The sequence below is a fragment of the Schistocerca serialis genome, chromosome 2 (assembly GCF_023864345.2).
Source record: "Schistocerca serialis cubense isolate TAMUIC-IGC-003099 chromosome 2, iqSchSeri2.2, whole genome shotgun sequence".
In the NCBI taxonomy this organism is placed as follows: domain Eukaryota; kingdom Metazoa; phylum Arthropoda; class Insecta; order Orthoptera; family Acrididae; genus Schistocerca; species Schistocerca serialis.
This window is the reverse complement of record NC_064639.1, coordinates 491,551,569-491,623,657: the sequence shown is the minus strand read 5'-3', so window position 1 is coordinate 491,623,657 and position 72,089 is coordinate 491,551,569. Positions and strand designations below refer to the sequence as shown.

The following is a 72,089-nucleotide window of genomic DNA, read 5'->3' as shown; positions in this document are numbered from 1 at the left end:
TTATTTGGACCACTTTTTCCGCTTTGTGATAGATGGCGCTGTAATAGTCACAAACGTATAAGTACGTGGTATCACGTAACATTCCTCCAGTGCGGACGGTATTTGTTTCGTGATACACTACCCGTTTTAAAATGAACCGTTTACCAACTGCGGGAAAGGTCGATATCGTGTTGATGTATGGCTATTGTGATCAAAATTTTCAACGGGCGTATATATATTATTTTATTTGTAGTTTTAACTGAGTGTCATCAGTTTTTCATTCAATTCAAGTGTATCTTGTTGCTTTTTAAGATTTTTTATTTGGAGGCCTTCAACCATGGAAGAATTGGATTTTGGAACTCGTAGTAGTAAAGTTTCAGCCATGTGCCCTTTTGGTTTAAAGGTGTTATTAAATTACAATAAATTACAATTCTGAAATGAATCTGACCGATACCTTATTTGGCCCTTTCCATCGGGTTTAGCGGGCTTCCCATTCGCGTTTAAACTGTTAATAGAATTCTCAGTTTTCAGGTGAGTGAGTACGTGTTACTTATTATCGTCATTATTAAGTGAAGTTATATCCATGTTGATAACCTGTTTCCTCCTACAGAAGCCCAGTTTAACATAACATAGACAAAGAAAATGTCGATGTAATAGCTGTTGTCGTCCTCTTCAGTCTGAATACTGCTTTGATGCTCCTTTCCATTGAGATCTGTCCTCTTCGAGGCCCTTCATCTCCGTATTACTGCTACCTATATCCGTTCTAATCTACCAGTTGTACTCGAGATGTGGTCTACTCTACAACTTTTTCCTCAAATTTGCTTCCATTACCTAATTTACGATTCCTTGATACCTCAGGATGTCTCCTGTCAACCTCTCTCCTCTTCTATTCAAGTTATGAACTAATATATTTCTCCCTAATTTGATTAAGTACTTCCTCCTTAGTTATCGGATCTACACATTTTATCTTCAGCATCGTTCTGTAGACAATTTTAAAATGCATCTTTCTTCTGGTCTGAACTATTTACCATCTTTATTTTGCTCCATATAAGCCTACAATCCACCTAAATACTTTCAGAAGAAACTTCATAGCAGTTAAACGTATGTTAGGTAAACTCGGAAACTCATCTGTGCCCATTGCCACTATTCATTTTATGCCATCTCTTCTACAATCATCGTCAAGTGGTTTTTGCTCAAAACAGCAAAACATAGCAACTTCTGTTAGTGGCTGATTTCGTAATCTGCTTCTATCAGAAGCAGCCGGTTTAATTGGACGTCATTCCATCATGTTGGTTTTTACGTTTGTTAATGTTTAACTTATTAATGCCAACTAATTGATGCCAAGCTGAGAAACATAGAAGTAGGCATCCTCGGAGTAACGAAGCAGCTTAAATCACTTAATAAAGGCAAGGCCTCCGGTCCGGATTGTATACCAGTTAGGTTCCTGTCAGTGTATGCAGATAAAGTCGCTCCATATTTAGCAATTATATACAACCACTCGCTCACAGAAAGATCCGAACCTAAAGACTGGAAAATTGCTCAAGTCACACCAATACCCAAAAAGGGAAGTAGGAGTAATCCGCTGAAATACAGGCCTATATCACTAACGTCGATTTGCAGTAGGGTTTTGGAACATATACTGTATTCGAACATTGTGAAGTACCTCGAAGAAAACGATTTATTGAGACGTAGTCAGCATGGATTCAGAAAATATCGTTCTTGTGAAACACAACTAGCTCTTTATACTCATGAAGCAATAAGTGCTATCGGCAGGGGACTGATTCCATATTTTTAGATTTCCAGAATTCTTTCGACACCGCTCCTCACAAGCGTCTTCTAACCAAACTGCGTGCCTATGGAATATCGCCTCAGTTGTGTGACTGGATTCGTGATTTCCTGTCAGAAAGGTCACAGTTCGTAGACGGAAAGTCATCGAGTAAAACAGAAGCAATATCGGGCGTTCCCCAAGGAAGTGTTATAGGCCCTCTACTCTTCCTGATCTACATTAACGACAAAGGAGACAATCTGAGTAGCCGTCTTAGATTGTTTGCAGATGATGCTGTCATTTACCGTCTTGTAAAGTCATCAGATGATCAAAACGACTTGCAAAATGATTTAGATATCTGTATAGTGCGAAAAGTGGCAATTGACCCTGAATAAGGAAAAGTGTGAAGTAATTCACATGAGTACTAAAAGAAATCAGCTAAATTTAGATTACGCGATAAGTCACACAAATCTGAAGGCTGTAAATTCAACTAAATACTTAGGTATTACAATTACAAATAACTTAAATTGGAACGATCACATAGATAATATTGCGGGTAGAGCAAACCAAAGACTGCGATTCATTGGCATAACACTTAGAAGGTGCAACAGGTCTACTAAAGAGACTGCTTACACTACGCTTGTCCACCCTGTTCGGGAATATTGCTGTGCGTTGTGCGATCCGCATCAGGTGGGACTGACGGATGACTTCGAAAAAGTGCAAAGAAGGGCAGCTCGTTTTCTGTTATCGCGTAATAGGGGAGATAGTGTCACAGACATGATACGTGAATTGGAGTGGCAATCATTAAAACAAAGGCGTGTCTCGTTGCGAGAGGATCTTCTCATGAAATTTCAATCACCAGTTTTCTCTTCCAATTGAGAAAACATTCTGTTGGCACCCACCTACATAGGGAAAAATGATCATCACGAAAAACTAAGAGAAATCAGGCCTCGCACAGAAAAATTTAAGTGCTCGTTTTTTCCCCTGTTCCGTTCGAGAGTGGAACGGTAGAGAGACAGCTTGAAGGTGGTTCATCGAACCCTCTGCCAGGCACTTTATTGTGAATGGCAGAGTAATCATGTAGATGTAGATAATTTCTTTCAAGAATGCATTTCTTTCAATTGTTCCTGCGAGTCCTATCGTCGTCTTTGACAGAAATACGGAGCCTTCAGAAAATTTTCTTTCCAAATTACTAGTTGGTTTCATTTGCGGCTTTCCCAATGTACAGACTGTAACGTTGGGGAATGCCGCAACCCTGACTCACTCCTTTTTCAATTACTGCTTCCCTCACATGTCCTTCGTTTGTTGCTAGTGGAGTCTGGTTTCTGTACAAACTATCGATCCTAGAGAATAAATATATCCTATGTGGCAGAAAGGGATGTGTAACTGTCGACTGGGAACAGCTCTGATGTTAATGTTGTGGCTCCTTGGAAGAAGTGCTGCAGTTTATAGAAGAAATTAAGCCAAGTAACAGATCAATTTCATTATGACAGTAAGTTACATAACGCAAGATAGTTAAAGCAATACTTAATCGATAGCGACGGAACACAAAAACGCAAATGATCGTAGCAAATTAGAAGGAAACTGGCACACCGGTTTCGAGAACTGAAATCCACTGCATGGGATGTTAACATTACCTGCCTGAATGGGAAGAACAAACATAAATGGTATGCAGGGTGTTACAAAAAGATACGGCCAAACATTCAGGAAACATTCCTCACACACAAAGAAAGAAAATATGTTATGTGGACATGTGTCCGGAAACGCTTACTTTCCATGTTAGAGCTCATTTTATTACTTCTCTTCAAATCACATTTAATCATGGAATGGAAACACACAGCAACAGAACGTACCAGCGTGACTTCAAACACATTGTTACAGGAAATTTTTAAAATGCCCTCCGTTAGCGAGGATACATGCATCCACCCTCCGTCGCATGGAATCCCTGATGGGCTGATGCAGCCCTGGAGAATGGCGTATTGTATCACAGCCGTCCACAATACGAGCACCAAGAGTCTCTACATTTGGTACCGGGGTTGCGTAGACAAGAGCTTTCAAATGCCCCCATAAATGAAAGTCAAGAGGGTTGAGTTCAGGAGAGCTTAGAGGCCATGGAATTGGTCCGCCTCTACCAATCCATCGGTGACCGAATCTGTTGCTGAGAAGCGTACGAACACTTCGACTGAAATGTGCAGGAGCTCCATCGCGCATAACCACATGTTGTGTCGTACTTGCAAAGGCACATGTTCTAGCAGCACAGGTAGAGTATCCCGTATGAAATCATGATAACGTGTTCCATTGAGCGTAGGCGGACGAAACTAAAATGAGCTCTAACATGGAAATTAAGCGTTTCCGGACACATGTCCGCATAACATCTTTTCTTTATTTGTGTGTGAGGAATGTTTCCTGAAAGTTTGGCCGTATCTTCTTGTAACACCCTGTATAGTGCGGCAAATGTAAAAAAGAAAGTCTAGAAAACAAAGCGCGAGATGAAATGTCTTACGTTACAACTACGAACAGATTCAAATTTGAAATACAAAGAGGGAACTCTTAGTACGAGAGCAAAGCTCCAGCGCTCCAGAACGATATGCCGAAGCAAGAATTGAGTGCAAAGCTACAAGCAGAGCAGGAGGAGTGTTGACGTTGCTTTCGGCTTCCCCTCCTGGCTCATCCATTTCCCCATCATCATATTATACTGGGACACTGCGGCTTCGTTATCTTATGACGACGTTTACAAGTCATTTGTACCGTTTCTTCTTTTTTTTGTTTTTGTTTTTTTGTTTGGACACTGTATACAGGATTATGATAACAGCGAAATCCTACACTAGTGAAAACCTATGCTACTGTGTAAAGACAAGCCGTATTTTAACGTTGTTATCAAAAATTTCGGAAGGACTTGACCGATTTACTTCTATTTTTACATGATACTCTAATAAATATTAGGTCAGACGCAGGCTGCATATTTTTTAATACGTGTGACGTATCTTTACCATACAAATTGGAAGGGTTGTTGGCAGAAATCTCGAAAAGTTCTTGATTGATTTACTTCAAATTTTTACAAGATATTCTAATTAACGTTTTTTGGCAAACGTAGTCGATAAAAACCTCAAGAAGTTCTTGACCTATTTACTTTACTAATAAACGTTCGCACTTGTTACGGTGCTCGCTTATTTCCAAGTCCGTATCGATCTTAGTGCTGAGTTTTCACTCAGACGGCGCTTCGGCGTTAGGCGGTTGTTTCCGTGTGTGATCGGTAGCCGGAGCTTAGCTGGAGGCTTGTGAGGAGGTGAGAAGTGGGCTGCCTTGGCGTGGAGACAGTTCGGCTCGGCTGGGGTTGTTTGCGTCTGGACGCCGAGTGGGGCCCGGTGGGAAGACCGGACCGTGATTTGACGGTTAATAGTGTGGACAGCGGCGTGGTGTGCCGTTTAACTTGATTCGCAAGGGGAGAAAAATCTCGCCTGTTGTAGTTTGTCGAGTCTGAGTTTGAAATGCCTTCTATGTGCGGCGGGATGTTATTTCGTCCTCCTGTCACTCCGTCGCTGGGATTGTTACCCTCGTTTATCGTCCCATGGATGTATATCGATGGGGTACAATGCTCTCCGTACTCTACTAGACGCTGGTGATGAAAGTGCGTCGTTCAGTGGCACGTTATTCTGGGTGTTTTATGTTTGATCTTCGTGTGGCAGTCCTTAGAGTTCGCCTTGCGCAGTTAGATTGGAGTTTATTTTGTCTTGTTGTGCTTCCGCTTTCCGTTAACGAAGCTTTTGCTAGGTCTCGTTATTTTAAAAGTCGGTCCTTGTTTTGGCTTAGTACGATTTTGGTCTACTGCCTGGTGGTTCTGGTAGTACGCCGGGTCGCTGTGGTTGTGTTGCATTTGGTATGCGGCTGTGTGCTCGGAGCCGTGGAATACCATTTGTGTGAACTGCTTCACTGGGTAGTACTGATCGGGCCATTCTGTATGAAATGATTTTATTATTATTTTAAAGTAACATTATCACTCAAATGATTTAATTCTTGTTGCGTTAATTGCAACTTGTGTACTGAGAAATGTAGTAGTGTAATTACGGAAGATTTAATAGTGGCTCATGCCCATTTACCTGTTTCGTAATCTGTTAATTACCGAAAGACCTTAAGCTCATTGTCATATGATGTGATTTTCTTAAATTGTTGTATTTTTATGTCATATTATTGTGTTTTTTTTAATTTGCTGATCACTGGTGTACTGTTCCAAGTATAAAAATGTTTCAGGTAGCTATTACTTGGGTGGAACGCGCGGAACCGCAACGGAGAGAGTAGTAGCATGCCTTACGTGTCCGTTGTTGGCGCGGCCTGGTGTCCGTTGTTTGTTTTTGTGCACCTGAGTTAAGTAGTGTGTTGCCTCCTCCCTTGCGGCCCCGCCGTGTTCTTCTCATAAACATTTCCTTCAAGGCATTTTAGTTAATTTTATGCTAGTATTATTTTAGTTTCTTACATTGGTGAAATTGTGCGGCCTTCATTATGCACACTGTTTGTCATAGAGGAGTTGATGTGCCATTGTAATTTCTTAAACTCCATTGTGTGTGCCCTTCGTGATTGTTCGTCATAAGAGATTTGAGTATGACAAATATAGTGTCTCATGTATCAAGTTGTGCGTGTGTAATGGTGCAATAAATGGATGATTGTTATTTCTGTTTTCAGTGCCCTTCATGCCTCCTTTCTTGTCCCTATTGGTACGCTGTTCTTGTACTTGTGTTGGTAACCCACATCAATACTGATTTCAGCCAAATATTTTTAATATTTTTGGTGTAATTATATGTACATAATACAGATGAAATAATTTTAACAAACATCTGCAAAAGTTCTTGATTGGTTTATTTCAAATTTTTCCGTGACACTAATAAACATTTGGATGATACATACATATCTTTTATGCTGACACATTTATTTCTGTGGTACACAGGGAGCTTCTCGAAAAGTACGTGACCGGTGCACTTCCCATTTTTATACGATACTTTTTTTGTATCTTTCATTCCACCTTTGAAAGAGACGATGGGCTGGCTGTAGGACAGCATAACACTTTTGAGCCAATAGCTGTAGTTTGTGCTGCTGTGACACCATTCAAAGGACATCTGGCCCCTTACTTAATTTTGTAGAATTTTTAATTGCATATGGGTGGGTAGCTGTGAGGAAGATGTTGTTCATTAAGTTTCCTTCGTTCAAAATCCCGGCATTTGCGTCATGGTTGAGGGAGAAACCTCTCGTTCGAAGAAACCCCAGCTGGGAGTGGTCGTCTGCTGTTCGGTTTACATACTTTGAAATTAACTCAGTGATGTTATATTGTGATCTTGGAGTTTTTTTGGTATAGAAAATTGCCGTCTAAATCTGTGGAAGACAAAGAACTTGAAAACTAGTCGATGTGGAGAATATAGGTGTTGATGAAAGTAATTTTGCTCGGTAAGTTGTCCTTTCCATACCAGGCTGCTACATCATCTCACATCCTTGTAAGTGCTGTTGGTCTGTTGACTATTTCATTGATTTCTTCGTTTCCCAGAGGATTCAGTTGGAGTGAATTCGATATTGCTTCGAGAATAACGTATTGATGAAATGCATATTAGCGTTAATGTTGTAGGATCGTGCCGCAAGAATGCTTTTGTAAGCCCATAGTTACGTAGTCTGTTGAGGCCGAATCTAGTGATACGTTCTTTCATTTTGTCTAGCATAGTCATGGTTTTGTTTCATGAAGGGAGTCTGTTGGGAAATCATAGCCTAGATCTCCAGCTGTTCGAAGCATCCTCCGGTCAGTAGATAGAATTTTTTTAGATATATTCCATGCTTGAGGTCCATATTAGAGAATGGGTCCTACAAATGGTTTTTATGTAAGGTGGGCAACTGGTTGCTCCACCCCACGTGTTCGGTATTTCATGAGACGCACTAAATTACGTCGGCTTTCAGCTTGTTAAATCTTTTCAGTCGTGTTTTTCTACCAATGTAAGGGTTCACCTAGATAGATTTGAAGACATTTAACGTTTGGTTGTGGAGTAATTTCCTGGGCCCAGAGTAGAATGGTGAGCTTTGGGGGTTCCGTTTTTGTTAATTAGTAAGATTTCTGAGTATGAATAGGATAAGTTAGCTTTTGGTTTGATTTGGTCGGATTCTCCATTTACTGAGCCAGATATCAAGTTTACTGCTGTAGCTGGTAGCTTGTTCACTGATTGCACGGCAGGTGGATGGGTGTATGACACCAATAATTGATGTCATCCGTGTACAAAGCTACGTATTCATTCCAACTGCTGGGTCTTGGGATGTCAGCTGTATATATTGTATATAACAATGTCGAGCTGACAGCTTCCTCAGGGAGTGTCGCTTTAGGTGTGAAGTTAGACAATTTTTAATCCCCAACTCGTACTTTTCTAATTCCTATAAGGTTGGCTATAATTGTACTATTTCAGGTGGGAAGCCGTATTTGAGCATTTTGCCGTGAAATTTATGTTCAATTAGAGGGCAACAGTAGCATCTTTTAAGTTTCAGGCTTCTGCTGCCTCGGTAGTTAGTCTTAATAATGCATTAGCGGTACTGTGACTGTTTCTGAAACCAGCTTCTCCATGTTGTATAATGCTGTTGTCGTCTACAAACCATTGTACACTGTTGTTAATTATTGCTTCATTGTTTTTGCCAATTATTGGAAGTAACATGATAAGTTTGTATGAGTCATAGTTGTTTTTGGGTTGCCCAGGTTACGGAATCAGTCTAACATGCGCATGTTTCCATTCTAGTGCTACAGTTTTTTGAATTTAGGCTACATTCAATACAGGTTTTATTGTTTGAGCAAGTCCCTGTGGTAGAAGTAGCGTGGAATGAAATCGTCCGATGCTGCCACTTCCAAGGAGCTGTACTTTTGTCGCTTAGTATGGCAGAAGCTTATCTAACATTCTGGTATTTCTTTCAGTAGTGGATGATAGGTTGGTGTGGTATTTTTGTATAGAAGTGAATGAAGCATCCTGGTAAAAATTTCCTCGCGACTGTCGTCAAATTTAGGCGACGTTTGGATGATCGTGTAATTTTTATTTATTTATTTATATATATATTTTTTTGTTTGAGTTCAAATGGTTCAAATGGCTCTGAGCATTACGCGACTTAACTTCTGAGGTCATCAGTCGCCTAGAACTTAGAACTAATTAAACCTAACTAACCTAAGGACATCACACACATCCATGTCCGAGGCAGGATTCGAACCTGCGACCGTAGCGGTCGCTCGGCTCCAGACTGTAGCGCCTAGAACCGCATGGCCACTCCGGCCGCCTTTTTTTGAGTAAATCGTGGAATATTTCTGCCTTCTCCCTTTCGTCCACCGTGATGCGGTCATCATGTGTAAAGTAGGTTCCTCGGTGACGGTCTGCCCATAATTCTCTAGAATTTTTACCAAAAGAGAGTGGGGCTAGGTTAGTCAAGTCCTGCTACTCACCTTCCCACCTGTTTTCTATGAATTAGCGAATCACTACTCACTGGCTAGAAATTAAAAGTGAAGGACAGGTCATCTGATAAATTGTATAATCGTGAAAGCAACACCAACGGTAGTAGTTCCGTTTAGTAAAAAGCAAAGAAAAATTGGTAATGGATGTCACTGCTACAGAACCATTAGTAACAGCAGCGCAACTAAAACAGAAAACAAATCATATATTTAAAAAAGTCAAAACATCAAAATTTGTATTCTCCACGAAAAATACATAAATATAGGTAGTCAATTCCTGGAAACACTTATTCGCTTTGGTTTATTTCATTATCTTCTGTATCTCATCTTTTGCTTTTTATGAAGTAATGTAAAAGAAACTGCGCTGTTCACATTGCTTGGCGGTGAACTTTCATCAAAAATGCGTCTTCAGGGCTACAAGTTCTCACTTACATGCATTGTACACGTCGTCGTTTTCCACATACTGTATAACGTAAATAACATTTCTACTCCAGATATCACCTGATTTCTTGCAGAACTCTTACGAAAAATGTAAACTTGTCAAGCACCATCGCAATCTGACAAGACAAAAAGCAAACAACGAAATAAAAAAACTGGTCATGAACGAGACGGACACGTGCACTGAGTTTTCACACAAACTCAGTCATGTACATATAGGCAGTTCATCAATCTGGGAATAAAACCTGTAGATTTATCTCACAATTCTTCAATTTCGCCCGTGTTTGCATAGAAACACTACAATATGGGAATTGTGAGACCACTTTGATGCAGACGCTTTGTTGTTTGTTTACTTATTTATTCCCCAAATTAGTTACGGCGACAAATATCGCCATCATCAGTGGATTCTTTAAATCTAGAACCTGTAGAAAATAGCACAGTTACACAATCGCATTACTACATTTTTACTGTCCGTTTTTTGAAATTTAGTTTTCTGTGGATACTTTCATATTACCTTATTTATTGTACGTTATGGCATGGTTTTACGAATTGTAGTCGCTGTTTGTGGCATACTTTCTGTGCTTTTTCTCTTGCCGTTTTTCTCAGCGTACGCCATACTATCTGCAACTGTGTGAGCGGCTGTTAGTAAACAAATACTACAAGATGTACTTATGTACGTCAGCGTTATACACTTGTAGATGAAACACAAAAAAGAATAAAAGAGGTGCATTTTAACATCAACACAGTACACCTACAAATCTACTTCACAATGGAAACAGAAGAAAACAAGAAACTAAATTTCTTGGGTCTTACAATCACAAGAAACAACCAACAACATGAGTTCTCCATCCAGAGGAAGCCCACATCCACAAGCACTGTTATCCATAGCTCATCCAACCACATGGCAGTTCATAAATACGCCAGATCCACACACATGTTCGACAGGATAAACAGAATACCTTTTAAACCAGAAAACTACACACATGAACTAAATATAATCAAAGAAATTGCTGTTAAAAACGACTGCAAAACATACATCATAAACAAACTCAACAACAACGTAAAAATGAAACATAAAAATAGCGGCCACCCACTCAAGAGCACAACCAAAGGATCTGAAAACATAGAGGCGGAACATATCACATCAGGCAAAAGAGACAGATGGTGCACATTAACATACAATAACAAAATATCACATAGAATTGGAAACATCTTGAAAAAGCAAGGGATTCCAATAACATTCAGAACAAACAACACAGTTAAAAAAAGACTAAGACCAGACAAAAAACCTTAGACGAATTCAGCAATGTTGGAACATACCAACTCACATGTAATTCCTGTCAGGCCCAATACATAGGACAAATAAGCAGAGCACATGAGAGCAGCACACATTCAACTTTCGCAGAACAAAAAAATGGTTCAAATGGCTCTGAGCACTATGGGACTTAGCATCTGAGGTCATCAGTCCCCTAGAACTTAGAACTACTTAAACCTAACTAACCTAAGGACATCACACACATCCATGCCCGAGGCAGGATTCGAACCTGAGACCGTAGCGGTCGCACGGTTCCAGACTGAAGTGCCTAGAACCACTCGGCCACCCCGGCCGGCTTTAGCAGAACACCTAATGAACAAAAACCATAACTACACTAATATTGAAAGCGATCTACATATTCTGAAACACAACAACAGACTGTACCGAAAACCAACAATAGAAGAAAACTGCTACATACAAAAGGCTATAGCGGAAGGGAAAAACGTAATAAACGAAAACTGATTTTGGAACCATCTTTACCACTCAGAGAGAACTAACCGAGGACACAGAACAGAAAGCAAAAGAACCACTTCCCCATCAGACACAGAAGTAAGGAACAGAAGTTGTACGCTATAGCATTCACAACCTTCTCGCAACATGCGATACACTTCTCGCGAAACACGTGGACAGCAAGATGGCGTAATGTTTTGGATCATAAACAAAGTGCGAAAATTTTGCTTGTCTTTGTATAGACTTAGCTGCACGCCGTCCAACGAACGTGATTACACGACAAACCAAGTAACAACCCAGTACAAACCAAAACTGTATCCACGACACTTCCGCAACCCAAAGTGTATAACGCTGCATTACGTAAGCTCCCCTTGTAATAATTCGTTCATCGTAAGAATAAACCTGGTGTAAACAAACACAAACGCGATGATTGGTCAGAAGCAATAGCACACGTACACTGAAGTTGTTGCGCTCTTGGAAGTAGGTTCTGCTTATGTATTAGATATCTTATCACTAAGGTAAGTTAATTGAGGCATTAAGATATTCAGATGTATTAACAGCCATCAGCGTTTTTCTTAATTACGTTTTAGCTACTTAGCTTTTATTTCAAAAATCGTTTACAGTCACAGTATCTGCAACCTTGTTCTCTGACTGGCGCGCTGTTAATGCGCAATATGAAAATGGCTGAGGCTGCCTCCTTTTCTGTAGTGAAGCACGCCCGTGGAACCCGGTTAGAAAGTGCCAAGCAATAATTTTCTTAATGTCTTTCATAAATTTACGGAGATAATCGGCTTTGAAATTTTCCCGTGCTTGTATACAACGCAGTCGGTAAACATATGTATAATGAATGCGTAGCATAGTCGTTAGCGTAATAGATTAAGAACCATTTACTAGTATTCGTGGGGTGTTTGAAATCTCCCGGTAACCATTTTTTCCCTTTCAGTTTGAAATACCTACATCTCGTAATTATAAAACTCATCATCGTTTTTCATGAATAATGCACGTCTTCTTGTTTCTAATTACATATTGTACTCAAATTCCTGTTTGCATTTCAAATACAAATTCTTAATTATCGATGTTTTATGAAAACTGTTCATACAAGTTGTTTAAATTAAGAAAACATAACAATTTAATCTTTTAAGGCAAAAATGAAAAACCAAATCCTCTTGACTTGGACGATGTCCATCGTTTTATGTCACAGAGGCAGATAATTATCGTAGAAACATGAAAAACAATCATTTTCACAGCATCGAGCACATCATACAAATGCTGCATTTTTTCATTTGCTACTGTACCATTACAATATGAACCCCACAGAACTGATCTGGAGCCAAGCTGCGGGATTTGGCCCGAGAAGTAACAAGACTGTTAAGCTGAACTAACGCAAGCAGTTTTTTTTTTTTTTTTTTTATCACACTTCACTGACGAACGCTGGCTGGATATAGAACGGCTCGTCGTAAAAGAAGATGGGAAAATGCTGCGCCTGGTTGGCTTAGTTCGTTATCAAAGTAGCAGGTGACACTTCCAGAACTGAAATGTATTTCTCGGATTCGGATAAGGAAGGAACTAAAAGAATACCAGACGACTGACTGTAAGTAATACCATCAGTGGCTTCAATATTTAACTATAGAGTGAAATTGTTCAATACTCTCTTACGTTACACCTTATGCAGAAAAATTACCCTGTGGTTAAGTCAGAAATTTTCATCATTATTGTTTTTAATTACAGTAGTACATTAGCTAAAAACCATAACGTGTTGGGCTTTTCGTCTAGTCGTCTAAGGAGCGTACTGTGGGAGATTTGCGGTATACTATTTCATTCTGCTTAAAAATTAAATGACATTCGAAGCTGTATTGCTCCTCTGCTCATCTCTTTTTACGTGTGAACTGCAGCTGGCCACGTCACTGCAGGCTAGCTGTATCAGCTGACCGGCCAGTGCCGTCCAAGTTAAATGCACCGGTAAAGCTGTTGTCCCGTATTATCGCTAAGTCGATGTGCGCGTAACGCACAGCACAAATTGGTTCAAATGGCTCTGAGCACTATGGGACTTAACATCTGTGGTCATCAGTCCCCTAGAACTTAGAACTACTTAAACCTAACTATCCTAAGGACATCACACACATCCATGCCCGAGGCAGGATTCGAACCTGCGACCGTAGCAGTCGCAGAGCGCCTGAACCGCTAGACCACCGTGGCCGTCGCACAGCACAAAACGTACCTTTATTATCGTACTTGACAGTACTGGAGACAGCTTGGTTGCAGTCGCACGTGAAACGGAAATCCAATGAGGTACCAGCAAACGCGGAAGAATACATAGTGCAAGGCTTACATCAGGTTTATTCTTATGATGAATAGATTATAATATTTGGTTACTAACAGCCGCTCACACAGTTGCAGATGACATGATGCATGCTGAGAAAAACGGAAACAGAAAAAAACAGGAAATATGCCGCAATCAGCAACAACAATTCTTAAAGCCATTCCATAATGTACAGTAAATAAAGTAATACCCAAGTATCCGCCGGCCGTTGTGACCAAACGGTTCACAGTCGGCTTTTGGCGGCCGTAGTGAGCTGACGTCCGGCACGTGCTGTTTTGTGCGCTGCGGTCTGCTGTGCTGCGCTCGGTAAGTCAAGCGCCTGTTGCAGTAGTTAGCTGCGTTATTTGAGACACTTGACGGAGTCATTTTAGATGGAGAGATGAATAAGCCCAACAGAAGAGACGCGTTAAAATTTGTGTCTGATCAGAAGGTTCAGAAACGGAATTCATTTAAAATTGAGACATGGCTAGAGAAAGTTGTGAAAATTTCGTTTGAGGATATCGTAGGTATTCACCTTTCAATTGTGAGCAGCATCGTGTATGTAAAGCTTAAAAACACAGAATTGTGTTAGAAAATTGTAGAATCTAGTGGCGGGACATTTAAGTATAAACATCATGATGGCAATATTAGTGAATTTTATGTTACGCATGCTAGATTTGAATTAAGGACTGTCCGTATCTTTGAACCGCCATTTGAAATCACCGAAGAGCAGGTCAATTCAGTGATAGCTCCTTATGGGAGAATAGTAACATTGCAGAAAATTGGTCTGCTGCTCACAAGTTCCCCGTCTCGAATGGTATTAGTCATCTGCGAGTTGATTTGCACAAGCACTTACCCTCGTATATAAATGTCTGTGGTTATCGTGCTATAGTAAGATATGATGGGCAACCAAGAACCTGTGCGTCATGCGGCGGTACAGGCCATGTCCGCTTGCAGTGTATACAACGCCGAGTGGCCGAGCTACCTGCGGGCGAAGCAGTGAGACCCCCTGCTACGTCTACTTTGCCTCCAACTTATGTAGCGGCAGCCACCGGAGAACTCCATACCCGTCACGCTCCTGACGGCACCCAGGATGACGTTGCTAACGACAATGAATTGATAATGGACGTTAGCGAGGCGACAATGACAGCACAACCCAAGACCCATGGAAAAGAACCTAATACCACTGTTGAAATAAAACAAACCCCGGAACCGACTACAGTCCCTCAGAAGGAGCTGACTCCAGAAAGCCAGCCGAGATGGCCGAGCGGTTCTAGGCGCTACAGTCTGGAACCGCGCGACCGCTACGGCGCAGGTTCGAATCCTGCCTCGGGCATGGATGTGTGTGATGTCCTTAGGTTAGATAGGTTTAAGTAGTTCTGAAGTTCTAGGGGACTGATGACCTCAGAAGTTAAGTCCCATAGTGCTCAGAGCCATTTGACTCCAGAAAACAACAAGGAAATAGAGCTACCACTTGTCAGAGAACAGGACCGAGCGCAAGAAACACACGAGGCTATGGAAGATGCTGAAATTTGCCCAAGAAGCAGTCCTGCAAGGAAGCATAATAAGAGGAGACTGGCTCACAATGGTGCTGAACAACTGGCACCGCCCTTGCGGGAAAAAGCAGACTAGCAACAAACTACATGAAGAACCACATAGTAATCTGGTTATGACTATGCGTGCATCTGACCCATTGCAAGCCAAATCAAGTACACCATGGCCCACGTCACCGGACCATTTGTCCCACGAAAGATTGAAGCTGATAGCAAAATGTGATACAGAGAAGGTTCTCCCTGAGAATAGAAATGCAGAAAAGGACACATCGAGAGATAATGAACACACAAACTGGGCTGATGAATTGGACGAAATGAACCAAGATGAAGAAATGAATGAAACTGGAGGAACGGGACAGATTCCTGCCCAACAATATAAACCGAACACGATGGATACAACATTGCCGGCACATACATGTGAAAAAGGATATACGTCCGACAGCACTTCTTATGAAGAATATTGACTTCGATAGTGAATAAGAAAATATGAATGCAGCACAGACCTATTGATACCTAGAAGATATCGGTTCCAGGGATTTAAAGGTCTTCGAGAATGTTTTAATTTCAATAACATAAACGTGAAGAAGTCATGAAGGAGGCACGTGACCATTATTAGAATAATGACTGGGTCGCAATGGTAAAAGTCAAACATGAGGCACGGAGTGACTTCGTTGCTCATATGATGCATTTAGGAATTTATCCATCATCAGATATTCAGGAGCGATTATTGCAGGTAGATAGGTCGTTTCATGTTGTATGTGCAACAAACAATAACAGATCACGCACATATAGCATTTCAAGTTGTATGTGAAACACTATATCTACGTGCACTAATCGCTTCTGGATATCGGATGACGGATAAATTCTGAAACGCGTCATATTAGGAATAAAGTCATTTCTTGTCTGCTGTTTGTCTTTAACCATTGCGACCCAGTCACCCTGGATGCAGAACTGCTGATTATTTTAATTTGAAGTTGGACGTCCGATAACGAACGACAGAAGAAATACTTTTCTCGCGATACTTCATTACAAATCAACAGTTTTTTGATTTTTCCTTTGGTTGTACTTTGAAACCTTGCGTCGTGACAAATTTCAAGATTATAGGCCAACGAGAAGTAACCCGTAGGTTTTGATGGGTGAGTTTACGAGTATCAAAATATGTGACATATGGACTGCACTGCCTTAGACGCTACAATTTCCTACACCACCAAGGGACATAAGGCCTTAATATGTAACATAAATTTTAACTTAAAACGTCTACTCGTCTCTAAAAACAGGGGTCTTAACATACAAACGAACGAACAGAGAGTCAGATAAAAAAAGACAAATATATATATATATACACTCCTGTGACATAATTACAGACTTACAGCTTTCGAATCTTTTCGTTTGGTTGTACAGTGAACCTTTTTTGTTCGCCAATTATCATGATTTTAAAGCAAAGGGAAGTACCGATGGGCTTTGACGAATGAGTTTGCCGTTTTAAAGTATGTAACATAAATAGCCGTATCTATTGATTTCATTAACTTAGAAGTTCCAGTCTTTTACTTCGCCAATGGAGCATAGACCCCCTGTGTGTGACATGAATTTCAACTTGATAAGTATACACTTTCCTGAGAAGAGTTGTTGTTGTAGTCTTCAGTCCAGAGACAGGTTTGATGTAGCTCTCCATGCTGCTCTACCCTGTGCAAGCTTCTTCATCTCCCAGTACCTACTACAACCTATATCCTTCTGAATCTGCTTAGTGCATTCATCTCTTGGTATGCCTCTACGATTTTTACCCTCCACCTTATCCTCCAATACTAAATTGGTGATCCCTTGATGCCTCAGAACATGTCCTACCAACCTATCCCTTCTTCTAGTCAAAGTCTGCCAAAAATGTCTCTTCTCCCTAATTCTACTCAGTACCTCCTCATTAGTTATGTGATCTACCCATCTAATCTTCAGCATTCTTCTGTAGCACCACATTTAGAAAGCTTTTATTATCTTCTTGTCTAAACTATTTATCGTCCACGTTTCACTTTCACACAAGGCTACACTCCATACAAATACTTTCCGAAACGACTTCCTGGCACTTAAATCTATACTCGATGTTAACAAATTTCTCTTCTTCAAAAACGCTTTCCTTGCCATTGCCAGTCTACATTTTATATCCTCTCTAGTTCGACCATCACCGGTTATTTTGCTCCCCAAATAGCAAAACTCATTTAGTACTTTAAGCGTCTCATTTCCTAATGTAATTTAATTCTACTACATTCCATTAACTTCGTTTTGCTTTTGTTGATGTTCATCTTATATCCTCCTTTCAAGACACTGTCCATTCCGTTCAGCTGCTCTTCCAGGTCCTTTGCTGTCTCTGACAGAATTACAATGTCATTGGCGATCCTCAAAGTTTTTATTTCTTCTCAATGGATTTTAATTCCCACTACGAATTTTTCTTCTGTTTCCTTTACTTCTTGCTCAACATACAGATTGAATAACATCGGGGAGAGGCTACAACTCTGTCTCACTCCCTTCCCAATCACTGCTTCCCTTTCGTGCCCCTCGACTCTTATAACTGCTATCTGGTTCCTGCACAAATTGTAAATACCCTTTCGCTCCCTGTGTTTTACCCCTGCCACCTTCAGAATTTGAAAGAGAGTGTTCCAGTCAATATTTTCAAAAGCTTTCTCTAAGTCTGCAAATGCTAGAAACGTAGGTTTGCCTTTCCTTAATCTATTTTCTAAGATAAGTCGTAGGATCAGTATTGCCTCTCGTGTTCCAACATTTCTACGGAATCCAGACTGATCTTCCCCGAGGTCGGCTTCTACCAGTTTTTTCATTCGTCTGTAAAGAATTCGTGTTAGTATTTTGCAGCCGTGGCTTATTAAACTGATGGTTCGGTAATTTTCACATCTGTCAACACCTGCTTTCTTTGGAATTGGAATTATTACATTCTTCTTGAAGTCTGGGACTATTTCGCCTGTCTCATACACCTGGCTCACCTGATCGTAGAGTTTCGTCAGGACTGGCTCTCCCAAGGCTATCAGTAGTTCTAATGGAATGTTGTCTACTCCGAGGGCCTTGTTTCGGCCTACGTCTTTCAGTGCTCTGTCAAACTCTTCACGCAGTATCGTATCTCGCATTTCATCTTCATCTGCATCCTCTTCCATTTCCATAATATTGTCCTCAAGTACATTACCCTTGTACAGACCCTCTATATACTCCATCCATCTTTCTGCTTTCTCCTCTTTGCTTAGAAGTGGGTTTGCATCTGAGTTCTTGATATTCATACAAGTGGTTCTCTTTTCTCCTGAGGAGAAGGGTTTTTAAATGTCGGACACACAGACAGACAGACAAAGCGATCTTTTCACCGACTGAGCCACGCAACTCTAAAAGTAAGTAACAGAAATGCATGATCTACAAAATAAATATGCCCAGTGAGAGCATGTTAACATCAGATGTTGTCAGGGAAGCGGGCTGCAGTCTCATGATATTACCGCCTCGTCAGTGTAGTAGCGATGCGACATTACGTTGTTCCTCCTGAGCGCTGCCATTATAAATGCAATGGGTGTTGTTTTGACTTCACATTCAGAGTAAGTCGTCCTTCACTAGCCAGGCGGGAGGGGAGTGGTAGGACGTGGCTGTTGGAGGGGGGACGGCGCCGGACACACCTGATAGGGCCTTGGGCCAATCTGAGTCACTGACAGCTGGCGCACTGCCTTCCGCGCGTCGAGAAGGCAGTTGTTTTAACTTGCTTTACTAAGCAGACCGATTTAGTTTAAACTATATACGTTTATGGGCTCTAGGTCGTTTGACAGCAGTGGAATCTCGTTAGTGGTAAGTACCTTTCTTCATCTACAGCATCAGTGGTTCAGCCACCTTTGAGTGTATCACGAAAGAAACTTCTTGTAAGCTCTAAGTTTTTCAAAGATAATTTATTGCCGACCGGAGTGGCCGCGAGGTTTGTGGCGTCACGTCACGGATTGTGCTGCCTCTCCCGCCGGAGGTTGGAGTCCTCTCTCGGGCATGGGTGTGTGTGTGTTGTTCTTAGCATAAGTTAGTTTAAGTAATGTGTAAGTCTAGGGACCGATGACCTCTGCAGTTTGGTCCCTTAGGAATTCGCACACACACATACACACACACACACACACACACACACACACACACACACATGATAAATTCCTGAAATGCGTATGGGAGGAAGTGACGTAGTATTTCTTGTATCGTATATAGGAACGTACGATCTCCGACTTGTAACACTAAAACCCTTTCCACGGGGCAAAGAGTTTTTACTGTAGTCTCTGCACTGGATTTTCCCTAGCACTTCTGCGAAGCTTCAACGCTTAAGAACTTTCCGATTTATTGTCACGAGTAAGCACTGGTAAATTTTTTTCGCTATAGATTATTTCACAGTACAGCAAACAATATTAAAGTATCGGTGTCGGAACTTTCGAATGTCATGGGGAAAATATTAACCTTTATATACAAGTTGGGTAAGATTCAAAATCATTACTATCAATTTGTTGTAAAGGAAACATATCCCGTAGTAAAAAGTATTACAATTCGCAGTCTATAATCAACACATCAGATTTCGTCTGCAGAAAGTGTGTACCCTATACATTGGATAAGCTGTTTGAGTACTGCAGGTATGTGAACGAAATTAAGGGAATTGAATGACATTAAAGACTAAAAAACAGTATTTTTCAAGAACATTTTCCATGTCAGAGGTAGTAAACTTCTGAGCATCTGGAGACTCCCTTCCATAGCGTAGCAATTGTGGGCAAATTCTTCCTTAATTAGTACCCAAGTAGCGACTCAGCTCAAGGGGAGTTACTGTAAGCTGACGAGAAGGGGACAGACTAATCTGAACACAAATATATTACTTCTTGTTCATTGCATCTGATAACTGTTGGTGGAGCATTTGTCCCTTGTACCTCACTTCTGTATTTGAAGTTATACTCAAGTAAGTTGATGCAAACGTAGTATAATGCCAATATTTTTCTTGTATTCACAGTGGGAGGTTTTGTCTCTAAGGAAAAGTTTGGATTAGTGTGTATATAGCGTAAATTTATGTTAAAGATATTTTTATTCTGTTGGAATTTTTATCCATTACTACTTACTGCTCTACCTAATTTTACCGGTAACGTAGCACGTGCAAACATAATACAATTTCCGTATTTCATCGTCTACTCTGAATACTTTCTTTACATTAAAGGAAAACAAAAGCAAGAGCTATTGGAACGTTACAGATCTTTTGGTATAGTTACTTATATTTCGATATTGCGGAGACATCATTACAATTTTAGGTATAGGTACTGCCACCAAATATCGTAACGAATGTGGTCTTGGAATTTCCGAACTAGTGAACAATAAGATAATTGGTCACAAATGGAACAAAATTCGAAAACAAAAGCTGTCCCCCGATCTACAGAGTATTTCGTGTACCAGTACCTCTCATGTTATGTTGGGTCTATGTGTCGAACGATATGACAACCAACATTCACTTACTATTTAGAATGGTGAGATTTGAATAAGGGATAAACGTACTGAATAGTACATGCTAATGTAAATAACAGAGTATGAAGAATGCTTGAAATACAATTACATACAAACATGACATTGACTATAATTTTTAGAAGAAAGTACACTTTGACACCAATTACATCAGAAGGAACAAATGGATAAAGTGTAAGAGTAGGGAACTCAATGAGAATTCCTTTCCTGTTGGGCACAGTTGATAATAGTCATCTGTGGAATGTTTGCTTTCATAATCGCAGTTTCCTTGTTTGATGCAGTTTGGTCTCTCTCCTTGTATGCCGTGAAAACGATTTCTTCTGAAGTACTTTTTCTCATTCTAAGGAACAATAAAGAGTGCCAGGAGCAAGTGTCTGCCAAAATCTACTTGCATTCGTTACTACGCGACCAGGAATATTATCGTGCTGCCAGAACGAAGTTTTCATCGTCATTGTGTAGACCATTTGTAATCGACGACGCAAAGAGGGGGACGTTATAAGTTTAACGTGTGTATCTGTGTATCTGTCTGTGGTATCGATAGGTCCGATTTTAAAACGATTTTAATCGCGATGGTTCTTAGCTACGTTCCATGAAAGTCTGCTCAGCCGTTTAAATTGAGTAAAAATGTTTCCGATAGAGCGCTCTCTTCATATATGCTATGTAATATGTAAGAGTTACATCAAGTTACGTAGTACCAGATAACAGAGCTCAAAAGTACGCGAAAACATATGTTTATTTTTTATGTTTCACCAACAATGATGATTTTTAGACTTTTAGAATCCACTGTCTTAGCACCTACAAAGCAGAAAAAGGAAGATTGTTGACTCAACTGAAAAAGATAAACATCTGCTCTTGCAGACTTTTCTGTAGTTCTTTCTGTGGTCTACAATTCAGTACTAAATCAAATTATTTTGTCCTAATAGTTTAGGCAACCTTTTGCCACAGAGTGCAGTGGCAGCCCACTTTCTTCGGATTTGATTTAGAATTATCGATACGTCTTATTGCTTATGTTACCAAATTTGACTAAATGTGTACTAAAACATAGTCAATGAATGTATGTATGAATTAAAAAGTAAACACCTAAATCGCATAAGTTAAAAAGATCTCGCGTTGAAATTTCTTGTTTCGTTATGGAAAATATTTGTGTGAATGTGGGGATAGAGCGTCGATCATACCGTGTCTACCAGGAAAATATAAAGTTTAAAATGCATGAAACAAAATTTAAATTAAAAAATTAAAAACCTGTAAAAAGTAAAACAAATATGTATTACCCCATTAAATTTAATACAAATTTTTCACAGCGAGTTAGCAGTCGGGTTGAAAGGGTCACATTTCAGAATATTCGAGATGAGAGTTTCAGTTGCAACACTTGCCTGAGAACAAAGGAAAGTCTTACGTAAACCTTGATAGGCAACCGGGGACTGCAGGTATTTGTCATTTGGTCTTTTTCTTTTAATATGTTTCTCTTTGTAGAGTTCAGTTTTATTCAACTAAATACCAGGCGGGCTGGTAGCTGGCATATATAGAATTTCCAGCCTCTAAAAAATATTTCTCGCAACCAGTTGGCAGTAGGTACTTTTAATTTACTTTTAGGCACTATTTCCCAGACATAGATATGAAGAGGCATTGCGTATTTAAGTATTTGTTTAAGTGTGTGAGATAAGAGAAAATCAATGGCTTACTTCATATGTACAGCGCGCCTACACTCCTACGTATAAATTCAGGGCCTGTAAAATACACTTTTTATTTATTTCGTTTCCTAGTTGTAGTGTGCTGTTCGAGTAATAAGCCAAGGTACAGTAAGCGACCGAGCCAAGTACCAGGAGATCTGGTTATGGGGCAGAGTCCCGAATCGGGAATATTTAGGATTTCTAGTTCCGGCATTTGCCTTACTACCTAGACAAATCTTCCGATAAGTTTGGTCAGAATCGAGTAATGGGAACTAGTTTCAACTTTGTTGTTGTTGTTGTGGTCTCTAGTCCGAAGACTTGTTTGCTGCAGCTCTTCATGCTACTGTATCCTACGAAGCCTCTCCATCTCTGAATGACTACCGCAACCTACATCCTGCCTCAGAATGTGTACTATCAACCGATCCCTTCTTTCAGTCAAGTCGTGGTACAAATAAGTTTCCTCCCCAGTTGTCTTCGGTACCTCTTCATTAGTCAATCGATCTAACCCTCAATTCCTCAGCATTCTTCTGTAGCACCACATTTCAAAATCTTGTATTCTCTTCTTCCCCAAACTGTTTATCGTCCAAGTTTCAATTCCAGACTTGGCTACACGCCAGGTAAACGTCTCAACAAAAGCCTTCCTAACACTTGAATCTACTTTGGATTTTACGAATTTGTCTTTTTCGGAAATGCTTTTCTTACCATTTCCAGTCTACATTTTACATCCTCTCTTTTTTGGTCATCATTAGTTATTTTTCTGCCCAACTAAATCCAGTTAAATCCAGGAAAGATATGTCGCAGCAAAAAATATGAAACTTACTGCACATGAAAGTGTATTTGTTTACGTGTTTACGTATACACAGAGTAAACGTGTGGGGCGAACATATGTCCTTGACTACACTGTACGATCCCTTTCCTAAGTGAAATTAAATTGTGATGTAACTACGAGAAACATGTACATTGAATCTATGGAAGTTTGTACCGTCATAAATTCAACAAGAATGAGAAAAGTGAAATAACATCAATTATGAATTTAACAACACTGAAATTAGCTACATTTGATCTGATATTTCCTTTTTAGAATCGCTAACGTACTGTTGACTAGTCGCCTGCAATTATGCTTGATAAGCCTGACACCTAATTCGTAAAATGTAGGCCAAGGCAGTATTATTATTCCCACCATGTGTCAGAAATGGTGTGCAGTTCTCTTGCTACGATCTTTAGTGGGCAAACATGTCAAGCGACAGTCAATAAATGTCGAATGAAATCTATTTTCTTTTAATTCGTAAAAAATTTATTGCTTTCTGGTTTTGATACCTTATAGTTTTACTTTTGAGCCGGTTCCCTGATCATTCTGAAACTTTTCACCGTAAAATAATGTTTTGCAGAAGAAAAGAATCTGGGAAAGTTACTATTAACAATGAATCTTCTATGCAAGTGAAGGTTTTAACAGATGTTATTTTTCAAGTATTTTGCATCTGCGTTTATTGACACTACCAGATTTCAATTGCACAAGACCTTCTTCAAGACAATAGGTTTGTTTGTTCACTACTGTCCACACATTTCTACGCAAGTTTTCTGCTTAAGATACTAATTTCTTCTCAAAGTTATCACAGTTTACAATATTAAGTATTTTAGCTATAGAGCGCAATCACAAATAACTATTTCCATTTGTTCTAACATTACACTGACATTAATGTACATATGAAATTATTAACCTACACAGAAATTACGAAAAATATTTACACTGAAAACTACAGTTTATTCAATTAAGTACAAAATTAAGGAAGAATCACAATTAACTCAGTTTATTACATTAAAATTACATGCTAAAATCATCTGAAAAAGCTAGACTAATACCTTAGCAAGCCTGGTTAAGGACTTTGGGGTGTGATTCAGTATGAAACAATTATACTTGCAAAGTCTTACCACGATTCTGAAAAATTTAATATTAAAAGGTAGATAGCACAGGAAAGGATATATATATATATATATATATATATATATATATATATATATATATATATATCTGGAAACTAGACCATGAAAACATTACACCCAAAATTCATAGTATAATCAAATACCTCTGGGAAACAGAAAAGATACCAGAAGAATGGAAGTCAGCCCTAATACACCCCCTCCACAAGAGACAAAGCAGACCCTAATAACTATAGAGGAATTTCGTTACTGCCGGTGGCATACAAAATTCTATCAAAAGCTCCGTTAAATCGCCTAGAACCTCAGATAGATCCACAGGTCGGAGAATACCAAGGAGGGTTCAGGAAGGGAAGATCATGCAGTGAGAAGATATGGTGTCTGAGAACATTATTAACAACGAGAAAGTCCAGAAACACTAGAGTAACATTTGTTGATTTCAAGAAGGCTTACCATTCCATAGACAGAGAAACACTCTTTAATACACTAGAAGAAATGAAGGTAGACAATAAGACCAGAAAACTAATTCAGGAAACATTAACAAATACAAAGTCAAAAGTGAAGTTCATGGTCGAGATTTCAGAATCTTTCGAAATCAAGACAGGAGTGAGACAGGGAGATGGCCTGTCACCCATTTTGTTTAACGCTGTTTTAGAGAAAATAATCAGGACGTGGGACAAAGGAGTCAATGGGGTAAAGATGGGGAGAGAGAAAAATAGAACCGTCAACATAAAATGTCTGGCCTTTGCCGACGATATAGCCATCATTACAAATGACAGAAAAGAAGCCAGAGAAGCCCTAGAGATATTGCATGAAATCGCAGCCAGAACAGGACTACAAATATCACATGAAAAAACCCAGTACGTGGACACAAAATCTACAGACAGAAGCCCATTGATAACAAAGTACGGAAAGATAACAAAAGTAGAAAGTTTTTAATACCTGGGACAGATTATACAGAAAACAGGACTGAATTCAACAGCCAATGAAGAAAATGGGTTACAAAACTACAAAAAGCATACAGACTTACATGGAACCATTACAATAAAAGAAATATTTCCGTCAATACCAAATTAAGACATTACAAAACAGTAGTCTTACCTGAGGCTTTGTATGCCTCAGAAACAACAGTAATCAGAGGAAGAACTAAAATCAAGGAAATGGAAAAGCAAGAGAGGAAAATTCTCAAAAAGATCTATGGGCCAGTTCAGAGACAGGGGACCTGGATAAAGAGACCAACAAAGGAATTGTACAAACAGGCAGAGACAACTGCAGACAATATCAGAAAAAGAAGGGCAATATTCTATGGGCACATTCATAGGATGAATGAAAATAGGCTGACCAAGAAGATTTTTAACATAGTGGTGACGAATATGGTGAAAACTAACTGGGTAAAGAAAACCATGGAAGACCTAAAAAATCTAAACATCTCCACAGAAGAAATATCAACCAGAGGAAAATACAGAGAAAAAATCAACAAACAGAAATTCGAAGAAACGCCAAAAGAGAAGAAATCAGGAAAGAAGTGGACAGAAGAAACACACTGAATTTATGAGAGGTTTTTGGGAAGAGAAAAGAAAGAGACAGAAAAAAGTGCCATGAATTTGAATTTCGCTGCCTTGGATGGATATCATTACGTTAATCTGCACATGGAGGCTGAAGTGGCTGCTAAAACCAGTCATTGCATTCATATTAAGAGCTTCCATCTGCCCTCAGGTTCAACTCAGCCGCAAAATTTGTTAAGTTGACCACTCATCTGCTCAAGCAGGCGGCTGGTTGCCGAGATGCTCAGCTAAGGATGTGAAGAGAAGTACGGCGGAGAAGAAGTCTGGTGGACGAGGAGTCGGGCGGAGAAGAAATTTTTTACCATTTGTTTCCAAATGTGAGAATCATGTTTTAGCTTCTCCCGTTCGTCATATCATTTCGAGTGGTCGAACTATGGATATTCTGGGATGAGCTGTAAAAATACGCCTTAAGAGAAGCTGGTCCCCTTCCCTCACTCTTGTTTCAGGTTGCTAACCAGTACCACACTCCCTAACACTTGAAAAACAGCGTCTTGCTCTATTTCTGTCTCTGTCTCTCTCTATGGTCAATGAGATTGACCTCGGCAGCACAGTCGAGCTTCTCTTTCTTACTTCTAAATTATTTATGTTAGCCATTCCTGGCTGATTTTACGCTACTGGCCAGTAAAATTGCTACACCAAGAAGAAATGCAGGTGATAAATGGGTGTTCATTGGACAGATATATTATACTAGAACTGACATCTGATTACATTTTCACGCAATTTGGGTGCATAGATCCTGAGAAGTCAGTGCCCAGAACAACCACCTCTGGCCATAATAACGGCCTTGTACGCCTAGGCATTGAGTTAAACAGAGCTTTGATGGCGTGTACAGGTACAGCTGCCCATGCAGCTTCAACATGGTACCACAGTTCATCAAGAGTAGTGGCTGGCGTATTGAGATGAGCCAGTTGCTCGGCCACTATTGACCAGACGTTTTCAGTTGGTGAGAGAACTGAAGAATATGCTGGCCAGGGCAGCAGTCGATCATTTTCTGTACCCAGAAACGTCCGTACAGGACCTACAACATGCGTTTCTGCATTATCCTGCTGAAATGTAGGGTTTCGCAGGGATCCAATGAAGGGTAGAGCCACGGGTCGTAACACATCTGAAATGTAACGTCCACTGTTCAATGTACCGTCAATGCGAACATGAGGTGACGGAGACGTGTAACCAACGGCACCCCATACCATCACGTTGGGTGATACGCCAGTATGGCGATGACGAATACACGCTTCCAATGTGAGTTCATCGCGATGTCGCCAAACACGGATGCGACCATCATGATGCTGTAAACAGAACCTGGATCCATCCAGAAAAATGACGTTTTGCTATTCGTCCACCCAGTTTCGTTGTTGAGTACACTATTGCAGGCGCTCCTGTCTGTGATGCAGCATCAAGGGTAACCGCAGCCATGTTCTCCGAGCTGATAGCCCATGCTGCTGCAAACGTGGTCGAACTGTTCGTGCAGATGGTTATTGTCTTCGTAGCGCCCCCATGTGTTGACTCAAGGATCGAGACGTGGCTGCACGATCCGTTACAGGCATGCGGATAAGATGCCTGTCATCTCGACTACTAGTGATACGAGACCGTTGGGATCCAGCACGGCGTTCCGTATTACCCTCCTGAACACACCTATTCCATATTCTGCTAACAGTCATTGGATCTCGACCAATGCGAACGGCAATGTCGCGATACGATAAACCACAATCGCGATAGGCTACAATCCGACCTTTATCAAAGTCGGAAACGTGATGGTAAGCATTTCTCCTCCTTACACGAGGCATCCCAACAACGTTTTACCAGGCAACGCCGGTCAGCTGGTGTTTGTGTATGAGAAATCGGTTGGAAACTTTCCTCATGTCAGCTCGTTGCAGGTGTCGCCACTGGCGCCAACCTTGTGTAAATGCTCTGAAAAGCTAATCATTTGCATATCACAGCATCTTCTTCCTGTCGGTTAAATTTCGCGTCTGTAGCACGTCATCTTCGTGGTGTAGCAATTTTAATGGCCAGTAGTGTACTTTAATTTAAACACTTTGATTTTACAATGCCTCCACCCAATGGCATCCCACACTGCCAAAGGCGTCTAACTCGTGGATTCTCACTCAGCTTTCTAATGTTATCCATTGCAGTCGGTGCATTTCAAAGAAGCTCTGCTTTTTATATTCTGTCACAAAAGCGTTCTTCTGATCTTCGCCGTGCGGGATTAGCCGAGCGGTCTTAGGCGCTGCAGTCATGGACTGTGTCGCTGGTCCCGGCGAAGTTTCGAGTCCTCCCTCGGGTATGGGTGTGTGTGTTCGTCCTTAGGATAATTTAGGTTAAGTAGTTTGTAAGCTTGGGTACTGATGACCTCAGCAGTTAAGATCCATAAGAGTTCATACACATTTGAACATTTTTTCTTTCTCATCCTCAGCAAAATTGGCACACCTCCTCCTTCCACGTGCAGATTGTTAAAACAGATTCTGCTGATGGCTGTGCACTTCAGGAGATTGTTTCTCCATTGTGACTTCCGGTGAGCAGCGCCCTTCAAAGGAGACACTAACCTAATTAAGTGGCATTGATCTCCACAGCTGCAGGAAGTGTCGTGGGGACGGCCTCCGCAGACTGGTTAATGTGAGCTGAATCGCCTCTGCCTTCTTACGGCCCAGTTCAGTATGCCTGCATATTGGCCTCTTATTTAGGCTAAATGTGTTATTCTGCATAAAAATATAATTCACGATAATTAAATACTGCCAGTCACGGGTACTGATAGACATTTTGGGTAGCATTAATTACTCCGGTTTCATTCGTATTCTGAAGTCTGGTTTTACATCAGTTACGGGACGGATTTGAGTGAAACAGTCGTGCAACATAAAACAGGAACAGCTGATTACTAATCTCGTATTCTGAAGCTACTGAATGAGAAAATACATCGGAAGAAGTATGAATTGCAGTAAGGAAAGAAAAAAATAAACCTTCATCAGTTCTGGTGTTCTCTTACAACAAATTTATTTATTAACTTCAGTGGTTGCGCGGGATGGGTTATATTATTTGAATACACTAAAAAGCTTGGAACTGCGTTGTGCGTTGTCATTGTAGACTTAGGAAGACAGTACTAGGAAAATTCACGACCTTCCTGAAACGACCAGTACCGCTGAAGGATATTGTCGCATATAACCAATTGCGTAACTGTAGTATGAGCTAGACAATTGAGTAGGAATGTCATTATACACAGTGACCACAGCACGGAAGACAGAGAAAGAGAAACAGAGTTGGAGAGGTGGAGAGAGAGGGAGAGAAAGAGAGAGAAAAATGTAGAGAGAAAAATGTAGATGTGTGACCAGGGCCTCCCGTCGAGTACACCGTTCGCCGGGTGCAAGTCTTTCGTTTTGACACCACTTCGGCGACTTGCGCGTCTATGTGGATGAGATGGTGATAATTAGAACAACACAACACCCAATCCCTGAGAGGAGAAAAATCTCCGACCCAGCCAATCGAACCCGGGCCCTTAGGATTGACATTCTGTCGCGATGAACACTCAGCTTCCGGGGACGGACAGAGAGAGAGAGAGATAGATAGATAGATAGGTAGATACAGAGAGAGAGAGAGATTTATACGCACAAATCGTGTACCAGACACATACCGCTGGTGACGCTTGCTACAATGTTCGTAGGTATTTGCTGATTTTCAGTACAGTGGAAACCTTATGAGAACCATGGAAGGATGTTTTGTTCTCATTCTGGGACTGTTTTTTGTTTTTGAGCTGAGTTAGCATTACCACGAAACATTATTGCGTCTTACGCTGCTAGACTACTAGATTTTCAGCCTGACTTCAGTTGTGTAGCTCGTTACTTCAAAATTTAACAGGTAACGCCCTCAGATTCCATAGTGTAACAAGCATAGGAAGTATTTACGAAGTTTCTAGATGACGACCATTCAGGACAACAGTCTTCTACGTGCCAGACTGCATACGTGTAGGAAACTGTTCATCTATATCTACATCTACACGGATACTCTGCAAATCACACGTAAGTGCCTGGCAGAGAGTTCAGAACCACCTTCACAATAATTTTCTTTAATTCCAATCTCGAACAGCGCGGAAAAAAACGATCAACTATACCTTTCCGTCCGAGCTCTAATTTCCCTTATTCTATCATGATGATGTTTCTCCCTATGTAGGTCGGCGTCAACAAAATATTTTCACATTCGCAGGAGAAAGTTGATTGAAATTTCGTGAGAAGATTCCGCCGCAACGAGAAAGGCCTTTCTTGTACTATGTCAGCGACACTCTCTCACTTGTTTCGCGGTAGTGCTGCTCTTCTTTGAACTTTCTCGATGTACTCCGTTAGTGTCTCTGGTTAGGATCCCAGACCACGCAGCTGTACTCCAAAGCAGGACGAACAAGCGTAGTGTAGGCAGTCTCTTTAGTAAAATGGTTCAAATGGCTCTGAGCACTATGGGACTTAACATCTGTGGTCATCAGTCCCCTAGAACTTAGAAATACTTAAACCCAACTAACCCAAGGATATCACACACATCCATGCCCGAGGCAGGATTCGAACCTGCGACCGGAGCGGTCACGCGGTTCCAGACTGAAGCGCCTAGACCGCACGGCCACACCGGCCGGCTCTCTTTAGTAGATCTGTTACATTTTGTAAGTGTTCTGCCAGACCTTTCAGCACTCATGTAGATGACCTCACACTTTTCATTATTTAGGGCCAATTGTCAATTTTAGCACTAAACAGATATCTTTTCTAAATCATTTTCCAATCGGTTTTGATCATCCGAAGACCTTATTAGACGATAAACGACTTCATCTGAAAACTACCTAAGACGGCTGTTCCCCTAAATCATTTATATAGATAAGGAACGGCAGAGGGCTTTCACCATAAATCACTTATGAGTTACTCGATGACTTTCCGTCAGTTACTATAAACCGTGACCGCTCTGCAAGTAACTCAGTCACAGAACTGAAACGTTATTCTACAAGCATGCAATTTTACTACAACCCGCTTGTGTGGTACAGTGTCGAGAGCCTTCTGAATCTAGAAATACGGAATCAGTTTGAAATCCCTTGTCAACAGAACTCAGATCTTCGTGTGGGTAAAGAGCTAGTAGTGTTTCACAAGAACGATGTTTCCTCAATCCGTGTTGACCGTGTATCAATAGACCGCTCTCTTCGAGTTAATTCATAATGTTCAAACACAACATATGATACAAAAACCTACTGCATTTCGACTTAATAATATGGGCCTGTAATTTAATGGATTAATGTTTTAAGTATGGTGCTATTGCATCAGCATACTCTGAAAGGAACCTTATTGTTACACAGTCTGGACCGGAAGACTTTTTTTCATTAAGTGATTTAAGTTGCTTCATTACTCCGAGGATATTTATTTCTAATTTACCCTTGTTGCTAGCTGTTCTTGATTCCATTCCTGGGATATATACTTCGTCTTCTTTGGTGAAGGAATGCGGAAGGCTGTGTTTAGTAACTCTGTTTGGGCAGCACTGTCCTCGATAGTATTTCCATTGTCATCACGCAGAAGTGACATTGACTGCGTCTTGCCGCTTGCATATTTCATATACGACAAGAATCTTTTTGGATTTTCTGCCACGTTTCGAGAGAAGTTTTAGCTGTGGAAGCTATTATAAGCATTGAAGTCGGCGCTAAATTTCGAGCTTTTGTAAAAGATCGCCAACTTGGAGATTTTGCGTTCGTTTTTATTTTGCGTGTTTTTTCGTTGTTTTTGTAACAATGTTCTGACCCATTTTGTGTAGCAAGGGGGACCAGCACTGTCGTTTGTTCATTTATTTGGTATAAATCTCTCAGTTGCTGTCGATACTATTTCTTTGAGTGCATGCCACATGGGGTCAAAATTCACTGTTTATCAGGAAGGAGAGCAGATTGTCTCTCATGAAGGCGTCAAGTGAATTTTTATCTGCTTTTTTGAATAGGTATAATTTTCGTTTATTTTGAAGTATCTAAGGGTTACAATATTCAATCTCGCTAAGACAACCCTGTGTTCACTAATCCCTGTATCCGTTTTGATACTCGTTATTGGCTCAGGATTATTTGTTGTTTAGAGACCAAGTGTGTTTTCACAACCGTTTACTATTCGCTAGGGCTCTGAAAATAATTTTCAGAGAATGTGTTTAGCACAGTTTTGGATGATGTTTTGCATGTACTTCCGGATTTAAACACGTATTTTCGCCAACATATTGAGGGTAAATTAAGGTCACCGCAAACTATAATTGTATAAGTCGGGTACGTGCATGAAATGAAACTCAAATTTTCTTTGAACCTTTCAGCAATTGTATCATCTGAGTTGGGAGGTCGATAAGAGGACCCAATTATTACTTTATTCCGGTTGCCAAGAATACCCTCTGCCCTTAGTAACTCACAGGAACTATCTGTTTCAGTTTCCCTTTAAGATAAACCGTTTCTAACAGCAACAACAAACCTTCGCCAACTGTGTTTAGCCTATCCTTTCTGAATACTGTTAGGTTATCTCCAGTTTTAGCCAGTTTTCTGTATCTATAACGATTTGAGAACTAGTGCTTCCTGTTAGCGCTTGGAGCTCTGGTACTTTACCAACACAGCTACAACAATTTACATCTGTTATGCCCGTGGGTCCTGAATCTACGTTCTTCCTGTGGTCCACCTACAACTTTTGAGACTGAAGACCCTTCTGTGTTCCCCCAGAGGCTGTAATCTAAATAACCAGCCAGTCCACGTCACACTGCTCCTGCTACCCGTGTAGCCGCCCCTTGCGTGTAATGGACTCCTGACCTATTTAGCGGATCCCGAAATTAGGTATATCGTGAAATTTAAAACTTCCCCGAGGCACAGTTCGTTTCGTGAAATTTCAGGCGAATTGCCTGACGTTTGTAACTTGCTGTCGTGATATTTCGGCAGAATATCGTGGCACCAAGTTACAGACATCCGGCAGCTCGCCTAAAATTTCATAAAGCAATAGATACCTGGTTTCACTGCCCTTAAATACATGAACGATTGTGGAAACAAGTGTTGTTTGACCTGCCTGCCCTCCCTGAAACACCGACTAGAACTGTACTAAGATTAAACTGCGAAGTATTCGACTCGTTTTCTATTTTGACGAGAATCATATTCGCGTCAGTCTAACTTCTGTTAGAAGTTTCATACCTTCCGAAAATCAGCTTTATGTGCTTTTCTGTGTTCAATCCTTGGTCTTCATCTGCAATTTTACCACACCCACTTCCATTTACTGTCATATCAACTATTTCTTGGAGGCACAGGATGTATCCGATTGACGTATTAATTCTTTCTGTCAAGTAAAGCCATAAAATAATTTTTTCTCCAACATGGTTCAGTGTAATCTTCAATATTCTTCCGTAGCACTGCAATGGAATAGGTTCTATCCTCATCTTGTCTGCACTGTTCATTGCGCACACATCACTACTGTGTGAGGCTACAATCCAGACAGATAGTTTCAAAACAGACTTTTTAAAACTGAAACGGGTGCGATATGAACATATTTCAAGAAAAAAAATTTCTTGATGCTGTGTCTACATTTTATATCGTCTTTACTTCTGTCATCGATAGTTGTTTTCTGCTTAAACAGCAAACCTGTCTGCTACGCTATTCAGAAGAATTAGGGGAACACGTGTATCTACGTCCGGAATGTTTAATTTATTTACATGCAGATGGTACCTGTGGTCTTACTGCATAGCCTGAGAGCTTAACTTTCGATGTTCCAACACTTAAACTCATTCACCATCTATCGGCTGCAGTGTCAGGTGACTCCTCAGAAGGAAGTGAGTACCTGTGTCCTAGTGTTCCATAATGAGGTCCACAGAAGGCAGTTGTCATTTTTGGAAGTTGTATTCAGCCCAGCACAAGCAATGCGACACCATACTGCAGCGCAAGTTGGAAGGGCAGTCAAATTTGAAGCATGAAGGATGTTGCTGCAGATGTCAGTTTCTCTCCATCTGTCATCCATAGGTTGTGGACACGCTGCAGGGAAATAGGTCAGCACACGAGGTGAGTTGGACAAGGTAGCCGACGCATTACAACCCCATGTCAAGACCGATATCTCCCACCTCTTCGTTGTGGCGCCGTACGCCAGAGCACTGCAAGACGATCCCATAACGACTGCTGCAGCCCCTGTGTCCGACTAGGCTGTACAGATGTGGTTTCGAGATGTTGTGTTCGAGTGCCCCACTTGGCACGACAGCACCCCGCAGGTCGCCTTCAGGTCTGCCGTTCCCAGGTCAAACGACGATCTCGTCACTGGCGAAACATATCCCTCACAGACGAGGCCACATTTCCTCTGAAGCAAGGTGGTGGCTTTGTTCGTGTGTGGACATGATGTGATTAGCGATGTCTGCCAAATGTTGTCGAGGAAATCGACAGACTTTTGTGACCTCTGTTGCTCCATCATGGACAGGGGACATAAGCTGGTTAAGTAATTGTCAATGTCAATAATTCTCCGATAGCCGTGTAACTTAAGATGTTATTTTATTCTAAAGGCTACCAGTTTCAGCATTTCAGTATTCAATCTTCAGGTTCCATAAGCATCTCTTATATGTCATAAATTCTTGGATGTCGTGAATTCAATATTTCCATTAGTGCTTTATTCGAAGACTTGACATTTTCATTTATTTTGAGAGATCCATACAGGGCATGAAGATGGCATAGAAATGCTGAAACTGGTAGCCTTCAAAATAAAATAAAATAACTTCTTAACTAAAACAACTGTTAGACACTGACAATGACGGTTTTGATGGTTGAGGAGGCATTAATATTGACTGCCGTGCGGATCTGATAGTTGTCCACGGTCGCCTTTCTTCCAGGCAACACATCGAACAGATCCTATTGGGCTATGTGGTGGCTCCTGCTTACGGTGGTGACCGTTAATTCCTTCTTATGCACTGTAATGCCAGGGCCCATGTGACGGGTGTTACCGGGGACGTCTTGCGGAGGCTGGCCATTGAAGCAACGGAATCACCAACGGTGAGTCCTGGCCTAAAGCCCATCGAGCATGTGTGTGACATGCTCGACAGATGTGTTCGTGTTCGTGTCTTTCCACCACAGCACGTTGAAGAACTCTGATGGGCTGTGACTGAAGAGTGGGAACGGATACAACAGGGGTACCTCCGTAGACATTTATGCAGCTTTCCACGTTACTGAAGCTCTCAGAGTCCAGTGAAAAGCAACTAGGATGACGGAATGAGTGTTTGCTTCCAACCTTGTTTTCGACACCTCTCGGATATTTCTTTTCTTGTTGTATGAAAGAGGGAGGATTTGATGATTTTTGTTGTGTACTTTATGTGTGAATGATAAAGGTGTAACTTGCTAACACACACAGTCCTTAGTTACTGCTCAACGGAGTATGGCAGATGCTCTAAATTGTGTTTACAAAATTCTTTTGAGCAGTGTAGTTTAAACGTCTCATTTAATACTCTGGTTTCTTCAGCATCGTCTGACTTAATTCGACTACAGTACATAAATTCCTTTTCAAGGCATTTCTGATTCCGCTTAACTTGTGTTTACAGTCTCTAACGGAATTCCGGTTCCGTCGAGAAACGTCAAAGTTTTTATTTCTTCTCCTCTTACTTTAAATGCTGTCACCCCACCCGTCACTTATCTGGTTTTGGCGTGTATTCACCCCAGCTAATTGACTAACAGATCAACAATGAGTGCTGCCACAATATCAGATAACGCAAAGAAAGTAATAAGGCCCTGTGACTCCTGATTGAACTGCAGTGGCAGTGTTGACATTAATTGATTCAGAATTGATCCCTTTTAATTGAAAAGGGGTGCACATTGATGTTATATTCAGCTATTGAAAACCAGATGCAAATGTTGAACATAAAATTAATTAAGAAAGTGACTTGGGATTTCAGCTACTTGATTCAAAACAGATGCAGTCGATTAGCACAAATTTATTTTAACTCATGACCTTCAGTCATCACATTACATGACTCTCCTAAAAGGCAGTGGTAATAAGTTGCGTTTACGAGGAGTAAAGCGCGATAAATCAAAATTAATTCCTGTCGACAGACCCAGGCGTAATGCGAAGTGCGTGAAGAATTCTACAATACATGGCCCATGAAACCCTCGTGGAAACTTTGCCGATGTGATCCAACAAATTAATCAGTGACCTAACTCAAGGCAGAGCAGGCACAATATCGCCAAATTCAGTGTGGCAGGGCGTCGTCGTTGTGCGGACGTCGGCCGGCCTCATGGTGCTGCAAGGCTATGCTCGTTTATTCACTCCTAGCTATATTGCTCAGTACATAGCTGAACAAAAACTTTCTATCTCCAAGCTCAATCGTTCCATTTGCTAAGTCCTAAACTGCAGAGATGCTCACTCTCTCTCAGGCAAGCTGAGTAAAGAAGTCCACGTCCACACTCTAGGCAAGCTGGGAATGGAAGACCTCCACAGAGACTTCTGCCAGTCCGCTCTTCGCCTCTGTTTCCCCTCTTGCAAAATCACTTACGCCAATTGCAGCGCAAGTAGCGTTAATTATGCGTCGCTTCCCAGTGCCAACCAATGCCTGCTCTGAGAAGTGAACAAATTCCCGCAAAATTTTCTTCTTCTCAACTTCTGCTATTTAGCTCTTCCCAGGCCTTCCATCAAGGTTAGCATCTGCATAAAACATCAATTTTTCTGAAAATCCCAGGAGAGTACTTCAAATTCCTTGGTGCTATGTTCCAATGAGAGGCCAGCGTATTTCATTCTGTCGCTCTTCACCTGATTTACTTCACACTCTGTGTACTGTGAATTCACCGTGAAGTTGCTATAGTCACGAACATGCATATTTCGGCCTCTGTTGACCGTTCCACCGTAGCTTTGCTCGGCTTTCTCGCATGTTTCACTGAAAATGGGATGACAGACATTTATCAACAGGCATACAAGTTATCCATCTGCTTCCTGGTACACCAGCATGGGGTCAACCACCCCCTCACTGTCACTTATCTTAAGGCAGCTGGAGGCAGCGCCCCATTACCGCTTTCTCAGAGCTTGAGCCGCTCTAAGCTGCCTATTGTCGCTTCCCTTCGCCACTCCCCAGCCACACCCCTCCACCCGGCCACGGTCAACTCTACTTCTCTGTAAAGCCTCCAGCAAACCGACGCGTTTCCACGAAGATTTCATTTCGCGTGAATTACTTTAAAACCATCACCCAACTTTAATTATTCCAATACGTCCATACTATACCATCTACAAGTTGCATTGTGCCTTGTCAGTCATTTTTGTTCAGCCCTACTGTTCGCTCAACGTGAGTTCGGTGATCTTTAATGACTTCATGTAAAGAGGGACATAGTTCTTGCCATCTTACAATACCTTTCTGTTTTTCTCTTTTATTTTCTTTAAGGCTTGTTCAGTGTGTAAACCAAAGTAAGGCGGAGGATGGGCTACAACTTTTTGACACTGAATCGCAGTTACTGCCCCTGTTTCATGTCGTTCAACTCTCAGAACTGCAGTCAGCCTTCTGTACAGATTTCGAGACTGTTGAATTCATTAGTACTACGTATTGAGATGAAACTTAATGTTAAATTTCACTTTATTACAGGTCCAGCACAAAGGGAAACATGGATGACAAAAAAACTCAAAAGTCTCTAGCTTCTTCGTGGATAAACAAACAATTAGTAGAGACTGCTCTGAATAACGAGAATAGTGGTACTAAAATTAGAGTGGAAAAAGCAGTAATCGTGGATAACGAGAAAGAAGGTCTGGGATACACGAGCAACATCCTGAGAGTGGCGGCCACCGTCAGACGAGAAAACGCCGCCTCCTGTGACCAGGTGCACCTGGTAGTGAAGTACGCTCAGGATCAGGGGAAGCTGAAGGAGATCGCAGATGACAACAACGTCTTCCGGAAGGAGTCACTGCTGCTGTGCGAGATATTCCCGGAGGTGCACAGGCTGCTGGAGTCGGCGGAAGGCGACGCGTTCAGGCCGCTGGCGGCGCGCTGCTTCCTGTCCGGCCGACAGCCCGTGGAGTTCCTCCTGATGGAAGACTTGTCGGCGGCGGGCTTCCGGCTGCCCCCGGCAGGTCGCGCGTTCGACTACCGGCACTGCGCCGCGGCCCTGCGCGCCTATGCCCGCCAGCACGCCGCCTCTGCCCGGCTGCTAAGGGACAGGCCCGACTACAGGGCGCGGTCAGAGCTCCGCAGCAAGATGGCCGACGCGGAGAAGTCCTTCTTCAAAGACATGCTCGACAAGGTTATGAAAAACATCGCCAGAGAATTCAGAACCATCCCGGGGTACGAGAGGTACGCCGACAAGTGCGAGCACCTAGCAGGCAGGTCCGTCGACAGAATGGCCGACTTCTGGACGTCTACTGAAGTCACGTTGCCAGTGGTGATTCACTGCGATTGCTGGAAAAACAACTTCATGTTCAGATACGACGGAGAAGCTGTTACTGACGTTAGGATTTTAGACTTTCAGGTTGGTGGAAATAACACATCGTTTAGCCTTTACTTTGTAGCCTGGTTTATCTTTTTGTATTTATTTATTTATTTCTCGTATGGCGACAACATGAAATATTAAGACATGTATACAGGGTGGTCCATTGATACTGCCCAGGCCAAATATCTCACGAATTTAAGCATCAAACGAAAAAACTACAAAGAACGAAACTCGTGTAGCTTGAAGGGGGAAACCAGATGGCGCTATGGTTGGCCCCCTAGATCGCGCTGCCTTAGGTCAAACGGATATCAACTGCGTTTTCTAAAAATAGGAATCCCCATTTTTTATTACATATTCGTGTAGTACGTAAAGAAATATGAATATTTTAGTTCGACCACTTTTTTCGCTTTGTGATAGATGGCGGGCGCTGTAATAGTCACAAACATATGGCTCACAATTTTAGACGAACAGTTGGTAACAGGTAGGTCTTTTAAATTAAAATACAGAACGTAGGTACTTTTGAACATTTTATTTCGGTTGTTCCAATGCGATACATGTACCTTTCTGAACTTACCATTTCTGAGAACGCATGCTATTACAGCATGATTACCTGTAAATACCACATTAATGCAATAAATGCTCAAAATTATGTCTGTCAACCTCAATGCATTTAGCAATAAGTGTAACGACATTCCTCTCAACAGCGAGCACTTTGCCTTCCGTAATCTTCGCACATGCATGGACAATGCGCTGACGCATGTTGTCATGCGTTGTCGGTGGATCAAGATAGCAAATATCCTTCAACTTTCCCCACATAAAGAAATCCGGGACGTCAATCCGGTGAACGTGCGGGCCATGCTATGGTGCTTTGACGACCAATCCACCTATCATGAAACATGCTATTCAGTACCGCTTCAACCGCACGTGAGCTATGTGCCGGACATCCATCAGGTTGGAAGTACATCGCCATTCTGCCATGCAGTGAAACATCTTGTAGTAAATCAGTAGAACATTACGTAGGAAATCAGCATACATTGCACCATTTACTTTGCCATCGATAAAATGGGGGCCAATTATCCTTCCTCCCATAATGCCGCACCATACATTAACCCACCAAAGTCGCTGATGTTCCACTTGTCGCAGCCATCGTGGATTTTCCGTTGCCCAATAGTGCATATTATGCCGGTTTACGTTACCACTGTTGGTGAATAACGCTTCGTCGCTAAATAGACGCCTGCAATAAATCTGTCATCGCCCCATGTCTTGTGCCCAGTGGAGAACTGTACAGGACGTTCAAAGTCGTCGCCATACAATTCCTGGTGCATAGAAATATGGTACAGGTGCAATCGATGTTGATACAGCATTCTCAACACCGACGATTTTGAGATTCCGGATTCTCACGCAATTTTTCTGCTACTGATTTGCGGATTGGCCGTGACAGCAGCTAAAACACATCCTTGGGCATCATAATTTGCTGCAGGTCGTGGTTGACGTTTCACATGTGGCTGAACACTTTCTGTTTCCTTAAATAACGTAACTATTAGTCGAACGGTCCGGACACTTGGATGATGTCGTCCAGGATACCGAGAAGCATACGTAGCACACGCCCGTTGGGCATTTTGATCACAATAGCCATACATCAACATGATATCGACCTCTTCTGCAATTGGTAAACGGTCCATTTTAACACGGGTAATGTATCACGAATAAATACCGTCCGCACTGGTGGAATGCTATTTTTTTTCTTTATTGTGATTTCAGTCCCCTGTCCCATATGGGCAGGGGAGGGCTGTCAGCGGTACAATCCGCTGCTCTTCAGCTGAGTGACATGACAACTAAAACAAGAATAAAATGCTACATATATAAGGCGATAGAAAAGGGGAACATACAACAGAGTAAGGGGAGATAATGGAGGTAAAAATACACCCACAGGAAGATGTTCATCGGGGGACAATTAATAAAGTCACCATAACGTTAAAAAACAGAGTTGGCGATTCTTGAAACACAAAGAAGACACTGAATGCACATGCACGGGTTAAAAGTAGGCCACAGTATTGAAAACACTCCAGAACAACACACTTAAAACCCACTTGGAGCACACATGGTGAAGTATAAAACTGCCAGGTGAGACCTGCCGAGGGAGAGGTCGGAGAGGATGGAAAAGGAGTGGAGAGCAAGGGGCAGCAGGGGAGGTGGTGGGATGAAGAGAGTGGGGGCATCAGCAGGTACACAAAGAGGCAGGAGACTGGTGGGGCAGGAAGAGGGAAGACAAGGCAGGAGGGAGTGCAGAGACACTGAAAGGGAGCACAAGAGAGGGGGGGGAGTAAGAGGGAGAAGCCGCTCAGGAGAAGGGAGGGGGAGGAAAGGGAGCCCTGAGGAGGAGGCAGGAAGATGGGGTTAGAGTTGGTATGAAGCTTAGATGTCTGGGCGAAGCTCATCAACCTGGAGGGGTAGATGGTGGAAGTTGCGTTGGGAAAGGATGTGGAGGTTGCGGAAATGGAGAGAGGGTGGGACAAAGTGGTAAAGGTGCGGCAATGGGTTGTGGGTGGAGAGGAAGGGAGACACCAGGGGGTGAGAGGGATCAAGGCGGCGGACAATATATAGTGTGCAGATGTGTTCAAGGAAAAGGAGAAGGTGGGGGAAGGGGATGAGGTTGTAGAGTATGCACGTGGGGGACAGAAGGTAGAGGCGGAAGTGAGGTGGAGCACATGACGTTTGAGGATTTGGAGGGGTTTATAGATCCGGGGAGGGGGGGAAATCCAAGCTATGCTGGCATAACAGAAGACGGGGTGGATCAAGGATTTGTAGGTGTGAAGGATTGTGGAAGGATGCAGACCCCACATCTGGCCGGACATGAGTTTCAGGAGGCAGAGTCTGTTGTGAGCTTTGTTTTGGATGGTAAAGAGATGGGGTGTCCAGGTGAGGTGGCGGTCGAGGGTGAGGCCAAGGTATTGGAGGGTAGGAGTGAGGTGGATAGGAGGGCCATAAATAATGAGGTAGAAATCATGGAGACGGAAGGAGCAGGTGGTGCGGCCTATGATGATCGCCTGTGTCTTGGAGGGGTTGATACGGAGGAACCACTGGTTGCACCAAGCAGTGAATTGGTCAAGGTGGGTTTGGAGGGTACGTTGGGACTGTTGAAGGGTGGGATAAAGGGCTAGGAAGGCGGTGTCATCAGCAAACTGGAGAAGATGAACAGGTGGGGGAGGTTTGGGCATATCAGCAGTGTACAGAATGTTACGTGATACCATGTATTTATAAGTTTGCGACTATTACAGAGCCATCTATCAGAAAGCGAAAAAAGTGGTCCAACTAAATCATTCATAATTTTTTACGTATTACACGAATATGTAATAAAAAATGGGGGTTCCTATTTAAAAAAACGCAGTTGATATCCGTTTGACCTAGGGCAGCACCTACTAGCGGGCCAACCATAGCGCCATCTGATTTCCCCCTTCCAGCTAGAAGAGTTTCGTTCTTTGTAGTTTTTTTGTTTGATGCTTATTTCGTGAGATATTTGGCCCGGTCACTATCAATGGACCACCCTGTATAGTATGCAGTTATACACGTAAGATTTCAACCAACATCGTAAGGAGGTAGTAGGTATCTGTTATTGATGATCAAATAGAAAAAAAAAACAATCAAGATGCCAGAGTATCTCATTAATGAAAATGACTGGTTACGCACATTTCAACGACCGACGTCAGTTTGTGAGTATCATTTCGCCGGCGGCGTCATGGAAGCTGCGTGTGTGACAACGGTAATTGCAACGACCTTGGCTGTTTTTTTTTCTAATTGATACATTTAAGGATTTAGGCACAATGCTAACATTTTCAAATTCTGAAAATTAATAAATCAATAATACACTCTGAGACACGAAATCCGACGCACCACGAAAGAATTATCCGAATGAGACGGAAATAGCTACATGTGATGTACATGGGGAGACAAACAAATGATTACAATCTCAGAAAAATTGGGTCATTTACTGTAGAGAATAAACTCTACAAATTGAGCAACTCGGTAACGCGTTGCTCCACCTCAGATCCCTATGCACACAGTTATTCGGCTTGACATTATTGTCCGAATTCTTCGATGGCCTGAGAGGGATATCGTGCAAAATGTTGTCCAATTGAGGCGTTAGATTTTCAAATTCCTGAGCTGGTTGGAGGGACTACCCATAATGCTCCAGAAATTCTCAATTGCGAAGAGATCCAGCGACCTTGATGGACAAGGTAGGTTTTGGCAAGGACGAAGACAAGCTGTGGAAAGTCTCGACATGTGCGGGAGGGCATTATCTTGTAGAAATGTAAATCCAGGATGGCTTGCCCTGAAGGGCGACAAAACGGGGTGGTAGAATATCGTCGGCGTACTGCTGTGCTGTATGGGTGCCAAGGATGAAATCCCAAAGGGTCCTGCTCTGAAAAGAATAACCCTTCCAGACCATCAATCCTGAAGGAAAAGGTCCAGAGTTCGAGTCTCGATCCGACACACAGTTTTAATCTGCCAGGAAGTTTCATATCAGCGCACACTCCGCTGCAGAATGAAAATCTCCTTCTGGAAACATCCCCCAGGCTGTGGCTAAGCCATGTCTCCGCAATATCCTTTCTTTAAGGAATGCTAGTTCTGCAAGGTTCGCAGGAGAGCTTCTGCAAAGTTTGCAAGGTAGCAGACGAGGTACTGGCAGAAGTAAAGCTGTGAGGACGGGGCGTGAGTCGTGCTTGGGTAGCTCGGATGGTAGAGCACTTGCCCGCGATAGGCAAAGGTCCCGAGTTCGAGTCCCGGTCCGGCACACACTTCTAATCTGCCAGGAAGTTTCGTATCAGCGCACACTCCGCTGCAGAGTGAAAATCTCATTATCGTGTTCTTTGTCACTTAACGACAGTTCGGGACGGTGGAAAACGCGTTTCTGAAGTCAAGAAACACACCAGAAACCTCAGCGCTGATGTCTGCAGCAACGTGGATCTCATGGGGGAGAAAGCGAGCTGGGTTTCCCAATACCTCTGTTTGCGGAATCGATGCTGATTTTTAAGGAGAAAATTTTTGTCCTCGAAAAATGTCATAATTTACAAGAATAAAACATGGTCCACATATCTACAACAGACTGACGTCAAAGATGTAGGCCTATAATTATGTGCATCTGTTCTACGGCCCTTCTTGCGCTTTTCTCCAGTTGCTAAGTATCCTTCGCTGTTCCAACGACCCACAATAAACTGCTGGTAATGTAGAAGCACGTCCTTTCACATAACCTCTGTTCTGCCTTTCCATTCTAAGCGATGGTATTTACTTTTATGATCTGCCAGCAGTTAACTCAAAATCTGCCATTTCGATGCTCGTACACAGGAGAACACAGGACAAACCTTTCCAATTAGGTGACTGAACTCACCCCTCAGGGTCTCCCGACCAAGCATGCCCTACGATCTTACTTTTACTCGAGTAAATACTACAGAACTGATTCCCAAGTTACACAGATAGTTGATTAAACATTCCCACGGAAGAAATAATAAAAAGCAAACACTTAACACACGTGCTCTGAATGCAGCAGCTCAGGGCACTGCGGAACAGAGCGCCAGCCTGCACGACTAATGTGACCTCACAAGTTCGTTGCAGGAGCCCCAATTCCCCATGGGTCAGTCCGGCAGTGGGTATAAGGTTTTAACACATGAGTGCAGTTGTCTTCCAAAACTGCTATACAGTGAGGTCAGCCACTGTTCCACCGTGGCCAACGAGATATATGGGCCCTGCAGGAAACTTGTGACGTCACACTATACAGCTTGTCCGACACATTTCGCGGACGCTCGGCTCCGTGCGGTGCCCACAGAATATCAATATTTCATTGGAAACGTACCCACTGGAGGTTATAATTGGGTCGTGTGCCACTTAAACACGCACTTAAACACGCAGTCAGGAATTATTAAACTCGTCTGAAGTACACTACTGGCCATTAAAATTGCTACACCAAGAAGAAATGTAGATGATGAAGGGGTATTCATTGGACAAATATATTACACTAGAACTGACATGTGATTACATTTTCACGCAATTTGGGTCCATAGATCCTGAGAAATTAGTACCCATAACAACCACCTCCGGCCGTAATAAAGGCCTTCATACGCCTGGGCATTGAGTCAAACAGAGCTTGGATGGCGTATACAGGTACAGCTGCCCATGCAGCTTCAACACGATACCACAGTTCATCAAGAGTAGGGACTGGCCTATTGTGACGAGCCAGTTGCTCGGCCACCATTGACCAGACGTTTTCAGTTGGTGAGAAATTTGGAGAATGTGCTGGCCAGGGCAGCAGTCGAACATTTTGTGTATCAAGAAAGACCCGTAGAGGACCTGCTAAATGCGGTCGTTTATATCCTTCTGAAATGTAGGGTTTCGCAGCGAACGAATGAAGTGTAGAGTCACGGGTCGTAACACATCTGAAATGTAACGTCCACCGTTTAATGTGCCGTCAATGCGAGCAAGAGGTGACAGAGACCTGTAGCCAATGGCATCCCATACCATCACGCCGGGTTATACGCCAGAATGGGGATGACGAATACATGCTTCCAACGTGCGTTCACCGTATGTCGCCAAACACCGATGCGACCATCATGATACTGTAAACAGAACCTGGATTCATCCGAAAAAACGAAGTTTTGCCATTCGTGCACCCAGGTTGGTCGTTAAGCACACCATCGCAGGCCCTCCTGTCTGTGATGCAGAGTCAAGGGTAACCGCAGCCATGGTCTCCGAGCTCATAGTCCATGCTGCCACAAACGTCGTCGAACTGTTCGTGCAGATGGTTGCTGTTTTGCAAACGTCCCCATCTGTTGACTCAGGGATCGAGACGTGGTTGCAAGATCCGTTACAGCCATGCGAATAAGATGCCTGTCATCTCGACTACTAGTGATACGAGGCCGTTGGGATCGAGCACGGCGTTCCGTTTTACCCTCGTGAACCCACTGATTCGATATTCTGCTGACAGTCATTGGATCTCGACCAACGCGAACAGCAATGTCGCGATACGATAAACTGCAATCGCGATAGGCTAGAATCCGACCTTTATCAAAGTCTGAAACGCGATGGTACGCATTTCTCCTCTCTACACGATGTATCACAACAACGTTTCACCAGGCGACGCCGGTCAACTGTTGTTTTTGTATGAGAAATCGGTTGGAAACTTTCCTCATGTCAGCACGTTTTAGGTGTCACCACCGGCGCCAACATTGTGTGAATGCTCTGGAAAGCTAACGATTTGCGTATCACAGCATCTTCTTCCTGTGGGTTAAATTTCGCGTCTGTAGCAAGTCATCTTCACGGTGTAGCAGTTTCAATGGCCAGTAGTGTAGTTACTGGCCCGCTGACGGAGACAGCTGCTATTACTCGTTAAGATTTACAGTGTCACGCGCTGTGGCGTACGCACCAGGGCCTGTCTTTCTCGTGGGCGTCGCGGTTCCACGCGGTGACGCTGTCACGTGATGTGCTGCAGATGAGCAGAGTGCACAGCCCGGCGGCGGACGTGGTGTCCTTCCTGTACGTGAACGCCAGCGAGGAGGTGCACCGGCGGCACCTGCCCGGCCTGCTGTCGCTGTACCACGGCGCGCTGCAGGACACGCTGCGCGCTCTGGGCCTGCGAGCAGAGGCGTACGCCTACCCGCTCGGCGAGTTCCAGAGGGACGTGGACTGGGCACATGTGCTCGCCGTGTTCAACAGCGCCGTCAGGGGCATGGTCCTCACGTCCGAGGAGAACGGCGCAGATTTCGCCAACTTCTTCGACAACACCGACGAGTCCGGCGAAGTTCTAGCAAAGGCATGCAGGCATCCCGACTGCGTGTCGTACTTGAAATATGTCATTCCTCTATTTGAGAAGAAAGGCCTCCTGTGAATTTTATAGTAATTATTCGTTTTGACCTGCCAATGTAAATACTTACTTCCTATTCGCAAAAATGAATGACACCCTGTCGACATTTGTTACTGTACTTCCGTGATACCTTTCACTATCAGTTAGGTAATAAAAAGATTATAATTAGCTTTTTCCCTTAAAAACTCTCTTTACTGTTTCATCTTGTTCCAATCCTAGCCTGTGAAGGCAGACATTGCTGTGTCCGTCGGCTTACCAAGGTGGGTGAAAACTCTACAATACATCAAACATTATAGAATGATTAGATGTATTTATTTACAATATACTACGCCGTAGCGTCTTGTGATGTATTGACCAAATTTCTTGTACTGTAGTGTTGGCTGTATTATTGACGAGCGTTCTGCGATTTCTGTGTTTTTTCATCAGTTCTGATATATACAAAAAGAAAGTAATATGTCGGATTTCTGTTGTCATGTTCTATATGGGTACTCAAGACAATGTGAGACCGCCAGCCGGCGTGGCCGAGCAGTTCTAGGCGCTTCAGTCTGGAACCGCGCGACAGCTACGGTCACAGGTTCGAATCATGCCTCGGGCATGGATGTGTGTGCTGCCCTTAGGTTAGTTAGGTTTAAGTAGTTCTAAGTTCTAGGGGACTGATGACCTCAGAAGTTAAGTCCCATAGTGGTCAGAGCCATTTGAACCATTTTTATAGATACATTTTCCTACCCTGTCCACTTGCTCCTTACTACTGCATCACATATAAGCTGTAAGCTCTCAACAGATGTTAAAAGATGTTATGATAAGAAGCTTACAATTGTTATCGCTGAAATGTACTATCTCTGATAAGTGCACATACAATCTGACTCGTGAATATCCGAATATTTTCACGCCAACGACCTTATTTCACATGTAAACAGTGTCTTAGATCATTGATTTGTAAATATTGATGTGTAGTATGTAACATCGGTAATATTTCACGTAATATACAACTCACCATGTGCAGAGATTCACACTCGTTTCTTGTCACTGGGCTTCTACAGTGAATAAATTTATTTTTGACGATGACATCGTTAACTAACGCACTAATATATATGTTGGACTAAGCCTCGACCCGCAAATAACGTGGAAATCGCACCTACTTACCATCCAACAGAGAGCACACAATAGACCAAAACATGCCGAAAAGGTCGAACTTTGGGATTACACAACTCCACTGCTCCCCATACCTACCAAACCCTGATGGGATCCGTCTTTTGTTATGCAAATGTTGCATGGATCTCCACCCAACTAAAGGTCCGTAAGTCCCTCTAAATCCTTGAACGCCATGCACTCTGTTTCGCGTTCCGCATCTGGTTATCTTCCCCCAAATGGGTCCTCTACCATCTCATCAAGTTTCCACCGCTCCTCATCCACATCGAACAACCCCGAATACCCTATACTATTCGCAAACTACATTTCAATCATCCTATTGTCTCCCCTCTGATCACCACCCCTGGTATGCTGCCGCACATTCACAAACTCATCGCTCCGTCCCTATACACATGTACACACACTCCATGTTCTATCCCAACGCAATTTCAATCAATTCCCTCTCCCAGACAATTAGAGTCGCCACGATATTTATAGCTCCTGCCAGCATTAACTCTTCCCAATCTGCTCCCACTCCACGTCAGGGCTGCTTTCACTTTTTCGCTTTCTGTCCATCCTCACATCGTTCCTCTTGTAACCACCACCCTACCTACATGATACACTACTTTTCGCCCTCTGTCTCTACCCTACCCACACAACACACTACTCCTCACTCTCTGTCTTCCACACCGACTGCTTTCTCACTATCAACTCCAATCATTGCAATAGTTTTCGTACTTAACAGACCCTTATGTTTTAGCCTCACTCCTGATTCCTATGGAACATACTCTCTCCCGCGACAATATTTCTCAACCTGAGTAAGTCCTTCAGATTTTGAATGAAAGTGCAGTGCTTCAGTGTTTCTTATCAGAAGTATTAAACCTTCCTGCGATGTGTTTTTAAATCGTATATATTTCATTTTTTTAACCGTCCGTCTTTGATCTCTAATTTAAAATAGGCAAACATACCTATATTTAGTTTCTGACACTCATTATCAATTTTTTAATTCGCTTGGTAGAAAAGCGAAATATTTTAAAATGGCAGCCCATTCTCCTCTCATATGGGGTGGGATTATGAAAGAACCATAGAGGAAGAAAAAACCGATCACATGTAGACATAGAATAAAAAAGGCTTTAAAATGGCTGTTCGGTCGCGAAATAATAGTCACAGGATGTTTCTGGACCCTTTTCTTTATTCATTACACGTTTCTGTCTCTTCCCATTTTCAGCTAACCTTTTGATAAAAAACTAACGTACAGTTCTGACAAAGTTGTTAAGTAACGCCAGAAGTAACATAGGTTTTACAGTTCCACATTCCAAAATAAGGTTTCATCTAAACACGTGTGCCACTAACAGCACACATGTTTAGGTGAAATCTTATTTTGGAATGTTGAATAAAAAAAAGGTTTCAGAAACATCTTGTGACTATTATTTCGCGACCCCCAACCATTTTAAGAGCCATTTTTATTCTTGGGATTATAATGGTCGCGTGCCTCTACCAAGACCTTCAGTCAGGTCTACGATATGGGAGGATTTTAAAATCTGAGATGTGCTTAAGCAAATTGTGTATGATGTATTATTTCTAGACTTTTTTATGATTTACTGCTGTCTGCATGACATGCTTGTGTGATAGTCTATGTACACTCCGTGCTTCAAAATTGTGGTTCCTATGGCTCTGATCACTATGGGGCTTAACATCTGAGATCATCAGCCCCTAGAACTTAGAACTACTTAAACCTAACTAACCTAAAGACATCACACACATCCACGCTCGAGGCAGGATTCGAACCTGCGACCGTAGCGTTCGCGCGGTTCCAGACTGAAGCGACTAGAACCGCTCGGCCACACCGGCCGGCACTCTGTGCTTCATTATTGTATTCTTTTACCACTGGCAGTACCATTTGAAAATGGCCAAAAGCAGAAAATGTAGTTGTGAAACATATAATTTCTGTAGTCAATGGCGAACATGATGTCTTTAAAAAAAGAAATGTAATTATTTACAAGATATTTAGAATAAAGCTCACACAAATGTATACCGTAGTCCGTCTGCAACCTCTCTCTGTTCCGTTAGTACTGGTTTGCAACTGTCATGATCAATCAGAGTAACACCTGAGTCGGGCTAGATTCGTGTAATTCTCACTGGAGTCGTGCTATGTTCATAAGAACTCAATGCACTGTTGTAAGTACGGTAGGCGTGATCAGAAAGTAGTCACTTGATAATCTCAGAACATTCTCAGGCAGAGTTTTTATTCCCCACCTTGAAGTCTGATCGCCTAATGGTGATTTGTACTCCTGCCTCTGTAGTGTACGGTATAGGTAAAAGATTGCACATTTCATTTACTGCTTCAGTCAGCGTGGGTTTGGGCTCTCGCTTGGGTATACGAATCTGCTGTTATTTAATTTTGTTCCTTTCGCATAAGCGTATTCATAGAAGCGATAATATCTCCACGTCTTAGTTTATTGATTTACAGAGGGACAAACGCTATAGACTTGAAAACTTTGTACTTCAGTCTTGGTGCGGGTTCCACTTTCCTCGCTGAAATGTGTTTCTCAGGGCGTCGAGCTCGTCGAACGTCTTTGAGGCCTTGTCTTAATTTTTCAACGAGTTCACAGTGGAGACGTCGGTTTCTAACCCACAAGGTGGCATCTGTGATCCAACTTAAACGTGAGGTGGCTCGAATTCGGCGTCCTCTGGTGGAGTGTGTGGCGCCATCTGGCGGCCTCTGGGGAACCCTCTGAGGAAGCTGATCGCGGTGGCTGATTGAAAAGTTTCTTATGCGATGAGAGAAGCGGGCAAACCTTCGCCCTTCCTATTAACTACGTCCGTCTGATCGGGTCCTTTCCTTCCCAACGTCCTTCCTCTGTCACCATTTATACCACGGATTCCTACACCTTCTTCCCCTCCGCCGGTGTACCCTAAGGATCTGTCCTCTCCCCTCTTCTCTACCTTCTATATACGCCGGACATGCCACCGCCTTCACCTCCGTGCACCTTCTCCAGTATGCCGATGACACCGCCTTCCTTGCCCTCGCACCCACCCTGCAAAGCTCACAACACCTTCTTGAATCCCATCTTGACCGGTTCACCACTTGGTGTAACCAGTGATTGCTCAAGGTCAACCCTTCAAAGACCCAGGCGATCATTGTAGGCAAACCACCCTTTCCTTCTGTCTGCTTCATTTCTATCTGACCATCTACGGCCGTCCTATCAAGCTCACCCCCACCCTCAAGTACCTTGGCGTCACCCTTGACCGTCGCCTCTCCTGGACCCCCCATCTCCAGACAATCCAAGCCAAGGCACACTCACGACTCCACCTCCTCAATGTCATTTCTGGCTGCACACACCTATAAATCCCTCATCTGCCCTATCCTCTGCTATGCCCATCCTGTTGTGACTTGGCAAGACAGCCAAGTCACTATGAGAGGAAGCCAAAAGGCACGCGTTAAGCTCACGCAGGCTGGCGTGAGGTCTGGAACAGTTAAGGGAATTTTTAGTAGCAAATAAAGTATGTAGTTGATGTAATACTTAACTTTAATCCATAAGTGGTGTACATCGGTCTGACGGTACAGGCATCACAAGTTTAATATCTATTGATAATGGCGCCTTGCTAGGTCGTAGCAAATGACGTAGCTGAAGGCTATGCTAACTATCGTCTCGGCAAATGAGAGCGTATTTGTCAATGTAGCATCGCTAGCAAAGTCGGCTGTACAACTGGGACGAGTGCTAGGAAGTCTCTCTAGACCTGCCGTGTGGCGGCGCTCGGTCTGTAATCACTGACAGTGGCGACACGCGGGTCCGACGTTTACTAACGGACCGCGGCCGTTTTAAAGGCTACCACCTAGCAAGTGTGGTGTCTGGCGGTGACACCACACACCCCCCCCCCCCCCCTCCCTTCTACAAATCCCTTCAAATCCTGGAAAACCATGTGCTCTGCCTCGCCTATCGCATCTGCTTCCACTCCCCCACGCGGATCCTGTACGACCTAATTCCGTTCCCACACCTCCTCCATTTCCTCGACCAGATATGGATCCTCTACACCTCTCACAAACTTAATCCCCCTCATCCGCTTGTCTCTCTCATCCCTTCCCACTTCTGTGTGCTGCCATACCTCTATTCCCACATGCCACTTGCTCTCCATCTCTCCACACTCCATACCCTTGCCCAAGGTGGCTTCCGCCAACTACCCCTCTCTGGCGATGCCCTCATCCCCTCCATCTACACCCCCCCCCCCCCTGCGGGTCCAGGGATTAGAATAGGCCCGAGGTATTCCTGCCTGTCGTAAGAGGCGACTAAAAGGAGTCCCTCCCCCCTCAAGAGGGTAGTTTGCGCCTGCGTTTGGAGACGGACGGTTCCACGACTTATATTTGTGGTCATTTTGTTTTTTTCACTTATTCTGGTTTCTTCCTTCCTTTGTTTGGTTCCTTTCTTTGTCCTTCTCCCTCTCACTGTCTTCCTTACTTTTTCCCTTGCCTTCTTCTCCTTGCCTTCTTCTCCTTGCCCTCTTCTCCTTGCCTTCTTGTCCACCCTCTGGTCTCCGCCTCGACGTTTGAGACAGTCTGTCCTTTCTCTCCCTTCTTTTTTCCTCTTCTTCTTTCCTCCCTGTGCGTGCCTGAAGGCCGACACACGCGTTCGCACGCGTAGCCGGTGACGGGGTAACGCGTAATTCCCCACCCTGGGTAGACAAGTAAGGCATGCTCGTACCCCCTGGTAAAGGCCAGGCCCAGGGAGGGGTGAATGCCTGAGCTGACACCTTCCGACCATGCCCATTGGTCCCTCCGTTCGTTTCTCGGGTGGTGTGACCTGAGGTGTAAACATTCACCTAAGGTGGGAGTGCCCTCTGAGAGGGTCCCCACAAGGAAGGAGCGCGCCATCGGAGACGCTGTCCATCATGGGGGATTCCTCCGCAATGGATTTCTCTTCTTCTTCTCTCTCGACTTGTGCCCAAAAACGGAAACTTGACCAGCCACCAGTGACAAAAGTACTACCGCCTGCCCCAAAGTTCCTCGTAGTTTCTCGATCTGAGGACGGAAAGGATTTTTCATCTGTCAACCCTTTCGTTATCCAGAAGGACGTAGATGCCATAGTCGGATCTGTCAGGTCTCGTACCAGGATGCGTAACGGTACCTTGTTACTAGAAACTGAGGGCGCCTTTCAGGCACCAAAACTGTTTCGGGCTGCACTCCTGTACACGTTCCCCGTCCGGGTGGAGGCTCACCGCACTATGAATTCGTGGTGTGGCCTATACTAGATCACTCGACGGATTGACTGACGAGGAGATTCAGTCTTTCCTCGCTGAGCAGGGAGTGACGGCTGTCCATAGGGTCATGAAAAAGGTCAACAATGACCTTGTACCGCCACAGACACTTTTCTTGACCTTTGATAGTGTTCAGCTGCCGTCGCGCATCGAAGCGGGCTACGAGGCTATTTCTGTTCGCACCTATGTCCCGACACCTACGCGCTGCTACCAGTGTCAGCGTTTTAATCACACTCGCCAGTTTTGTTCTAATGCGGCTAAATGTGTCACTTGTGGTAGGGATGCCCATGAGGGTGACTGTCCACCTCCGTCTCCTCATTGTGTAAACTGTCAGGGTGATCATGCAGCGTCCTCCCGCGACTGCCCCATCTACAAGGAAGATCGCTGTATACAGGACATTCGGGTCAAAGAGAAAGTGTCCACCTCGGCTGCTCGCAACCTATTTGCTAGTAGGAAGCCCACGCTGCTCCTAGCGGGGAAATACAGTACTCTCCTCGCCTCTCCTCGGACTACCAGGGAGGTGGCGACTCAGACATGCGATCTGACCTTCAGCACTACGGTCGTCCGTTCGGCCAGTTCTAAGATCACCCGGTCAACGTCTCCTCTTCCTCCCGTCACCCCTAAGACACAAGCACCTTCATCAGCTTCTGCCAAGACGAAGACCCAGATGTCAGATGCACGGGCCTTCAAGAAGGAACCGTCCCGTGCAGACTTCCTACGTACCTCGAACTCCCAGCCATCGACCAGTTCTTCCACTAAACGACCTTCCAAGAAGGCTCATAGGAAGCAAAGTTCTCCTTCTCCGCCACGGCGCGTTTCTTCTCCTGCGCCACCCAGCGGTTGCCGCCCCAGGCCGTCATCCGTTCCACCTGACCGCACCGCTGGTAGCCGAACACCTGGCCGTTCACCCGCGGAGGAAGCTCCCCCTCCGGGCCATCTTAACAAGATGGACAATGAGCCCATTGAACCAATGGACGATGACTCTCCGCCTATTGATAGCGGCAGCAGTGCTCGCTCGAAGCCTTCGAGGTGACCCCTTCTTGCTTCTCCATTTTCTTTTCCTTCTCACGATGGCACTTCTTCATTGGAATATTTGCAGCATTCGCTCCAACCGAGAGGACTTGAAATTGCTGCTCCGCTTGCACTGTCCGCTCGTTGTAGCTCTCCAGGAAACGAAGCTACGCCCATGCGATCAAATTGACTTGGCACACTATACCTCTGTGCGTTTTGACTTACCCCCTGTGCTAGGTATTCAGGCTCATGGAGGGGTTATGTTGCTGGTCTGGGATGATATTTACTTCGATCCCATCACATTGCACACCGGCCTGCAGGCAGTTGCCGTCCGAATTACTCTCCCCACTTTTACATTTTCCATTTGTACCGTTTACACTCCATCGTCATCTGCCGTTACCAGGCAGACATGATGCAAATTATTGCTCAGCTACCTGCACCAATTTTGTTAACTGGAGACTTCAATGCCCGGCATCCCCTTTGGGGCTCTCCAGCATCCTGATCGACGCGCTCCCTGTTAGCAGACCTTTTCAACCAACTCAATCTTGTCTGCCTCAATACTGGCGCCCCTACTTTTCTTTCGGACACATCTCACACCTATTCCCATTTAGACCTCTCTATATGTACTACCCAACTTACAAGCCGGTTTGAGTGGTATGCACTTTCTGATACGTATTCGAGCGACCACTTCCCGTGTGTTATCCATCTCCTGCATCGTACCCCCTCTCCGTGCTCAACTAGTTGGAACATCTCCAAAGCAGACCGGGGGCTCTTCTCTTCCAGGGCGACCTTTCAGGATCAAACCTTAGCAAGCTGCGATAGTCAGGTCGCACACCTCAGGGAAGTCATTCTCACTGCTGCTGAATATTCCATCCCTCACACTACTTCTTCTCCACGTCGCGTACCGCTCCCCTAGTGGACCGCAGCATGTAGAGACGCTTTACGTGCTCGTCTACGTGCTTTACGCACATTTAAACGCCACCCTACGGTGGTGAATTGTATCAGTTATAAACGATTAGGTGCGCAGTGTCGTCGTGTTATTAAAAAAAGCAAGAAAGCCAGCTGGGCTTTTTTCACAAGCACCTTCAACACTTTTACTCCTTCTTCTGTTGTCTGGGGTAGCCTGAGCTGGCTATCTGGCACTAACGTCCACTCACCAGTTTCTGGCTTGACGGTCGCGAATGACGTCCTTGTGGCCCCTGAGGATGTCTCCAATGCCTTCGACCGCTTTTTCGCAGAGGTTTCGAGCTCCGCTCATTACTACTCTGCCTTCCTCCCCCGAAAACAGGCAGAGGAGGTTAGGCCACCTAACGTCCGCTCCTCGAATCGTGAAAGTTATAATGCCCCATTCACCATGCGGTGACCCGAAAATGCACTTGCCCGGTCACAGTCCTCCGCTCCAGGGCCTGATTCTATTCATATTCAGATGCTGAAGAACCTTTCTCCTGTAGGTAAAGATTTTCTTCTTCATACTTATAATCGCATCTGGATTGAGGGTCATGTTCCCACATGCTAGAGCGAGTCTATTGTTGTCCCAATTCCTAAGCCGGGGAAGGACAAGCACTTGCCTTCCAGTTATCGAACCATCTCGCTTACCAGCTGTGTCTGTAAGGTGATGGAGCGAACGGTTACCTCTCGTTTGGTTTGGCTACTCGAATCTCGACGCCTACTTTTTTTTTTTTTTTTTTGGTCTTCAGTCTACTGACTGGTTTGATGCGGCCCGCCACGCTTTTCTGTGCCAACCTCTTCATCTCAGAGTAGCACTTGCAACCTACGTCCTCAATTATTTGCTTGACGTATTCCAATCTCTGTCTTCCTCTACAGTTTTTGCCCTCTACAGTTCCATCTAGTACCATTCCTTCATGTCTTAGCGGATGTCCTATCATCCTGTCCCTTCTCCTTATCAGCGTTTTCCACATATTCCTTTCCTCTCCGATTCTGCGTAGAACCACCTCACTCCTTACCTTATCAGTCCACCTAATTTTCAACATTTGTCTATAGCACCACATCTCAAATGCTTCGATTCTCTTCTGTTCCGGTTTTCCCACAGTCCATGTTTCACTACCATACAATTCTGTATTCCAGACGTACAGCCTCAGAAATTTCTTCCTCAAATTAAGGCCGGTATTTGATATTAGTATACTTCTCTTGGCCAGAAATGCCTTTTTTGCCATAGCGAGTCTGCTTTTGATGTCCTCTTTGCTCCCTCCGTCATTGGTTATTTTACTGCCAAGGTATCAGAATTCCTTAACATCATTGACTTCGTGACCATCAATCCTGATGTTAAGTTTCTCGCTGTTCTCATTTCTACTACTTCTCATTACCTTCGTCTTTCTCCGATTTACTCTCAGACCATACTGTGTACTCATTATACTGTTCATTCCGTTCAGCAGATCATTTAATTCTTCTTCACTTTCACTCAGGATAGCAATGTCATCAGCGAATCGTATCATTGATATCCTTTCACCTTGTATTTTAATTCCACTCCTGAACCTCTCTTTTATTTCCATCACTGCTTCCTCGATGTACAGATTGAAGAGTAGGGGCGAAAGGCTACAGCCTTGTCTTACACCCTTCTTAATACGAGCACTTCGTTCTTGATCGTCCACTCTTACTATTCCCTCTTGGTTGTTGTACATATTGTATATGAACCGTCTCTCCCTATAGCTTACCCCTACTTTTTTCAGAATCTCGAACAGCTTGCACCATTTTATATTGTCGAATGCTTTTTCAAGGTCGACAAATCCTATGAAAGTGTCTTGATTTTTCTTTAGCCTTGCTTCCATTATTAGCCGTAACGTCAGAACTGCCTCTCTCGTCCCTTTACTTTTCCTAAAGCCAAACTGATCGTCACCTAACGCATTCTCAATTTTCTTTTCCATTCTTCTGTATATTATTCTTGTAAGCAGCTTCGATGCGTGAGCTGTTAAGCTGATTGTGCGCTAATTCTCGCACTTGTCAGCTCTTGCCGTCTCCGGAATTGTGTGGATGATGCTTTTCCGAAAGTCAGATGGTATATCGCCAGACTCGTACATTCTACACACCAACGTGAACAATCGTTTTGTTGCCACTTCCCCCAATGATTTTAGAAATTCTGATGGAATGTTATCTATCCCTTCTGCCTTATTTGACCATAAGTCCTCCAAAGCACTTTTAAATTCCGATTCTAATACTGGATCCCCTATCCCTTCTAAATCGACTCCTATTTCTTCTTCTATCACATCAGACAAATCTTCACCCTCATAGAGGCTTTCAATCTATTCTTTCCACCTATCTGCTCTCTCCTCTGCATTTAACAGTGGAATTCCCGTTGCACTTTTAATGTTACCACCGTTGCTTTTAATGTCACCAAAGGTTGTTTTGACTTTCCTGTATGCTGAGTCTGTCCTTCCGACAATCATATCTTTTTCGATGTCTTCACATTTTTCCTGCAGCCATTTCGTCTTAGCTTCCCTGCACTTCCTATTTATTTCATTCCTCAGCGACTTGTATTTTGTATTCCTGATTTTCCCGGAACATGTTTGTACTTCCTCCTTTCATCAATCAACTGAAGTATTTCTTCTGTTACCCATGGTTTCTTCTCACCTTCTTTGTACCTATGTTTTCCTTCCCAGCTTCTGTGATGGCTCTTTTTAAAGATGTCCACTCCTTTTCAACTGTACTGCCTACTGCGCTATTCCTTATTGCTGTATCTATAGCGTTAGAGAACTTCAAACTTATCTCGTCATTCCTTAGTACTTCCGTATCCCACTTCTTTGCGTATTGATTCATCCTGACTAATGTCTTGAACTTCAGCCTACTCTTCATCACTACTATATCGTGATCTGAGTCTATATCTGCTCCTGGGTACGCCTTACAATCCAGTATCTGATTTCGGAATCTCTGTCTGACCATGATGTAATCTAATTGAAATCTTCCCGTATCTCCCGGCCTTTTCCAAGTATACCTCCTCCTTTTGTGATTCTTGAACAGGGTATTCGCTATTACTAGCTGAAACTTGTTACAGAACTCAATTAGTCTTTCTCCTCTTTCATTCCTTGTCCCAAGCCCATATTCTCCTGTAACCTTTTCTTCTACTCCTTCCCCTACAACTGCATTCCAGTCGCCCATGACTATTAGATTTTCGTCCCCCTTTACATACTGAATTACCCTTTCAATATCCTCTTACACATTCTCTATCTGTTCATCTTCAGCCTGCGATGTCGGCATGTATACCTGAACTATCGTTGTCGGTGTTGGTCTGCTTTGGATTCTGATTAGAACAACCCGGTCACTGAACTGTTCACAGTAACACACCCTCTGCCCTACCTTCCTATTCATAACGAATCCTACACCTGTTATACCATTTTCTGCTGCTGTTGATATTACCCGATACTCATCTGACCAGAAATCCTTGTCTTCCTTCCACTTCACTTCACTGACCGCTATTATATCTAGATTGAGCCTTTGCATTTCCCTTTTCAGATTCTCTAGTTTCCCTACCACTTTCAAACTTCTGACATTCCACGCCCCGACTCGTAGAACGTTATCCTTTCGTTGATTATTCAATCTTTTTTTCATGGTAACCTCCCCCTTGGCAGTCCCCTCCCGGAGATCTGAATGGGGGACTATTCCGGAATCTTTTGCCAATGGAGAGATCATCATGACACTTCTTCAAATACAGGCCACATGTCCTGTGGATACACGTTACGTGCCTTTAATGCAATGGTTTCCATTGCCTTTTGCTTCCTCGTGTCGTTGATCATTGCTGATTCTTCCGCCTTTAGGGGCAATTTCCCACCCTTAGGACAGGAGAGTGCCCTGAACCTCTATCCGCTCCTCCGCCCTCTTTGACAAGGCCGTTGGCAGAATGAGGCTGACTTCTTATGCCGGAAGTCTTCGGCCGCCAATGCTGATTATTTATCAAAATTTAGGCAGTGGCGGGGATCGAACCCGGGACCAAAGACGTTTTGATTATGAATCAAAGACGCTACCCCTAGACCACGGGTAAAAAGCCTACTTAGCGCTGTACAATGTGGATTTCGTAGGCGCCGCTCTGCTATTGACCATCTGGTTACCTTGTCGACCTTCATTATGAATAACTTCTTGCGGAAGCGCCCGACCGCGGCTGAGTTCTTTGATTTGGAGAAGGCTAACGACACCTGTTGGAGGGCGGGCATTCTCCGCACCATGTAAACATGGGGCCTTCGCGGTCGCCTCCCTCTTTTTATTCGTGCCTTTTTAATAGATCGCCAGTTCGAGGTACGTGTGGGTTCTGTCCTGTCCGACGCCTTTCGCCAGGAGAATGGGGTGCCACACGGCTCAGTTTTAAGCGTCGCCCTCTTCGCCATAGCGATCAATCCAATAATGGATTGCCTCCCAGCTGATGTATCAGGCTCCCTTTTCGTGGACGATTTTACCATCTATTGCAGTGCGCAGCGTACATGTTTCCTGGAGCGCTGGAGCGTTGTCTTGATGGTCTTTACTCCTGGAGTGTCGCCAATGGCTTCCATTTTTCTGCCGAGAAGACGGTCTGTATTAACTTCTGGCGCTACAAAGAGTTTCTCCCACCGTCCTTACGACTCGGTCCCGTTGCTCTCCCATTCGTGGAGACAACAAAATTTTTTGGTCTTACATTTGACAGTAAACTTGGCTGGTCTCCACATGTGTCATATTTGGCTGCCCGTTGTACCCGTTCTCTAAATGTCCTCCGTGTTCTCAGTGGTATGTCGTGGGGAGCGGATCGAACCGTCCTACTTCGCCTATATCGGCCGATCGGCCGCTCCAAGCTGGATTATGGGAGCTTCGTATACTCCTCTGCACGGCCGTCCATCTTACGCCGCCTCAACTCCATACAACATCGGGATTTACGTCTTGCGATCGGAGCGTTCTATACTAGTCCAGTTGAGAGTCTTCATGCTGAAGCCGGTGAATTGCCACTAACCTACCGGCGCGATATACCGCTTTGTCGGTATGCCCGTCGGCTATTGTCATGCCCGACCACCCGCCATATCGTTTCTTTTTTGACGACTCTCTCGACCGTCAATACGGGTTGTATGTCTCTGCCCTGCTACCGCCTGAAGTTCGCTTTCGTCGCCCCCTTCAGCACCTTGATTTTTCACTCCCTGCAACCTTTCGAGTGGGCGAGTGCCAAACGCCACCTCGGCTCCAGGCTTAGGTTAGCGTTCACCTTGACCTCAGCTCGCTCCCAAAGGAGGTTACCCCCGGTTCGGTATGCCGCTCCCAGTTTGTCGAACTTCTTTTGAAGTTCATTAATATGATCTTCATTTATACAGATGGCTCTAAGACCAATGACGGGTGTTCTTTTATTGTCGGGGCACACAGTTTCAAATACCGGCTCCATGGTCATTGTTCGGTCTTCACAGCTGAGCTATTTGCCCTCTACTAGGCTGTTCTTTACATCTGCCGCCACCGACATTCTGCTTATGTCATCTGCTCCGATTCCCTGAGCGCCATCCAGAGCCTCAGTGATCCGTATCCGGTTCACCCTTTCGTGCACCGGATCCAACGCTCTCTTCAGCAGCTGGTGGACGACGGTTCTCCGGTTACCTTTATGTGGGTTCCTGGCCATGTCGGTATCCCTGGGAACGAAGTTGCAGATGCCGCGGCCAAGGCTGCGGTCCTCCAGCCTCGGACAGCTTCTTGTTGTGTCCCTTCATCAGATTGTAGCAGGGTCATTTGTCAGCGCATTTTATCGCTGTGGCATGCCGATTGGGCTACGCTTACGGACAACAAGCTTCGGGCCTTGAAACCTCTTCCCGCGGCTTGGACGACCTCTTCACGCCCTTCTCGGCGGGAGGAGGTCGTTTTGGTCCGGTTACGAATTGGACACTGCCGGTTCAGCCATCGCCATCTGCTGACGGCTGCGCCGGCGCCGTTCTGCCATGTGGGCAATTGCTGACAGTACGCCACATTTTAACGTCCTGTCCAAATTTTAATACACTGTGCGCTGATCTTGGCCTGCCATGCACTCTGGATGCCATTTTAGCGGATGACCCAGGAGCAGCTGGTCGCGTTCTTCGTTTATCAACTTGACAAACCTATCTAAGGACATTTGATTATGCTGTTTTTTTTAATCCTATGCCTGTCTATGTCTTTTATGGTATTTTCCCTTTTAGTTGCTGTTTTAACCTTGTGCCTCGCGGTGCATTCCTCACTTAGTCTGGGCGCCAATGACCACTGTAGTTGTGCGCCCTAAAATCACAAAGAAAACCTCCATCTACCCCACCTACCAACTTTGATCCTCCTCTTCCTCCCCCTGTGTTTTTCCCCTAGGGCACCCTCCCTCCCTTGTCTCCCTCTTCTCTTCCTTCCTCCCTCCTCTCCCCCTGGGCTTCCTCTACCTCCCCTACCTATCTACACCCTCTTCCTCACCCTTCCTTTTACCCTTTGGCAGGTCTCCGGACTCGTACATGAACAGTGAACATTCGTGCGCCGGAGATCGTCGCCATTGTTTGTGTGTGTTTTAATGTTAGTGCTCCATCGTTAACATGTGTCATTTCTGTCGTCTATGTTCGTGTACAAGTGCTGAACGTTTTTTATTTCACTGCGCCTGTGAACGGCTCCATGTATTTCTCCTTGTCTGCCTACTGTTTTTATCCACCTTTTTGTTTTGTTTTTCTGTGTCTCTTTATGTACTAATTGTATAATCTGTGGCCGAAGAGGGCGTACTTTTGCCGCTGCCGGCCTACTTGTATAAGGTTTGAAAATGAAAATAAAGAAAAGAAAAGGAGAGGGATGCGGCGGGCTTCGTGTTCTGTGCGATCAACGAAAGCGGCGTCCATACCGCAGATGTAGTATGCCGATACGTTACTGAACTGTGTTAGCACGTTCAATTGTTTATTCCGTAACGTTAATTTGCGCAGTTGATTGTTATATCTTTTCCTTTGCTTTTACCATACTGCTATGAAAGATGTTAATGAAATAAGTTACTGAACTTCCAGTTCTGATCACCGAAATTCCTAGATTCTTCTGCTACATAGCCTATTCGTAATACGAGTATGTACCCCGTGTTAACTGTCGGGCTCATCTTGATTTTCGTTGATCTTTTCTTGAAATTTTTCCGTATGTAAGCGATTCAACGAAATGACGGTGAAACAATTCTTTCTTTTTGATTTATCACTTGTTATTGTTCATTTATTGTTTTTGGCACCAACTGTTATCACACACACTTACCAAGGATTGATCCACTCACTCGTCCCTCCTGCCTCATGCCCTCAGTATTTTTTTCTAAAGTTGTTAAGTATCTCGATATTGCCACATCGCTCTGATACTGTTCGCCGAATTCCCTGACATGTCCAACCTTTCTGACGCCTGCCGCTGCTATCTCCGCTCTCCTCCATCTGTCTCGGCATTCCTGTTGTGATCTCTCTTGTTGCTACGGACGCCGCCTGTCTGCGGCCTCTCTGACGTCACCAACATCTCATACCTTTACACTGTTAGCGGCGCACCTTTTGCTCGTGGCTGATTGCACTACCTATCTTCATATGTTGTGCTAATGGGTACCCTATTCTTTTAAACCGTTCTCTTTTCTTGCAGCTGCTTTTTCTTAGAAAGCTTGAGCTGAATTCATGACCGATTTGTTTACTTAGGCCATAGCTTTGAATGTTCAGCAATCAATCAAATCTTAGGTGACATCGATATTTCATCTACATCTGTACTGCGCAAACCACCCTGCGGTATGTGGCGGAGGCTACTTTGTGTTCCACACTCGTTGTCACCTTTGCCTGTTCCAGACGCGAATGGTTCGTGTAAAGAACGATTGCTGGTAAGCCTCTGTATTGGCTCTAAGCTCTCTCGTTCTCATGGTCTTTTCGAGACATACACTTAAGAGGAAGCAATGACTCATGTAGAAACGTGCACTCCCGGAACAATAGATCACACAGCGATGCAGAACTCCTCTTTTGCAGCGTTTGCCATCGGAGTTGGCCGAGCATCTCAGTGACACATTCATACTTACTAAATGAACCTGTAGCGAAACGTGTTACCCTTTTTTTGGACATTCTTTGTTTCCTTTATCTACCCTATCTGGTACGGGTTCCAAATTGAAGAGGAGTATTCAGCTAATGGTCGAAGCTACTTCATTTGTCGGTGGATTACATTTCGTAAGGATTCTTCCAATGAAGCACAGTTTGGCATCCACCTTACCCACGGTTAACTTTATGTCGTCGTTCCATTTCAAATCTGTCTTTATGCATACATGTTACATATTGTAACTGCTTCCAGTGATTGCTCTGCAGCCATGTAATTGTACCTTAAAGAGTCTTTCTGTCTATATATACACAGTATGATGCATCTATTAATGTTCAGAACGAGTTGTCAGATCCTGCAGCGAGCGTCAATCCTCTGCTGGTCTTTCTTCATTTTGCTACAATTTTGTAGCGTTGTGAGTTCTGAGTGTACAACAGCATCATCCGCGAAAAGCCTTGTGGAACTCCCGACGTCATCTTCTTTGTCATTTATATAAATCATTTTGAAAAGTAATTGTCCTATAACACCTCACTGCGGCACACCCGAAGTTACTTTTACGTCTGAAGAATTATCTCCGCTGAGAATGGCACTCTGTCTTTTTCTTATTTTATTTTTCTTCCCTAGAATCTCTTGAGTCCAGTCACACAGGTGGCAGTGCGGAATTGCACCGAACGCCTTCCTGGGAGCGTGTATATACTGCTTCTTAGGTCCCGTGGATGAAGAGAACGAGCTAGGTTTGACACCATCGTTGTTTTCGGAACCCATGTTGATTCCTACAGGGGCGATTTTCCGTTCCAGGAATTCCATAGTACAAAATGTACCAAAATTATACAACAGTCCGACGTCAAAGCTGCAGGTCCCTAGTGTTGTGCATCTGTTCTGCGCTCTTCCATGCAATACGGAATGGCCTGCTTTTTTTTCCTCTTCAGTAAGAAAGCTCCGCTCTTCCAGACTTTCTTTTCTATCCTTTGGTCACTTACATGGATACTGTCGTTTTTCCGTTCGTGTGACAATTTTAAGTAGGTACTAGAGTTTGACCGTGTGAGGTAACGGACGAGTTGCGGTGCCCTGGAAATATTAAAAGTTCAGAGCTGGTGGCCACCGCTCGGGCCGCTGGGCAAGCCGCGGCTCGTCAGCAACCGCGTGATGCCGCACAACGGCCGGGCAACGTGGTCCAACGGCCGCGTGGCTGGGAATTCCACAATGACGCAATGTAGGTTGAGGAGACACGCCGGGAGTGCCAAAGATGGCGGACTTTGTGTAACCATCACGGGTGACATTTCACAGTTCGTATGGAAATTAATAGTAGCCAGATGAATCATGATACCTCAAAAAGAAACATCTACGTTACTATTATTCGCACGACGACTCTGATGGTGTAATCAGAATTTCAATATCATTATTAGTTTAAAGTTTAGTATCCGACGGTAAATTATACAGGTAACACCTAGCAACGAATTTCCAAAATATAAACGCTTCATCCGATTTCGTCGATCACCGTGTCTTTACAAAGCTATTAGTGTAAACCTAAAGTCGTATAAATTACAGGCATGTAACTTAAATAGTACATGAGTTATTGGAGGTCAAAGTGGCCGATTACTACCGATCGCGTCAGGCCATAAATACTCCACAGTTACACGAAAAAACGGTAGCAGCATGCTTATAAATATATTTATTCTTCTATGTATTTGTTTGCATCCGATATATACTATTCATGAAGAAATTGGTTAAATATTTACTGTGTTTTAAAAAGCACAGAGACGTTAGGGTGCTGGCCTACCTTTTGTTCTATTCCTTTGATATATGTTTATTTCATTTGTTTATGTATCTAATAATGTGTGTTAGAGCGTGTTTCTGGCCCAGCCGTAGGAATATTTATTTAATTTCAAGTTATTTAAATGTAAATGCAGTATTTCGAATGTGTTTCATTATGTTTTTGTGGGTGCGTTGGCATGAAGACATGGTGCGAGCGCTCCAGCCAATCACATCGCTCGTGAATGGGCAGTTTGGAATTAAGGCAGTGCTGGACGGTACGGCACAGGTCGAGAGGTGCTGGACGCGACGGCCCGTCGGGCGCGCAGTCGGCGGAAAGATTTGGACAGTGGAGCAGTTCGCGCGTGGTCGCGGAGGATAGAAATATTTCGGAGTGCCGACCTGTGCTCTTGTGTGATTTCCGTGGCTTCTGCAGTGAAGTCGTAGTATGCGTTCAGGAGTGAATATCTCGCAAGCTATGTTGTTGTTCGTAACTAATTACGCGAAGTAGGAATCTATTGTTTCCCTGTTATTCAACTTACATTTTATTTAATTGCTGGACCATCGACACCAGTAGATATTTGGCAGGAATATACCGCATTCTCAAAAGTCCTTCTACTATTCTACTCATCATTTAAAGTCGTTGAGATAGAACCTGCAGATTTTATGTAATTGCAATCTTTCATTTAAATTTATATGTTACTTTCATAATTCGCAACAGCCAAGTGATAGAAACCTTCGACCATTAGATTCATGTGTGTATTCTTATCGTATACTGTAGACTCAGTAGTATTTGGCCTGTAATGCGGCAACTACGTATCCCAGCCCCTAGACAACCAAATCAGCCAAAAATTACTATATTTCAACGTTGAGTCAGAGGGTGCGTAGTTATTTGAAAGCCCTCAACCATCTCCTGTGAAACCTTTTTGGGGAAAGATATTCAGAATTTCGATCTTTTTTGTGTCATCCTCCGTTCCAGTGCCATTGTACAAAGTGTGTAGTGAGATGGTTTCGATCAGTTTACTGATTTAACGTAACACCAAAACTTCTTAGGATATCCGAAGGTACGGTAACTTCACAGCGTGCTGTGAATTTTTTTCATCAAAATTAATTGGCCCAAAGTCACGGTAACGCTTGTCCTATTTGAAGACGTACAGTGTGTGACGCCCGAATGTTACGGCTTGATGTGTCGTATGGCGCGACAGCAGATGCGCCATCCGAGCCGACTTTTACAGACAGGTTTGTAGTGAATGTCGCGAGTTAACTGACTTTAGTCGTGGGGCGATAATCGTTTCAAGAGCCATGGGCTATAGCATGTAGAACGTTACTCAAGAATTCGTGTTCGCGAGGTCAACGAAGTCAGTAGTGTCAACGGTGGATTTTCAAAATTTCGGTGAGACTGTTTTGACGCACGTAAACTGCCGTGCAGGACGACAGCAAGTGGCTGATGAACAGAAGTCACGTCTCCTCGGCAGGTCCATGCGGAGCTACTGATCGTCTGTCATGAGTCACATAACCGGCGATTTGAATGTGCGGCCTATGGAACCTGTTCCTACCAGGACTGTACGGATATAAATGATCGGTATAGCCTTCAGCAGCCGACGACCGACTCGTGGCGTAGGAACTTCCCATATTTTTTGCACGTCGGTGATATTACGTCATTTAAAATACTTGTTATCTTCGAAAGCTAATTCTTAGTAACATTAATTTGCAATTGTGCCATCGATTCAGGTGATGTTCATTGAAAGTAGGGAAGGAAAGTCGTATAGCACTGCCCACTTCGACACCCTAATGATCCTAATTGAAAAGGTTTTCTTTTTTTTTTTTTTTTTTACGCTCACGGTGGCATATTTTCCACCTGCAATGTGTGAGTAGTGTCTCAAATGTGTGTGTCGAGATAAATGACTGTGATGATTTTTTTGCATCTCTAGTGTAGTGTTGTTTTGGTGTTGTTAAGAAATATGAGGCGAGGCAGTGAGTAGCTCTGGTAGCGGTAACATCCATGTTACCCAACAAGACAGGTAACTCGGTACATGACACCCGCTCCAAATAGCAGATTGCTGTTGCGGCGTAAAGTCAAGCGCCGGCACGCCAGTCTGGAACGACAAAGAAGAGAAAGCTGTGAGAAGAAGTCAGCCAATCGCACACCGACCGTCCCCCTTCCAAGACGACAACCCGACACCAGCGGCCACTATGTGGAGAGGACACAAGCGCTGCGACGGACTGGTGGCGGCCCAGTTAAACAACAGCTTCAAGATTAGTGACTTCTAAAGCAGGGTAAACGATAGCGATTTCGAAAGCAGTTCAGGAATGACTTTCGTCTGTTAGCGATCAGCAGTCACTGCAAAGACTGATTATTTCGTATGTCGCCCTTTGCTTGCAACACATCTGTGTAATTGCCGTAAGTTAAGTATATGTAATTTTCTTATTGTAATAAAACTTATTAATACGACTTGTTTGATTGATTGTCTAGCGAACTGAGTATGCAGGCTTTCTAGACACAACAAGAGTTGCCCATCTAACGGCTTCCAGAGGCGACATAAATTTGGTTTGCAGTATTTCATCTATTTATTGACGGAATTCTAAGTTTTAAAACGCTATCCTAATCTCCTCACTTTTCTCCTTCCACAGGGTTAGACCTAGCTCCTATTCCGGTCTCCCCATCTCATCCTCGGTCTTCCCACACATCTTTTGCTCCATGGTTTATAGTCCATTACTAGTTTAGGCACTCCTTTCAGTTACATACGCAGTACATGCTCTCTCCGTTTTTCTTCATACTGGCTTCCCTTTTGGGATGTTTGTTGCATACCTTACGCCTACTAATTAGGATCTACTCATTAAGAGGTATTATCTCATGTGTAAGTTTTAACCCAGTAAGACAAGCATTACTGTCATAAACTGTGTGTATGTCTTGAGGCAGCGTCTTCGCGGCACGCAGATTATCCAGACTATTAATATTCAGTATTAGAGAATATGAGCATTTAGCGAATTCCAACAGACTTTAAACATAATTTCAACTCTTCACCAAACTTTTTCTCGCTTATATGCTTAGTATTGAAATGAAGTCCCATGCTTCTTGACGGAGCGTAGGGGAACGATGCGAGAGACCCGCATCGCCGTACTAGGCAAGGTTCTAATGGAGGTGGTTTCCCGTTGCCTTACTCCAACCGTAATGGGGATGAATGATGATGATGAAGACAACACAACAACACCCAGCCATCTCGGGGCAGGTGGAAATCCCTGACCCCGCCGGGACCCTATGACCCCATGCTCGGGAAGCGAGAAAGCTACCGCGAGACCACGAGTTGCGGACTTGCTTAGTATTAAACGAATTAATTCATTTGTAAAGTAATCAGAAGTTTGAAGCCTTGTATGTATGAGAGTTCGATCGTAAAAAGAAACCGAGGTATAGTGGCACCCTGCTAACCTGGAACTGCATCGAGAGAGAGGGACCACCAAACTTAGCTTTTCCGTCAGACACAGTCATCTCAGATATAGCTGGCCGGCCGGGGTGGCCGAGGGGTTCTAGGCGCTACAGTCTGGAACCGCGCGACCGCTACGGTCGTAGGTTCGAATCCTGCCTCGGGCATGGATATGTGTGATGTCCTTAGGTTAGTTAGGTTTAAGTAGTTCTAAGTTCTAGGGGACTGATGACCTCAGATGTTAAGTCCCATAGTGCTCAGAGCCATTCAGCTATAGCTGTTGGTGGCGTCTTCAATGATGAATAATTACTTTCCAGATGCTACCTCTGATGACTGTGGATTGTCCTCCAGATACATTCTAAACTCAAGCGCCAAAGAAACTGGTATACGTATGAGAATTCAAATATAGACATATGTAAACAGGCTGAATACGGCGCTACCATCGGCAACGTCTATGTAAGACAATAAGTGTCTGGCGCAGTTGTTACATCGGTTAATGCTGCTAAAATGGCAGGTTATAAAGATTTAAGTAAGTTTGAAGGGGGTGTAATAGTCTGCGCTCGAGCGATCGGGCACAGCATTTCCGAGGTAGCGATGAAGTGGGAATTTTTCCCATACGACTACTTCTTGAGTGTGCCGTGAACATCAGGAGTCCGGCAAAACATCAAGTCTCCGACATCCCTCCCGCCGGAGAAAGATCCTGCAAGAACAAGACCAACGACAACTGAGGAGAATCGTTGAACGTGACAGAAGTGCAATCCTTCCGCTAATTGCTGCAGATTCCAATGCCAGACCATCAACATGCGTTACAGTGCGAACCACTCAACGAATCATCATCAATATGGGTTTTCGGATTCGAAGGCCCACTCGTGTAACCTTGATGACTGCATACGCCTCACCTGGGCCCATCAACACCGACACTTGACTGTCGATGACCAGAAACATTTCGCCTGGCCGCACGAATCTTGCTTCAAATTGTATCGAGCGGATGTACGTGTGCGAGTATGAAGACAACCTCATGAATCCATGGATCATGCATGTCAGCAGGGGACTGTTCAGTCTGATGGAGGCTCTGAAATGGTGCTCGGTGTGCGCTAGTGGAGTGACATGAGACCCCTGATACTTCTAGATACGACTCTGACAGGTGACACGTACGTAAGCATCCCGTCTGATCACCTGCATCCATTCATATCCATTATGCATTCCGACGGACGTGGGCAATTCCAGCAGGACAACGCTACGTCCTACATGTCCATAATGACTGAGAGTGGCTCCAGAAACATACTTCTGGCCACCAAATTCCCAAAACATGAACATTATTGAGCTCATCTGGGAGACCTTGCAACGTGCTGTTCAGAAGAGATCTCCACCACCTCGAATTCTGACGGATTTATTTACAGCCTTTCAGGATTCAAGGTGTCAATTCCGTCCAGCACTACTTCAGACATTAGTTGTGTCCATTCCACGTCATGTCGCGACAGTTTTGCTTGCTCGTGGGGACCCTACACGATTTTAGGCAGGTATATCAGTATTTTATGCATGTAATATCAGGTGATTTCCGGTGTCTCAATAACTATGTATCGCACCGAATCTCCCAGTGAGGAAAAGTGCGTTCATAGTAGGAGGAAACTTTGCGTCGGATGAAGGTATGTGATGCTGACATTCTGTCCTTTTGCGAAGGCAACCTATTCCAGGGATTCGTACAAGACGAGGCAAAGGAAAAAGCAGTAGCTTTCCAAGGAATTTCTATGATATCTGACTAAGGCCGGACGTGTGCTCTCCTGGATTTGTGTATACAGACGTTCCTCACTATGTTGATGGCGGCACACCCTTCATTTCGATCCTACCTATCCATCTCATTTGTATGACAAATTTCGCTTCTGCTCTGAGCATCACTATTAGATCTGATTGGTTGTGCGATACGTCAATCAGTAGGGAGCTGTTGCAGGACACTGAAGTTCCAGAGAAACGTGATTTTTAATATCCATTTGGTCATTTCAATTTTTAAGTGAATCACTTCAGATGGACATCGGCATATTGCTCTGATTCTACTACGTGAATCTTATATCGTCGACCCCGTTAGAGCGTTACGCACTAACATTCCTGTACTCAATCTACGCCAAGACATCAATCTTCCGGTGTATTCTGCTAAATCGGTTGTAACTTCTAATGTCCCCAGACATTTCAAATTTTTGTGATATGCAACACCATTTACTAGCAATCCGTATTCACATTCCTCTGGTAACCTTCTACGTGATGAGATACAATAACGGGAAATTTTATCAGTGCTTAACAACTTGTGATAAAAATCATGCGCTGGCACCAGAATTGCATACACAGTAATCATATAAGATAACTGTTACCAAGAATGGGGAAGCGAAGGCCAAGTACTTTATTTTGAACTAGAGATAATCTCCTTTCTGATAAGATAATACACAACCGGACGAGGGAAGTATGTTTGTGCTGGCAAAGCTTTACATGCCTACTTCACTGAAATGGAATGTTTGGTTTCAGAAATCACACATTTCGTAACAGGGTAACGCTTCATAAACGTCATTTGATAAATTTTTGAGAGTGATTAAAGGGTAAATGATGATTAACTGACAACCTCACATGCCGACAGGTGTTGTTGTTATAACTCGATGTGGGCACGTGAATATGTGTGCCCCGACCGGGACCCGAAACCGGGATCTCCTGTTTACATGGCAGACGCTCTATCCATCTGAGCCACCGAGGACACAGATGAATAGCGCGACTGCAGGGACTTATCCCTTGCACGCTCCCCGTGAGACTCACATTCTCAACTGTCCACAATTCTACATATGTATTGTACCTTATAGACATTTGCCCAACCACTCATTACTCGCGCACGCTTTGGCGATTCCCGTAAGAGTTTGGGCAACCTGTGCGCATTCGCACAGACAAAGGTCAATGGCTGGGTAGCCTTTAACTATATATACGAAGACAGTAACTTGTTCTCGAAAGAACAGTTACTGTTGGTGACCGTGCAGCTTTTCACTGGAATAAATGATGAACTGAAATCCTCAGCTGCCGACAGGTGTTGTTGATATACCTCAATGTGGACAGCTGAAAATGTGTGCCCCGACCGACATATGTAGAATTGTGAACAGTTGGGAATGTGAGTCTCACGGGAAGCGTGCAAGGGATAAGTCTCTGCAGTCGCGCTATTCATCTGTGTCCCCGGTGGCTCAGTATACAGTCTGCCTTCGGCAGGGCAGCAGAGCGGACGCGTACGTGTTGACTTCGTGCGGCGCGCGAGCTCGCCTTGTTTACTTTCTGACAGCCGTTGCTTAAGTGCCGGCTTACCATGGCGAACCGTTACCGTAAATCAACACTCCGATTTACTTTCTGCAATGATTATGCCCGACCCAAGGCACTCGAGGTGGAGCGTTTTCTGCGAGAGGAAGTGAAGATCCCGGCGACCGATATTATCGGCATACATTTGTCCATCGTGAGCAGCACGGTCTATGTGAAAATCATTAAAGACGCGGCGTGCGACCGCATACTACGTGAGACCAAACAGGGGCTCCGCTTCTGTCACGCTGATGGCAATGTGGGGGAGGTAACCGTCGACCACGCAGGCTTAGGTATGCGAACGATACGCATTTTCGAATTGCCATTCGAACTTCCTGCTGAGGAAGTCGTCGCGGCACTACGCCCATACGGCACAGTCCATGGCCACACTGCGGAGAAGTGGACACAGTTTCGGACGTATCCTGTCCTAAACGGGGTCCGACAGGTCACCATAGATCTCCGAAGCCACGTCCCGTCCTACTTACAGATCGGCGGATGCCGTGCAATAATTATATACGACGGCCAGCCTCGGACCTGTTCCGGGTGCGGCAAAGAAGGCCACCTTAGATCCGAATGCCTACAACGGCGTATTACGCAACTTCCAGCTGCCGAAGAACCACCCACGTCGCAACCTACAGTGCTACCGGTGACCTACGCCGCTGCTCTAGCTTCTCCTACCTTTGCAAGGTCGCCCGGTCACCACAAACGACGCCACCAACGAGCAAGACCAGACACCGACGGAGAGCGCCTCGGACGACCCGCCGCCTCGGCCGGCCATCGACGCCGCTCCGAAGATGCCGGCGCAACCAGACGCTGACCCTCGGAAACACGATGGAGATCGACTCGCTCATCGTTCCTACAGCGGCCTTTCTGCCAGAACGACGCGACTCCCTTCCGTCGTCAGACACGGAGGGTCGCACAAGGAAACAACGTTCCCCGAAACGTCGCAAGCGAAGACGTCGCACCGATTCCGGCCAAGAGGAGACGCCACAAGTCGAGGAGGACGTAACCGTCGACCAGCACGAGGCCTCAGAACCCACTACTATTGACGAAGACGTAATTAGCGCGGAGACGTCTATCGGTGTGCCTGCGCCCCTTGCT

The 72,089-nt window shown here is 43.8% G+C and overlaps 1 protein-coding gene across 1 annotated transcript; it reads left to right on the top strand.

Annotated features, from left to right (window-relative positions):
- Positions 1–18,924: 18,924 nt before the first annotated feature.
- LOC126455612 (uncharacterized) lies at positions 18,925–46,305 on the top strand. The gene is made up of 3 exons (XM_050091375.1): positions 18,925–19,065; positions 37,448–38,324; positions 45,766–46,305. The coding sequence occupies exons 2-3, from the start codon at positions 37,467–37,469 to the stop codon at positions 46,159–46,161; spliced, it is 1,254 nt and encodes a 417-aa protein (XP_049947332.1). The 5' UTR covers positions 18,925–19,065; positions 37,448–37,466; the 3' UTR covers positions 46,162–46,305.
- The last annotated feature ends 25,784 nt before the right edge of the window (positions 46,306–72,089 follow it).

Excerpts from the sequence above, each read along its gene's own strand:
- LOC126455612 (XM_050091375.1), top strand. The coding sequence starts at position 37,467 with ATGGATGACAAAAAAACTCAAAAGTCTCTAGCTTCTTCGTGGATAAAC. Across the intron at positions 38,325-45,765 it reads TTAGGATTTTAGACTTTCAG|ATGAGCAGAGTGCACAGCCC; the intron begins GTTGGTGGAAAT and ends GATGTGCTGCAG.